Below are 72,089 nucleotides of genomic sequence, written 5' to 3'. Positions count from 1 at the left end.
CTTAATCGGAGATAATGTCGACGGATGCAAAAGTCTTTTTTAATCTAAACAATAAGGGTGCGTGATCTTTACTTTTAAGTTTGGAGAGGATCTACAGTGGCGGATCCAGAAATTTTCATAAGTGGGGGCCCGCTCCAGTCACGCTTCAGTGATTCCCTATATTTATAAGCAACCAAATTTTTTCCCCAAAAGGGGGGGCCCGGGCTCCCTGCCCCCCCTAAATCCGCCTATGATCTAAGATGATAAGACATAACAGTGACTATCCTCTAGTATTACAATTAAAGCATACCTATATTTTTGGCGAGGGTAGAACTAAAAGACCCCAGAAGAATTGGAAAAAAATGACGCAAAATCTTGCATTCGGAAAGTTTCTTTCGGACTCTCTCTAAATCTAAAGCGCAAGTTTTGTTTAATTTATTTTTTTATATTCTGGTCTCGGAGCAAAATATATAGATACAGTGTAAGACTTTAAGTATTTACATATAGGATCATATAGGAACAATATCAAAAGACATATGTAGGATAAAGAAAAAAAAACGTGTAATCCACATAGTCAAGTGTATGGCTATGGTTAGTTTAAACATATTTATTTATAGTGGATTGAAAATTTTCTCCCCGGAACGGGAATCTAACCAGGAACCTTTTGAGTTTGTAGTCCGATGCCCTAACCTATGTGGCTATTGTATAATGGGTATAAATGGTCCGGTTCCGAGTTGAAATCCCTCCAGCTACTTTCAAGATAGAAGAACAGGAATAAAAGCCCTGCTCGTTGATAATTTGTATTTTTTCTATTTTTTGATTGCGATTTTGTCCCATGTACATTTAGTCCGCATCTCTTTATTTTCTATTTAGGACCTGGACACCGCTAAATGCAAGTTTACCCCTCAAATGATGTTAAAATCGGCGCAAATGAAATGCAGATCGGCGAAAATGCAAAACGACGTAAAGGTCATGTGCTTTTTCTTTTTAATTTTTTGATGCCGGAGGATTGGGATTTCTAGTTTTTAACTTGTATTAACCGCAACGAAAGCCAGTTTTGTGTTCTGTAATATGCCGTAACAGTTTAATTTTCCATGAAAAAAGGACATGTTTTTCAATGTCCGGTAGCATCGTTACTTTTCAAAAACAATTTCGAACAATATCTGGACATCGGTGGGCATGTACATGTGCCAAACCATACATGACCGTTCTTTGGTCTTCGTAGATCTATTCCAACTTGTTAAGTCTACGCCAAGCAAAACATCATCTTTTAAAACATTGAATATTGAAACCATAGTCTAACCTTTCCACGTCAGTTTTAATCCAACGTCGTATTTACAGTACATGATATATAAGGCATGGAGATGTTATTTTAACAGATCAGCTAAATTATCTATAGTAAAGGATCCTACAAACTAATGTAAGATACAGTCACAAAAAATAATTATATTTATAAGTACATATATATAATATATAACACAACATTTTCATATTTTTAATTTATGCTCTAAAAATAATATATTTTAAGTACACAGTGAAGAAATGAATTGATAACAAGCGATTATGAATGTTATTTTACACTCGATGATTTCCGCGTATTTATAGATTATAGATCGGCTACAAGTCCAACACGAAAGTTACGTAATGGAAAGCTCTTTCGCAACAATAAACCGGAATGACTTCACGGTCATCCGCTGTAAAAAGGACAAAAAACACAGATCCGAGAGTAATCGCAGTTACTGACAGCTAGTTCAAAGCCAATAAAAACTAATACAAAAATCATGTATCTAAGACAAAAATGTCAATCAGTGCAAATCCAACATCCAATGCATTTAGTGTAACTTACATGCATACAATTTTTTTTACATTATTATTGATAAATACTATATTTCAGAAGTAATGACAATAAATCTTTAAGTGCAAGATGTTGTTTGTGACCTTAGGGAAATTTATTTGGATATGCCGATTATGGTCTCATTGAGATTTACCAGACCTTCATTCAATTTCAGCACATTTTTTACGTTCCATTTATGGACTTAATGCTGTTCGTTCTGTGCGTCCGTTCGTTCTTCCGTTCATCCGTCTGTTCCGCTTCAGGTTAAAGTTTTTTGGTAAAGGTAGATTTTGATGAAGTGCAGTCTAATCAATTTGAAACACAGTACACATATTCCATATTACAAATTGTGACTTAGATGGAGAGTTGTCTCATTTGCACTCATACCACATCTTCTTATATCTATATAATCTTTTGATCGGTTTAATTGGGGTCTTGAGCTAGCATGTCAGTTACTGCTAGTAGTTTAATTTATGAATCAGTTGCTAGCTGGCTAGCTATAGTTGTATAGGTGTATAGTGGGAGGGTTGTGATCTCACAAAGCATGTTTAACCCCGCCGCATTTTTGCGCCTGTCCCAAGTCAGGAGACTCTGGCCTTTGTTAGTTATTTTATGTTTTTTTTTATTTTAGTTTAGTGTAACGTCCATATTCACTTAAGTAGTACATATTTTTATTTAGAGACCGGCTGAAGCCCGCCTCTGGTTGCGGGATTTTCTCGTTGTGTTGGTGGCCTTTGGTTGTTTTCTGTTTTCTGCTCTTTGGTTTGGCTGTTGTCTCTTTGCCACATTCTTTATTTCCATTCTCAATTGTATTGATTGAATAGTTGATTAGTTAATTGATTGATTGATTGATTGATTGATTGATTGATTGATTGATTGTGGGGTTTGCTCATTGTACTACAAACCAAAGTCATGATCATTTGAGAATCCTTTATTTGTATTGCAGTCTAAATTTCACCAAAGAAAATCTACATTAACTTTTGCCTTAGTATTAAATTACTTTTTAAACTATATAATGACCATCTGATAACTATAAGACACGCAAGAGTGTGAAATATGAAAACTTATTTGGCCTTCAATGTCTCAACCTTTTTTAATGTATGTAACTTCTTTTGTCAGTTACATTTCGATTTTGACATTGTTTTTACAAACTACCATTACAGATTTCCGGTAAATGTTCTGCATAAAACCCTTTGGGAAAGCACATTGACGTAATTTTCCAAACATTTACTGGAGCCAAATAATTTGGCAAGGTGTTGCAACATGGAATGTGAAGACGTTACAGCCGATTCAGTGAGTGTGTAGGCAAAGGTGGTATCCTTGGATAGATTGCTTGCTAGTTGTATGGTGAAGTCATTAATAGGTTAGATAAACTACCCTCCTTTTAGAGCAGACTGGTCCGACATATAACCAATCAAACTGTCTGTAGGAGTAGGCTACTTCCACAGAAGGGTAGTATACCTTACCTAAAAATGACTTCACGGTTTAACAAGAAAGGTAACCAATGATATTACCTTTGTCTACACACTCAATGCAATCGGCTGTAATGCAAATGCGGAGTTTGTGAGACTAGGCTCAAGCAGCCCGTCGTTAGCATCCAGCTTTCAAATATATATACTCAAACGTACTTCAAATATTTTTATTAATAAATAACTACTATATCACCAGTTTTCAATATATAGTTAAGCAGTCAAAGACAATATTTAATGATTTTTTTTAAATTTCATTTATGGTTCGTTAGTTATATAAAGGCAATAGAAATCGCTTTCAATATATTATACAGCGTGCAGCACGCTTTACATTTTAAAAAGTCAACAATTTTGTGTGTTTATAGAATAGTAAATAGTTATGATTATTTTTAAATGATGGCAAATTGCTCTATTGTGTGAAATATATAGCTTCCATATTATCGGCATCCTGTGAAATAGTTCATGAACAGTAATAATTGTTCTACATTAGAAGAAAAGAAAGTTGCATTCGTGCTTTTAACTTTTTTTTGCCACACAAAACTGATTTTACAAAACATTCTACCTCGGAACTAGTGGATTTCGCTTAATTATGATTAGACCAAAGGTTTATTATTTGTATTCAAAGTATGATGGGCAAGGAAATTATTTATTAGCTTTAAAAAATTAATCCTAGCTATACCCAAACTTGTAATTTTGATCAAGTAGGCCCTATATCTATAGCTTACGTTTTCGCCTAGTGCAGATAAAAGTATTGCCGCAGAATTGTTTCTATTAACAATCCGGTAAGGGTTGGGTTGGGTATCCGACCTCAACTTGAGACCTACTTTAGAAGAAAAAAACTAAGCAGAACAACACCCTGGATTTTTTCTACTGTAAACCTCTGGTGTCAAGCTTCCTTTTGCACCTAGTGCGGACAATTTGTATTATATTTTCGGTAAGAATTGGGTTGGGTGTCCGACCCCGACTTTGGATCTATCTTTTAAAAATAAAATAAGCCGAACAGCAACCTTGATTTTTTTCTCCAGTAGACATCAGCTAGCCTACCCAGCTCCCCTTTACACATTGTGCGGACAAAAGTTTTGCCGTTGAAATGTGTTTTATAATCTTTTCGGTAATGGTAGGGTAGGGTGGTTAGCTTAAGTCCACTTGAAAAAAAAAGTGGACTCCAATGTGGTTTTATGCAGAACAATTACCCGCAAATCTATGGTAGTTTGCAAAAAATAATAGTATTTTTTTATAATGTGATATGTAATATGTTGGCAAATAATGAAAGCTCGTATCTTAATTAATAGACATCGAAATAAAGAGAAACCGTATGATAACCAATTCAAATCTCCCAGATACAAACTAATATTGATTAAGGCAACTAGTATGATGGTCTGGATTCAGGGTTCTTAATTTCTGTATTCTTTGATATTTTAGGCAATTTTTCTCTATTCTTTATACTTTTTGCCAATTATTCTCTTCTCTTTATATTTTAACACCAATGACTTTTTATGGTCCATTATTCTAGCTTTTTTTATTTATTTCTTGGTCCATTGTCTCTATTATTTATATTTTTTGTCAACTATTCTCAATCAGATAATTCCCCATCAACGCCCTCTAGTTTTAATCAATCTATCAAGCAAAACACATTATCGTCCTCGATGTTCACGGTACTGAAAATACTGGCAGCTAGATTGACGTTGGTCATCAATTCTAATAATCTTAGATCGACCTTTCTAAACTTAAAAGTAAAGTTCACGCACTCGTGTCCAGATTGTTTAAGACTTTTGCATCCGTCGACATTATCTTTGATTAAAATAGTATTGATCTGACAACCGCTGTGCATGTATACTTTAACGACCAGGCTAGTTTTCTTGTCAGTTTTAAAAAGTAATTACCTCCCTTATAAGTGTCATGTTGTAACCCATCTATTTATTTGTACCATTTTTATGTATCGTAATATTATATTGTACAATTTAAATTTGTGATTCGTTTAATATTTAAATATGATAATTCATTCTTTATCAAAGGTATAAACAAGGTAATTTGAAAGTCTTTGATTACTTATCACCGTATTTCAATTCAGAAGTCATGCGGTCTATCTTGTCGACATTATGTGCAAATAACACCGGAGTGATTATATCGCCCCCTACATTAATTGGCACTTTTTACAATGACTGTGAAACAAGTCAGAAAAACATTTTACATTATATATCTAAAAAAAATTAAAATTAAATACAAAACTCTTCTTTAGTAAAATCGAAAACGAAAAATGGAAACACTTTTATTTTCATTTTGGTTTTAGTGAAATGAAAAGCAAAAAATGAAAACACTTCGTTTTCCGTTTTGGTTTTAGAAAAATTAAAACCTAAAAACGAAAACACTTTTGTTTTTCATATTGGTTTTCGAAAAATCAAAAACGAACAATGAAAACATTCTCGTTTTTGGTTTTTTGTTTTTGATAATTCAAAAATGAAAAACAAATGGCCTCAAATATACACGGATATCGAATGTTGAATGTTGAAAGTTGAAAATCGAATGTTGAAAACGAATGTTGAATGTTGAATGTTGAAAACGAATGTTGAATATTGAAAACGAGTGTTGAATGTTGAAAATCGAATGTTGAAAACGGATGTTGAAAGTTGAAAATCGAATGTTGAAAACGAATGTTGAATGTTGAAAACGAATGTTGAATGTTGAAAACGAATGTTAAATGTTGAAAACTAATGTTGAATATTGAAAACGAATGTTGAATATTAAAAACGAATGTTGAAAGTTGAATACCGAATGTTGAAAACGAATGTTGAATGTTGAAATCGAATGTTGAATGTTGAAAATGGAAACAAAAAAAAAAAAAAAATTGGAATGTTGAATGTTGAATATTGAAATCGAATGTTGAATTTAAAAAAATGGAAACAAGAAAAAGAAAAAAAAAAAAAAATTTGGATGTTGAATGTTAAATATTGAAATCGAATGTTGAATGTTGAAAATGGATACAAGAAAAAAAAAGTTGTATGTTGAATATTGAAATCGAATGTTGAATGTTGAAATCGAACGTTGAATGTTGAAATCAAATGTTGAATGTTGAAAATGGATTCAAAAAAAAAAAAAAAAAAAAAAAAAAATGAATGTTGAATGTTGAATATTAAAATCGAATGTTGAATGTTGAAAATGGATACCAGAAAAGAAAAAAAAAATTTGAATGTTGAATGTTGAATATTGAAATCGAATGTTGAATGTTGAAATCGAATGTTGAATGTTGAAAATGGATACAAGAAAAAAAAAAGATAAAAAATTTGAATGTTGAATGTTGAATATTGAACCAACTTGACAGTTAAATATTGAAAATGGATACAAGAAAAAAAAAAGAAAAAAAATCTGTATGTTGAATATTGAAATCGAATGTTGAATGTTGAAATCGAATGTTGAATGTTGAAATCAAATGTTGAATGTTGAAAATGGATTCAAGAAAAAAAAAAAAAAAAAAAATGAATGTTGAATGTTGAATATTGAAATCGAATGTTGAATGTTGAAAATGGATACAATAAAAAGAAAAAAATTTTAAAAATTTGAATGTTGAATGTTGAATATTGAAATCGAATGTTGAAGGTTGAAATCGAATGTTGAATGTTGAAAATGGATACAAGAAAAAAAAAAATTTGAATGTTGAATGTTGAATATTGAACCAACTTGACATCCGTGAATGTTGAAAGTGAAAAATCGAATGTTGAAAACGAATGTTGAATATAGAAAACGAATGTTGGATGTTAAAAACGAATGTTGAAAGTTGAATCCCGAATGTTGAAAACTAATGTTGAATGTTGAAATCGAATGTTGAATGTTGAAAATGGATACAAGAAAAAAAAATGAATGTTGAATGTTGAATGTTGAATATTGAACAAACTTGACATCCGTATTAATTTTTACTTGTATTATTTCTCACTTCTTAAACAATATTGGTTCGCGTTGCTTTTCTTAACGTACTTTGTACTTATCTCCCATGCCTATCAATTTTTAAAATGCACTTAAAAATACGTGTCTCGCTCTAGCGTTGAAAAGACATCTCATTTCCGTTAGGGCGAAGGAAAATAATGTGTTTGACCTATGATATAATGCAGAGTGCAGAATGCACGAAGTCTATAATAATAAAAAATAACGGGCGCACATATCAACCAATCAGGATTAGCCATACTTTTAGTGCTGAATACCATGTACTAGTAACATTCCAAATACGGACCCCTCAAAAGAGTTTTTAAGGGTTCTTAGAGAAATGAATAATTTAAAAGAATGTGAAACTTATTTTCGTTTGAAAACAACTTAAATATAATTGAAAATGCAAATGCAAACAAAAGAACAGAAAGCACCACCACGCCAAAACATAGAGGGAGAAAAGGACAATTATTTTCTTTATCATCGTAAAATTGGTTGCCCATAGTCGGATCCAGAGGGGGGCGGGGCCCATATTTTGTGGGAGAAATTTGGTTGATTAGATAGGGAATCACAGGAACAGGACTGGAGAGGGCCCTCCCCTTAGGTCAGTCAGTGAGACTCCCCCCTTCCATTATGAAAACATCTCGATCCGCCACTGCTTCCTATTGGATGGACACATAAAAACTGTAGTAGAAATACTTTGATCATTCCACAAAAAAAAAAACAGAATTTCATACAGCGACGTGATGACACAATCTTTTTCAATGATCAAAACACATTACTGAATAAAAGAACAACGAAAGAAACTCGAAAAATTAGTAATTGATATGCGTCCAAGCTAATTCCAGCTGCAAGCTTCCAATGCCTCTAGCAGAAGTAAGTTAAGAAACAACTTTTTGAGGGGTCCGTAAGTGGCCTTTTTCAGGGCAAACTTTCCTTCACCATCCAATAAGCCTTCTTTTTAAGTGGTAGTCGAAATTCCCAGAATGGTCTTTACTACAGGAGCTATGGAGTGTACACGTATTTATTGTTCATTTGTTATCATTCATAAAATGAATGACGTTAAGCAACCAACAATGAATCAATTATAAAATATCACATAGAACCTGGCAGACCATCATGTATACATTACAAACAATCCCATACATCAAAATTAAGTTGACCTATTGCTTATAGTACAAAAAAACCCACCAAAACTTAACTTTGAGCAATGAACTGTAAAAAGGAGGTCAAGATCAAATAAGATATATTAGACTGACATGTACATTAAGAAGAAAAATGTATGCACACGAAACAGTTGACCTATTGCATTCCTTAAAACTAACACAGACCAAAACATAACAATTAAGAGTGCACAGGCTGAAATGTCTAGCCTTCTCTAGGTGTAACAGGGTATGACTATATAGGTCTTGTAGAGGGGAAACAGGCGCTTCTTTTGCGCAAGGTATCGAAAGGCGCTATGTTCAAAAATCTGAAACTAGAGCTCAAAATTTGAAAAAATGGTAAAAAACAGGGGGTCGGCCTATTCTAGGGCTTCTAGAGAAAAATAATGAGGGGTGTCACGGGGTATGACTATATAGGTCTTGTAGAGGAAAAACAGGCGCTTCTTTTGCGCAAGGTATCGAAGGGCACAAAAATCTGAAACAAGAGCCCAAAATTTGAAAAAAATGGAAAAAAGGGGGGTCGGCCTATTCCAGGGCTCCTAGAGACAAATAATGAGGGGTGTCACGGGGTTATATACGGCGCTATATTCAAACTAGCATTTTTTAGTTTTTACATGATTTACATTATCAGAATGATATGTACCGATTATCAGGTTGTCTGCATGTTGATATCGTAAAATATCAGCTGCGAGACATAATATGAAGCTTTTTGTCGAGTAAGCGCAGCGAACGAGATCAAAAAGCCTTCATATTATGTCGAGCAGCTGATATTTTACAATATTAATATGCCGATAACCTGATAATCGATTTATCGGGCTGTATTTGTGTCTTTTGGAAGTATTGTCTTAGTTTCACCAGCAACCTGGAAGTTGACTTGATAAGTTCGGGTCAAACTTATCAACGTCGGTCCAAACATTATGACGTCGCTGATATGTCCGGGTCAAAGTTATTAAGGCTAGGTCAACGTATTTGACGTCACAAAGCCGTGATATGGAATTTTATTAAGAGCTGAACAGATTGATATAGACAGTTGGACGACCGATAAGAAAAATTATCCTTTGAAACCTAGGGCGCACCTGCCCTTGTCAATGAAATTTACAACGTTGTTATAGGTAAAATAGCGATAAACAGATTATAATTGATTCATTTCAAACTCATTTTGGTAGTGTTTTTGTTGGCCAACGCGTTCATCCAGAGTACCAATCATGCTTTGTGTACACCTTCGAATTCTCCTTCATGATGCGGTTATGGCGGTCGGGTACACTCGACTTTCCTAGCTACATTCTGGTTGGATAGGTAGAGTAGACAACAGCGTCGTTTTTTTTAATAGAATCTTAACTTCTTTGTTGTGTATTTTAACCGTCCATAGTTTTGTGGGAATGTGTGATTTAAATACCGTTTAAAAAACATCCTTGATGTCACGATAGCTTGTACGTCTTTGGTAAATCTCTTCCTTCACCTCAACATATCAACTCCTGGAAACAGCACTAGGGAAGATTTTCTTAAAAGAGGGAGACACACGCAACTATCTGTTTGGTAAATGTAAGAAAGAGGACGAAAGATACCAGAGGGACAGTCAAACTAGTAAATCGAAAATAAACTGACAACGCCATGGCTGAAAATGAAAAAGACTAACTGACAAACAATAGTACACATGACACAAAAAAAGAAAACTAAAGAATAAGCAACACGAACCCAACCAAAAACGAGGGGTGATCTCAGGTGCTCCGGAAGGGTAAGCAGATCCTGCTCCACATGTGGCACCCGTCTTGTTGCTCATGTTATAACAAATCCGGTAAATAGTCTAATTCGGTAGGTCACATTCAGGAAAGGGAAGGGGATAATAGTTACGACGTCAGAAACATATCCGATGTCATCTGTGAAACGCTTATTCCATAACGGTCAACCAACTCGTTATGGCGTACGTAAAACTTCCGAAGGGATGAGTGTCCCCCATCCCTGGTCATTCTCATTGATGTATTTTCCCAACAAAGCAGCATTGCAGCGGCGACGCTTTCGTCTACGAACACTATGAGGAGAAGGTTATATGCTAGACCCTCAAGGGCATTCACAACCACTGTAAAATCTATGACGACTTGGTGATGAGTAGGCAGAATCAGTGCAAAGACTGTTACGCCCGAGTTGGATGTAACAACTCTGAATGATTCTGTTCTACCCTACACTCTCGCGCAAGTCGATCCAACTTTGTGTGTCAATAAAGCTTTTAAGAAGACAACACGAATAGTCAACACATTCATCATGATCATTGTTCGGACATAGCCTTTAAAGAGTTCAAAACCTTATGCAATAGCTGCTAGTGTTAGCCTAATGGATTGTCACCTTCATTTTATCAGCACCAATGAGATTTGGATATACAGAGAGCAAAAAAGTCGAACCAGATGTTATCTTTTATAAAGAAAGTGTGTATACAAATACTTCTGCGTAGAAAACCAGTGATGGTTGAACAATAGGTGGTCCTCCAAATGTATGTTCGTGTGTGAGTAGGATCCCTTCATGGGGTTGTCCCAGGTTTTAAATTTGTAGCATATACTACAATGCTGAAAATATCACGAGGGTAGTCTTTAATAGCCAAATTAAGTATAAAAATGAAAAGCATTGAGGGTCCGAAATTCAGAAAGATTTACAAAATACAGATAGGGTAATTCATTCCTAAGGTATTAATTTCTTAGTAATTCGAAAACTTCGTAAGTTAACCGAAAGCTAAACAACCGTTCTGTAGCGATACAAGGATCAATGCAATCATCGGTGTGAACAGGGTAAAAACAAATGCCCCAGACACATGAAACCTGCAAATTTCTTCGATAAATTATATAAACTATAGATGATAGTTTAGGTAATGTGTACTGCAACAACTGTTCAGCCATTATATTTAATATACAAGTACGTATTTCAGACGAAGGCGGCGTAACTGACAATACGACATCGACCAAGGACAATATTTGGAACGTTATTTTTCCAATGATAATCTCAACACACTGGGGCCGCGGAAAGTTAAAAATTATCACATTTTTAGAAATAATATCAATTGTCCTTCAATAAATAATAATATTTTGAAAGTGTCCTTCGCGTTGTGTTTTTCGTTGAAATACTGTACACATGAAATCATTAGAAAACGAAAATTTCGTTTAGCAATCAAATTCAATAAAAGTCATTCATGAAATAAAAAATAACATTCAACCTTGCAAAAAACGAGAACGTCTCTTACATCACTGGTGTATCCGTTTCTGTGTGGTCTCACAGGCTTTAAGACTAGCTTTTCGTTTCGGTCTGTGTTCCATAGTTTCCTGCTAATCAGTTGGAACGTTATCATTATTTGACATCGTTTGTGTAACTTCCAACAGATACATATACGTAAAGACGTAAGGTATTCGGATTTCGATCTTTTCTAGAAATGTTGAATCAATTGCGTTTGTCTGTGTACACTTTTATTAAGATCGTAAGTCGGGTCTAGGATATTATAAATTTCTGATTGCGGGTACGATAATGTTTAAATGCGCCTTCATATAATAGATGAAACGGTTTTAAAGCTTAACAGTCTTTGATATCGGATGATGAATATGTTAGCGGTGTGTCGTTAAAGATAGTTTGTATTTCCGTAACTATTGTTTGTAATGTTTCCATGTTTACTTGGGATCGTCCAAGCACTTTCGTAAAACTTGTCTTCGTCAGAAAAATCCAGCGCACCAGAATCTTACATACCAAGGTGCACGTTTCGGTATGAATCTCCACTCTACACCGTGTATTGATAAAGTATATTTACCTATATCCGATTCACATAATCTTTTTATTTCTGCAGATCCTGCAATGAATGTACTTGCATTGTCAGATACTAGAATTTTAGGCAAAGATTTTTGGATAACAAAGCGTCGAAATCCTTGAATTAATGAATGTTCGCTCAAGTTTGGAACTACTTCGAGGTGAACTGCTCTTCTAAATCTTATCTAAATGAACTTAAAGTTCCTTTTGAGTCCTTTACGTATAAAGCACCTGTATAATCGACCCCTGTGACGGTAAATGGCGAGGCTATCTGTACACTTATGTTCGGTAGGGGTGGTGGTTTGCTGAAAGATTTTCCCATAACTTTGCGGCAAGTTACACATTTTTTTAATAACTTCTGAACAAATTGTTGAAGTGTCGGTACCTAATACGATTGTCGTACATAAGTTAGCGTAGCATTTAGTCAAGAATGGAGTGAACGTTCGTGTGCGTATATCGCTATCAGTTTGGTAAGTGGATGATTTATAGGTATATAAAGATAAGTAAATTTGGTATTCTCTGAAATCGGTCCATTGTGAATCCTTCCATTGCATCCTACAATGCCATCGTCATCTATGAAGAGTCCTAATTGTCTTATTCTTGGATATGTCATTGTGTTTTTATTTCGTGTGTCATGTAAACTTTTTATTTCGGCGAGTATGAAGATTTTTGGCAATCTAATATCCACGAACGCACCGCGGTATTAATATCATTTGTCGTTAAGAATCCACTTTTTCTAAGATGTTTGGTATATCGGCAGTTAGATATGATACACTGAACATAAGCGGTTACTTAAATCTATTTCCTGAATGTCTCATATATTGAAATGTCAATAATGTTACTAATACCATAGTAACCAGTATGAACGTCAGGGTTTTAAACTCCTCGTCGTCAATTTCTCCTGTAATTGTCAATAATGTTTTACTTGTAGGATTTATTTCTGGTCATTTCGTCCGATTCGTTAACCAATTTAGTTCTTTTTTTTCAAAATGGCAGTATTGATGCATTGATCGGCGTCAATTCTTCGTGTTAAAAGATCTGTTGGATCGTATTCTGTTGGACAATATCTCCATTCATATTGATTTGTAGATTCCGTAATTTCTCGCACTCAAATCGCAATAAATCGTTTTAACGGTTTCGGAGATTTAGACCAGTCTTATACCGACCAGGAAACCACGTTTTTAAATTCAAAAGTCGATTTTACATGTGACGCTAGTCTAGATCCGATAACTGCGGCCATAAGTTCTAGTTGTGGTAGTGTTAGGTTTCGGTTCCGTTGTTCAGATATGCAGTCGCCTCATACGTTTTTGGACTCGCATCGCAAAATTCGTGTAGTTCAAGTCGTTCCGAAGTAGAATTACCGGGAAATGATATCTCGGAAATACGATTTGTGTCCCTTTCTGTAAGTCGCTTGCAACATCAATCCATGTAGCCTTAAAGTTTTTCGGAACTTGTTCATCCCAATCAAGTTTACTTTTCAAAGATCCTGTATGAGCGTCTTTAATTTGCTCGTATTATTACCGGACTGAGTATTCCTAGTGATTCGCATATTTTCGAAAAAATGTTTCAAAATCTCCCTTACAATGTCTCGTAATTGAATCTCACATTTCTGGTACATCCGATCATCGGATTTGCTATTCCATAACATACCAAGTACTTTTGTGTTTATGTCCGTACCTAGTACATTTTCCGTCTTGGCTAGCTTGCGTATATTCTCATTGTTTGATGTCAACGATTGTACGTTGAATCCGGCTTCCTTCAACATTGTTCTCGCTTCCTTATAATACGTATTAGCCTCATCCTCGTTCTGTAAATTTGTCAAAATGTTGTCCACGTAAAAGTATCTTCCAATCAATGTAGCTGTTGTAATGTTGTAATGTTGTAAATGTTTCAGTATCGACAAGTCGCTCCGCTCCGAACAGAACGGATATGAACCTGTAAGTTTGTGGATAACGTGTTTGGTTGGATGGGTTACTGAGCCACAAGAAACGTGTAGCTTCTCGGTCATCCTCGTTTAAACATGCAATAAGGCTTTATCAATAACCGTTGTTATGACTACAGGGTCGGCTTCGGCTCCGTATCAAAGAGGCAGTCATACACACTTTGTGAACTAGGCAACTGGCAACAACTGCAGTCATAAACAATTCTGATAGGCGTATTGCTTTATTCCTTCTGTGTTGGATGATGAGGAAATAGTATTTTTTTCTTGAGTCTCAGCTGTTTCATCCACTCTCTCTATGAATCCACTTTGTTCCTGTTCTTGTATTATGTTCCCATACTTCTTTAACATATCAGAGTTTTGAGGATGTCTGTTAACGGTTTTATGTCCTTCTCCTTGTGACTGCTTTTGTAGGCAATTCATCATGATCCTGTTCATGGTAACTAAGCGAAATAATTATTTTTTTCTGAACTCAATTGATCTGTCTTGATATGCTTTAATATACTAGTAGGCATCGTCGTCTTTATCTCACTCCTTACTATTTATACCTATTGATTCCAATTTCAAAAATTCTCTCTAGATTGTATGATTCATCTTTGTGTGATATTAAAACATTAAACATACTAGTTTCCGACGTGTGACTTTTCTTACCGTATGTGTGTCCCGCAAGCAAATATCCGATCTTGGATATTTCACGGCGGTTGGACCTTTTCTCCGTACAATATGGTCTTCTGCAATGTCCATGTAGTGACCTGCGCCCACAAGCAACGATATCTCGAATGAATCTTGCCGTGTCATCGTGTGAGCTAACTTTAAACCCCGCAAATAACTGTTCTGTGTATCAATATTACGTATGTGATTCTGTAGAGGGATCATCGGAACTATCAGTACTTTGGCAATGCGCGTTCTGCATCAGTTTTCAGATAGATTGTTATCTTTTCTAAGTGTCTCATGTTTTTCTCATCACCTCCAAATGACGGTATATGTATTACCTCTGTTCCTTCTATCTGTAAATTGATTTTTTATTCGCAAAGTTCTGCGTCAAAAACGATCATTAAGGTCCTTCGTCAAAACGAATATTCGTATCGATAAAGTGCTGTTTCTATCCTACTTGAGCTACGGCGGTTTTCTAAAGTATCGATTGAGAAAACAAAATGGTAGTATCTTCTTCCGTATCATGAGGGTTACAAACTAAAACTGAGGGAAACGTATTAAATATAAGAGGAAAACAACAACACAACATTAAATGTGAATGCACAATCAAATATGAGAGAAAACAAACGACACACAGAAACACAAGGTTAAAATGTATCACACATACAAAGAACTGTAATATGACAATGGCCATATTCCTGACGAGCTGCTACCGTCGTTTCTTTGGCTTACCTCATTCACTGGTTTTATGTTGTTTGTTGGACGTGCATTACACAAGCTTGTATGGTGTTTCTTATTAAAAGTCTTCATGTGTTTAGATTTACATTCATTTATTCTGTGTTTACTAACGCAGTTAAAGCATAACTTATCACAATTTACTATGATCATACGGAATTCTGTGTCGGTTATTTTACTGCAATGAGTAGGTGCATGTATTTCATGGCAGAAAGCGCAAGGTCTAGTCTCAATATTCTTGTAAGATTTGGACTTTGTCGATTTCTCTCCGACAAAGAAAGACGATGTTGTGGGCAAATCGTGTGTCGACTCTATCTCTTGTCCTGCGTCCATAATATTGATCTCATCTAATATGCTTTTACGGAGGTCCCTTAATAGCCATGTTTTTGTTCTGTGTTCTCGCTCGAGATGTTTTCTGACTTCCCCGGGTAATTTGTTATTGATAATGGGAACAAGTAGAGTGCCGTATGTTTCCTGCGTCTGACCTAAATCTTCTTATCCCCTGACGTTACCTTCCATTTTATCGTAAAAACTTTGTAAGCTTGTTAGTTGATTTCTAAGCGAAGGGATTTCTAATAATGGCTGCATGTATGCATTTATTATTTTGTCTTGTTGACCGAACCTCTCTTTTAAAAAAATACGGCTTCATCGTAGTTTACATTAGTGAGTGCAAAACCTGCTATTGATCCTAGGGCTTCATGTTCTAGTTGTGCTTTCAAGTAATTAAATTTTTGTACATTTGTAAGTTACATGCATATATGTTAAGATGTACTGCCGACTCATATGAGTCCTAGAAGGTTGCCATTCTAAAATGTTGCCTGAGAATATTGGAAGCGAACGTTTTGGTAGGCGGTGACTCTTATTACTAGCTGACGAAAACGTACTTTGCTGCATGTTGAATGTGTAGCTGGCTTGTGCAGATGTGTTTTCAAACGACTGTGCGTTGTTTGGGTTGGCTATGTTGTGCGTTGGAACAAACGTTACAGTTTCTGGATTAAATGTGCAAATTGTTGTATGTGACTCAATATGACGGGACTGCTAGGTTTGGACATTTTTTATGAACTTACGTATGTGTCGAATCTTCGTTTCCATAGTCACTGAATAATCATCTGTCAGAATCTATTACCTCATTTTTCACATTTTCCGGTTCTGATAACTTTAGAATTTGTTCATTTAATTCCTCAAACAATGTTTGTTTTTGCATCAGTTTTGCGAGCGTTGCAATGATTTCTTTTTATTTGAAATTCGAATTCTCCTTTGCTTCATCTAATCTTCTGAATAATCTGGTAACAGCACTTCTGTTCCCCGATATGAATGATTTCTATTTTGCGTGATTCATCGGTCACGGCACCATAAAAATTGATGATAGTTAAGTCAATGTGTACTACAACAACTGTTCAGTCATTACATTAAATCTACAAGTACTTATTTCCGCCAAAGGCGACGTAAATGATAAAACGACGTCGATCATGGGCAAGTACAATAGTTTAGACGGTATGTTCCCGCGATAATTTCAACATAAACATTGGTATACATATCATTATGTAGGCCGATCTGTAAAGTACAAGAAATCTACAGACTACCAAAGCAACCGAAGGAGAGAAAATGGAACTCTGAATTACCTTCACGTATATTCAACTACACTATGGGGCATGCATTGAAAAGCCACCAAATTCTAAAGATGAAACATTTTGAGCATTTGACACGAAACAGAGACAGTCAGTTGCATCGAATGTTTTTTTTCAAACGCTATCAAACACTAAGGGATGTTTTCTAAAACATTTTCAAAGGGAGTTTTTACAAACAATTTAAAATGATGTTTGTAATACTAGTAATTGCCGTTACAAATACCATGAAGCTCTTTAATTGCAAGAGGTCCCGGATAAATGCACACCATCAACTCTAGTAACTCACAAAAAATACTTAGCAAACAAGGTTGGGAAATGAACTCAACTAGTCTTCCAACAATTCGTAGCTTGACCAGAGAAAAAAAACTGCTTCTCACACCACCAATACGAATGACGACTTACTTGCGATCTTACCGCTACATGCATTGGCTTCTCCAACTACTGATTTGCAAATGCAGAACCTGTCGAATTAATTGAACGTGTTATCCTCAGAAATCGTGAACAGGAGTATCTACATTTAAATATAACTAATGATGCGGACTTCACCTTCGGACAACGATCTGAAAACAAAGATAAATACATCGGATATGCACCCTTTAACTTTGAACACAACATAGAGAACTAATGACTAACCAACACGAACACCACCAAAAAAATGGGGTGATCTCAGGTGATTCGGAAGGGTAAGCAGATATGCTCCTCATGCGGCACCCGTCTTGTTGATATTGTTATTACAAACCCCGTAAATAGTCTAATTCGGTAGGTGAAATTCGTGGTTAATGGGGGAATTGGTTGTAGTTACGACATAAGGAACATATCCGATTTCGTCTGTGAAACGGTTATTCCATAACTGTCAACCAACTCGTGATGGCGTCCGTTAACTTTACGATAGGATAATTTCAACTTTACATTTTCGACTCTTGATTTAATAGCTTCCTTGTGAGCAGCAACACTCTTTCAAGGAAATCATGATAGGAAATACAAGCCTGCGAAAATAGTATCGATTTGGAGATATGTACTCAGCATGTGGGCGCTTCTGGAATGTTGCTATATAGAAATGGAAAGTTCTAAATTGGGCAGCTGAAATCATCTCTTTTGTCGGAAAGTTTTTCAGCCGACCCTCATTGTCAATTTCTACACGAAAGTCAAGATATGAGGAAGACTTAACTGTATCTTATGTATCCTTTATATCTAGTTTTCAAATTTTGAGCAATTACAATTTAGATTTTCGAACATATTGCCACTAAAATACTTGGGCAACAGATGCGCGTGTTTCTCTTCTGCATGACTTATATATAGTAATACCTCATGACATCCCTTATTATTTTTCTCCAAAAGCCCTGGATTGAGCCGACCCTCACTATTTTGTTTACCATTTTATTTTTAATTTTGGGCTATAATTTCAGTTTTTTTTAACATAGTGCCCTTCGATACCTTGCGCAAAAGAAGCGCATGTTTCTCCTCTACAACACCTATATGGTCATACCCCGTGACACCCCTCATTATTTTTCTCTAGAAGCCCTGGAATAGGCCACCCCCTCCCTGTTTTTAACATTTTTTACAAATTTTGAGATCTAGTTTCAGATTTTTGAACATAGCGCCCTACGATACCTTGCGCAAAAGAAGCGTCTGTTTCTCCTCTACAAGACCTATAAAGTCATATCCCGTGACTCCCCTCATTATTTTTCTCTAGAAGCCCTGGAATAGGCCGACCCCCCTGTTTTTTACCATTTTTTGTTCAAAATTTGGGCGCTCTAGTTTCAGATTTTTGAACATAGCGCCCTTTAATACCTTGCGCATAAAAAGCGCCTGTATCTCCTCTACAAGACCTATATAGTCATACCCCGTGACACCCCTCATTATTTTTCTCTAGAAGCTTTGGAATAGGCCGACCCCCCTGTTTTTTAACATTTTTTTTCAAATTTTGAGCTCTAGTTTCAGATTTTTGAACATAGCGCCCTTTGATACCTTGCGCAAAAGAAGCGCCTGTTTCTCCTCTACAAGACCTATATAGTCATTTCCCGTGACTCCCCTCATTATTTTTCTCTAGGAGCCCTGGAATAGGCCGACCCCCCTATTTGTTTACCATTTTTCTCAAATTTTGGGCTCTAGTTTCAGATTTTTGAACATAGCGCCCTTCGATAACTTGCGCAAAAGAAGCGCCTGTTTCTCCTCTACAAGACATTTTAAGTCATACCCCGTGACATCCCTCATTATTTTTCTCTAGAAGCCCTGGAATAGGCCGACCCCACTGTTTTTTACCATTTTTTTCAAATTTTGGGCTCTAGTTTCAGATTTTCGAACAAAGCGCCCTTTGATACCTTGCGCAACAGAAGCACATGTTTCTCCTCTACAAGATCTATATAGTCATACCCCGTGACACCCCTCATTATTTTTCTCTAGGAGCCCTGGAATAGGCCGACCCCTCTATTTCTTTACCATTTTTCTCACATTTTGAGCTCTAGTTTCAGATTTTTGAACATAGCGCCCTTCGATAACTTGCGCAAAAGAAGTGCATGTTTCCCTCTACAAGACCTATATAGTCATACCCCATGACACCCCTCATTATTTTTCTCTAGAAGCCCTGGAATAGGCCGACCCCCCCCCCCTGTTTTTTATCTTTTTTTTCAAATTTTGGGCTCTAGTTTCAGATTTTCGAACAAAGCGCCCTTTGATACCTTGCGCAACAGAAGCACCTGTTTCTCCTCTACAAGACCTATATAGTCATACCCCGTGACACCCCTCATTATTTTTCTCTAGGAGCCCTGGAATAGGCCGACCCCCCTATTTCTTTACCATTTTTCTCAAATTTTGAGCTCTAGTTTCAGATTTTTGAACATAGCACCCTTTGATGCCTTGCGCAAAAGAAGCACCTGTTTCTCCTCTACAAGGCCTATATAGTCATACCCCGTGACACCCCTCATTATTTTTCTCTAGGAGCCCTGGAATAGGCCGACCCCCCTATTTTTTTAACATTTTTTTCAAATTTTGGGCTCTAGTTTCAGATTTTTGAACATAGCACTCTTTGATACCTTGCGCAAAAGAAGCGCCTGTTTCTCCTCTACAAGACCTATATTCTCATACCCCGTGACACCTCTCATTATTTTCTCTAGGAGCCCTGGAATAGGCCGCCCCCCCCCCCCTATTTTTTTACCATTTTTTTCAAATTTTTGGCTCTAGTTTCAGATTTCTGAACATAGCGCCCTTTGATACCTTGCACAAAAGAAGCGCCTGTTTCTCCTCTACAAGACCTATATAGTCATACCCCGTGACACCCCTCATTATTTTTCTCTAGAAGCCCTGGAATAGGGCAACCCCCTTTTCTTCAAATGTGTATTTTAGTTTAATTAAACAATGACATCAATGGTGTTATATTTTACAGGGTAGGGCTACTTATACGTTCTAAATTGAAGAGGGTGCATTGGTGGCCCTACACCTACAAATAATCCGTTGATAGACGCAGAGTTATTGTGGTACTAAATATTAGCCTAAAAAGAGATGTGACTTGTTTTATCAATAGATGGGATAAAAAACATTTCAAAATTGAGTTAAAATTGCTATATTTTAACTGATTTTCTGCCTTTTTGAATATTTTTTTGATTAAACGGCCGTTGTTGTCTTATACTGTTTTTTGGTTTCTCGATATATCGCCTTATTGTTCGCTGGCTTATTGTTAGCTATCTATTGTTCGCTAGCTTCTGTCTGGTTTTTTTTCACTTGGGGACTATAGTGAAATTTATTGTCTACTAAATTATTTATTTTTAGAACCAAAGAGTATGACTGTTACATCACATTATCGAAAATACAAGGTATTTTGCAAATAAATGATCCCGTAAATACATGTACATAAAGTTAATATTAAGCGTAAACCAAATTTCTTCACTTTAACATGTATTTCATGTTTTGAACGATTTTGCGATCCAATGACGATATTCCAAAAAAAAAAAAAATGAAAAAAAAATGGGAAATTGAGTTCAATTGTAATAAACCATAATAATTGTTCTTTCTGAATTATTATATATTAGTTTAACATGGGAAAGTGTATACAAAAAAATGTACGAGAAAGTCTAGAGATAATTATGTTCCGTATTGATATTTTCTTTTTGTAAACAGTATCCAGGGAACTGAAACAGAAGAAAGTTCAATATTCCTATGACAAAGTCGAGAAATTCAATAATAAAACAATACTGGTGTCGATACTGATCAAAAGTTATTTAAGAAATAATTCATGATAGTTTGACTATATCGTGATTTTACCACGGGTTGTCCCTTTATGACCAATATTTTACCCTGAGCGTTTTCAAAACTTATTTATGTTAAAATAGTGATTTTGTCTCATTGACAAGCATACAACATCTTCTTTTTGTAATTAAAATAGTGGGCCATAAATGAGTACGTCGGAAGCCCTCAAACTGAATTATAGACCCCCTTCAAATAGACTTGTCAATATACATGTATTTTGACTGAAAGCTGGTAGAATATCTACAACTTTTTATTGGTATTGTTTGTCCCAAAAGAAGTACACTTTAATGTAAAACACTTGTTGAGGTAGAGCAGGTATGTTTTTTAAAATCGTTTCGACTGAAATTCGCACTACGAAATGATTGTACTCGGGCCTATATGTGTCTTACAAATTACGCCACTCTATTACAAGTTTCAATTATATCACCTTTTTGTTAAGCCATACAAGAAAAGCTATTCCTCTACACATAGTAAATTGTCGATACCTATATCCTATGTACTCATAATTATTCGCATCAGGAAAACCAAAAAATGATCGTTTGTTTAGAAACAATACAAAGCTTGTGTGACCAAGTTTTTGAAACAACAACTTTGAGTGAACGTTGGGAACCAGATTAACTTAAATCTATTCATTAGGACTTTTAAAAAAAAAAATCGGGATGACATTTTTACAAGTGAAGGGACGTTGCATTTTCTGCATTTTATATAAGACAGAAAAAGCATTATATCGATATATGAACAAGTGCAAAATTCTACTCAGAAATCGAAGATAATAAAGTAAAAGTAATATCATGTCTTGAAACAATGCTTTCATGTAGAACCAGCCTCAGAGCTTCCTTCCCTGAAAAGAGAAATCTGATTCATGTAAACATTGGAGACTCACATTTTCTCGAAGCAAACGCAACTAGAGGCCTCTCAAGAGCCCGAATCGCTCACCTGATATCTTTCATCGATGATTATTTTTGCTTTTCAATATATACTAATGAGTGGCTTGAAAATGCCATTTAGATGTTCATTGTGTCCGTCGTATTTTCTTTAAAAGCAAACAAAAGCTTTTTACCCATATGTTCCATTTTAGCCATAGTGTCTGTTTCTAGACATTCAAGGAAATAAGATACAAAATTTATACAAGATTCATCTGAGAAGATTCTTAAAGTTAAAAAAAACATGAACAACTTGTGAAAAATTGTCCTTAAAGGGTAATAACTCCTTAAGGGGTCACTTGACAATTTTGGTCATAACACTTTTTTTGTAGATCTTACTTTGCTGAACATTTTTGCTGTTTACAGTATCTATCTTCATTAATATTCAAAATAAAAACCAAAAACTGCACAATTTCCTTTAAATAACCAATTTAGTGACAATGGGTTGTCCGGCATGTCTAAAAATCAAGGTTAATAGATCTTGGCCTTTTGAATAATTTTAACCCATTTCAGATTTACTCTAAATACTTTAGTTTCTGAGATATCAGCCAAAAACTGCATTTGACCCCTATGTTCTATTTAGCAATGGCATCCATGTTTGTTAATGGATAAACAATTCAGATACATTTCATAAACTAAATTCCTAAAGGAACATTCGTTTTTAGTAAAGAAGTAGTAGGCACAATAGCTTGAGAGAAGAAGATTTTTAAATGTAAAAAACTTAGCAAACTTGATAAATAAGTTGACTGTGTAAAATTGTCTTTAAGGTCAAGGAACAGTAATTAGGCTATGTCGTATATCTTTTTTTTATAAAATTTTGCATACAAACTAGACTCGTTGAACTTCAAATGAAAATTGAAAAAAAAATATGCATTTATCTCTTTTATTATCTGAAATATTACAGATTGATCTCTTTCTTTATGAGTGAATATTTGTATTGATAGCACATAAAATCAGAGAAACATATTCAAAACTTAGGCGTAAAAACATCGAATCTCTACTTCTACTCCATAATTATTCAGTGCCAATTGATGAGCAATATCAAACATATTTAAAATTTACTAGAACACACCCGCGAAATCGCGGGCATTCAGAGCGTAGTTTAAAGTATGTAAAGTGTTGTTGGAAGAATTTTGTAAAATACAGAATGACTGGAGAATTTCAGCAAAAGTATCATAAGACATAGATTATTGGGGACAGGATTTTTTTTTTACTCTCCACCTTTATTTCCAAAGATCCCAATTTTTAGTTTTCTATCAACTTCAGTATGAACATACAACATTTAAGTAAGGAACCTGTAATTCAGTGTTTGTCGTTTGTTTATGTGTTACATATTTGTTTTTCGTTCATTTTTTGTACATAAATAAGGCCGCTAGTTTTCTCGTTTGCATTGTTTTACATTGTCATTTAGGGGCCTTTTGAAGCTGAGTATGCGGTATGGGCTTTGTTCTTTGTTGAAGGCCGTACGGTGACCTATTATAGTTGTTAATTTCTGGTTTCATTTTGGTCTCTTCTGGAGAGTTGTCTCAACATGGCAATCATACCACATCTTCTTTTTTTTTGTAATCAATGAATTTTGTAAAAGATTTAATGACTGGAGAATTTCAGAAAAGGTATCAAAAGTTCACATGAATAATTTTAGCGCTGTATATTATGAACATGCATTACTATATTAATAAAGCATACATGTATTTACTTTCAATTCTAAGTCAAGTTACTAATCGATCCATGATGATCATTGATATAGTATACAGACCCTCTCTATTTAATAAACTCTGTGACCGCCGTGGAAAGTAAATTTGAAAATGATAGCAGATAAAATTCTGAAAATACACTTTATTCGTAGTATATGTATGTTCAAAGTATACAGAAAAACGCAAACCGGAAGTCTAATCTGACTTAAAGTCTCGTCCAATGACGGGACAATATCCGGATGCCTTTTTTCTCATTTTTCTCCTAAAATAACTCAATCTGAATAATCATATGAATGGATGACAAATGCGACTATGCACTGTTCCTATAGGACACAGAGGCGTATTGATTAATTTATTGTGGAAAGAAGAGAAGCGAAACAAAAAATGAGGTCTTCTCTTTTAATAGTATAGATTTTGAAAGGCTCTAATTATTAATACACTTGCTTAGCAAATGGATCGGCAAGTGCACCGCGTTTATTTACAAAAGTTATGCAAGTGGTATATGCTACACTCCGAAGATCAGGTCATATCAATATAGGTTATGTTGATGATTTTTTATTGGTAGGAAATACAATTGTACAGTGTAGTCTAATTATCCAAGATACTGTAAAACCACCCGTTTTTCATCTTATCTGCTAGTAGTAGTAGTAAGAAATGGTCAAAAATGTCAGCTTGTTACTAGTAGTCACATCGGCCGACCGTTGGTCCGCACGGTTTAACAATTATCACTAGTAGCAGTGATAACGGATAGTATTCTTTTTTTGTGGGAGGTAGAAAAGAATATAGCATGACGTAGGCCGAGCGGTCGCCATTACCACATGAGAGTTTTTTTTTTTTTTAAATAGCTGACATGTGGTAGATCACAGATTTATATAATTATAAATACTTAGAAGGAGAGAGAGATTGAACAGTAAGATATTGCAATTAGCAGTTAACATATACACATAACAATTTTGTAATTTACGGTATAAAGAAAATTTTATTTTGAAATAACAATGAATAATGAGTGATAATGGGTCGATTTTTTTTCTCGCCGTCATGACTGATGACTACATGCCAGCTCTGCAACTTAGAGTCAGAAACAGTAGAGCACTTTCTCATCAGATGTAATGCTTTATCACCTATACGCATGTCTTTCCTGCTTAAATATGATAATCTGCTTAAAATGTCTGTGTGTACTACATGTAAGTCACCGTGCAGTGGTGGATTCAGAACTTTTCCCGCTGACTGACCTAAAGGGGGGGGGGGGTGGGCTCCAGTCATGCTTCAGTGATTCCTTATGTAATCAACCAAATTTTTCCCACAAAAGGGGGGGGGGCGGGCCCCCTAAGGCCCCCCTGGATCCGCCTATGTCACGTAAGACGGTAAGTGCTCACCAACAAAACAACTGTAGATACAGTCTATGCATTCTGAACCCGAGAACTGTATTTTGTGGTTGTGGTTGTAAATGTAACTGTACTCAAAAACTGAACCTGCTAGAACACCTTAACCGTAGACTGTGGCACATAGGCAGAAATTGAACGTTTGCCTAGTAGCAATAGAAAGGGATAAAGGGCAGCCACCCCTCTGTAAAATACTGTTCATAAACAACAAAAACAATTTAAATAGAACAATTGTGAATTTATAATATACTCCGGTTACTAGAGGTGACGGAACTACTACAAGAGAAGATTAGACATGGCAGTGCTACAAATATAGCAATCCTCGCAACCTTGTTTTCCACAGTTCATCCAAATGAATACAACAGCATAATTTGCCTTAGAGTTTTTGGTGACTATCTTCAAAGTTTCTTCCATTTGCTGTCCCAATATTGAGATCATTAGTCTCGATTAATTCGATGTGAAAAAAAATCTTGATGGGTGATAATTATAGCTGATGAGGGTTGCATTCAATATCGTAGCGTAAGTCAAGATCTATCTGCCGTGAAATTTTTCGAAGAATCGGAAAAACGGTTGTTGGGTTGCTGCCCCTTAATTGGTTATTTTAAGGAAATTTTGCCGTTTTTGGTTATTGTCTTGAATATTTATGAATATCATTATAGATTGAGATAAACTGTAAACAGTAATAATGTTCAGCAAAGTAAGATATACAAATAAGTCTACATGATCAAAATGGTTAGTTGAACCCTTAAGGAGTTAATGCCCTTTATAGTAATTTTTTAACAATTTTCATTCATTTGGTTAATTTTTGTAAATTTTTACAAAATATTTTCCTTTGTAACTAAAGGGCCATGTTTATTATGGATAGAGAAAATTGTAAGCAGCAAGAATGTTCAGTAAAGTAAGATCTACAAACACATCACCATCACCAAAACACAATTTTGTCATGAATCCATCTGTGTCCTTTGTTTAATATGCACATAGACCAAGGTGAGCAACACAGGCTCAAGGGCATACGATACAGTTACAGGGGAGGTAATGACGTTGCTAACGTAAAATTTTATTTTCTCGACGTCAAACTGTGACATATCGGGAAAAGATGCTTTTTTCGACTGATTTTTATCATTCAAACTGATTTAATTTGAAAACGAGTGCATGGACCCCTATTTTTTAAAACGACATTTTGTTTCATTTTCCAGGGAGATTATGTGGACCAAGTTTTATAAAACTGTAAATAGTGCAATTTTTTTAATTTTGATAAATATACAGCAAAAAATGACGTTTTTTTCTCAATTCATGACCATTTCATAAATATGAGTTATTTCTGAATATAAAATGCATAAATTTTTAAGATACTTTTAAAATACGGAAATTGCAAATTATTTAACAAAAAACAATTTGTGTTTATCTTTTAAAACAAAAAAGTTACGGCTTTCATTCGAAAGCAAAAATACGGACACAAATCCGAATTTTGAGCAAATATACAAAAGTTCGACCTCATTGAACTCAAAAAGTAGCACATGGAGGTATATTTTTTATAACATATTTGATTTAATCAGGCAAAAAATAACCTATATGGAAATTTTCATCAAACTGTAAATACAGTCAGGTTCAAAACTGTATCGTATGCCCTTAAGAGCATCTAGTTTCAGATGTTCGGACTCCTTGCGATTTTTTCTAAGGTACAGGAAAAACAGGATAAAACATTTTGAAATGCATTATCACCCACTTTTCTTTTTATAGAAGACTATATTAAAGAGATCATTTACAAATTTTTAAAAGATTCTAGATATTTCTTAGGATTTAAGACCCTAAATAATAATACCGGTATCAAGTCCGTTCGCCCTAATTACATGTTCCCCCTGAGTTTGTTCGCCCTACTTTAAAACAAAAAATATTCAAGGCATTGAAGTTGAATATTCTTGAAATTGATGAAATCATATGGAATTATATATTAACTTTATATGATAAACTTAGTACCCATGTTCTTTATTGCAGGTGAAATTAGGGTTTTTATCCCATTTATATTTTTCACTGAACATGTAAAATGTGAGTTCAACTAGGGCATGAATGTACTGTGAACACATTTTCTTATTACCTTATAAAACAGTGTTTCAGCTGCAGCTATGAGATTAGTTTACTCAGAAATAGTTTTCAAAAATCAGGGACTAATGCGACCAGATTTTCGGTTTGGCTTGTATATTTATCATCCTGATTGCCCAGCTTGCGACAAATAATACTTTGCATTGAATCTCATTCTTATCCTTTCCCCCGCGATATAATAAACAAAAACGAGCGCATTAAAACTGTTCCCAAATAGAAACCTGATTGTTTGATTAAAGAGGGAAAATAGTGAGAAAGAATGGTGGATTGATGGTAATTACTTGGGGTCATTCTAATAACCAAAATCCAGTCGGACAACTAAGTTTTTTATACGAAGTCACGATTTGACACATGTAATCACCTTCTTTAAACACTATTTTTGAAAGCTTCTACGATTGTGAAGTTTTTGAATCTGAATTGCTTCAAAAATACATTCAAGTTGTTTAGGAAGTTATTGCAAGTCCATTTTCGACAAAACGTCCAAACACAATGTTCTTCAATGAAAAAACGAAACTCAAATATCTAGTATGGGAACCAATCCTTGATGAAAAATCAGTACTGCCAAATCTTATGATATTTTTCTGGTGGCAATAATTCCGATATAAAGTTATAATACATTATCTTTTTTAGACTCAAACATTAGATATAGCATTATACATGTTATACTTAAAAAGGCTTTATTAGTATATGAAAAGTATATAAAGTTTTATTTTATTAGTTTAGAAATTGGTTGGTCCCCTAAAATTTCAACTGACCCCCTGAAAAAAATATTTCAGGGGCCCAGCTGTCCCCTGGAGATAAAGAGTTAATTTAAAAAAATATGTATACTTTTTTTTCAAATTCAACAGAGTTATTAAACATGTTTGAGAAATAAATGGTTCACATCACATGTAGTAGATTGTAAAAAAAGTTCTAACAGATTTTTTATTTTTACATTTAGGTGATTAAAATGATGTTTAAGCGTGTTAGAAATTACAAAACAAAGTACCAGGTTTTTGTAGGAAAGAAAAGTAAAACAGTAACTACAAAAACTTCTACGCCACAGGAGATTTTATCATTACTAACAGCAGTATCAGAAGATTTTGACCAAGATGAAAAGCTGGTTAACCTTGCATCCAGTAGTAAAGCTCAATCAGAAGATCTTAGTACTCAACAAACTGTAAACCAAAAAGGTATGCAAATTTAATAGTCAATTGTAAATTTCCTTAATTTATGTTAATTCTTGGTTGAAAATAGTTATTTTTCTAAATAGCATAAACAAATTTTTGAGGGTTTATAGTAAACACCCTTTTTGTCTTTCTGTCCATATATTTTGTAAGCAAACTTCTCTTAAATGGCTTCATTGATAGTGATGAAACTTTACACATTGTCTGTACACAACTTGAGGAAGTGCATGAAGTAGAATAATCCTGTTGTAAAATATTTCAAGGGAGATACTTTAACTTACTTAGTTTAACATTGCAGTACCCTATGTGGCAATATATCTCATTAGGCATCAACCCTACTTCTCTTTAATGGCTTCATTGATAGTGATGAAACTTTACACAGATTGAGACTGTGCATGAAGGAAAATAAACCTAATATCAAATCTTGTAAAGTAATTAATTAAACTTTGCACAATATTAGCCAACCATATGAGAGTGCATGTGCATGAAGAAACATTTTATTGGTGTTATATTATTAAGGGGAGATAATATGAATTACATACACTGTTTGTTGTTTATTCATGATAGTATCTTGTAAGCACAATTTCTAATAAACCTGTAAATGGAACAATTGACTTCACACAATTGTATTCAACCATATAAATATATATGTACATGATGAAATATTTCTCTAAAGAGGTGCCATTCAGAGTTATAAAAATCTGTTATCCTAGTCAGAATAATATTATCTAAGTCGTGTGAAATTAAGTCCATCGTTATTTGTCCAAAAAAATACTCATTACGAGTCTTGTTATTAAAAGCAGAACATCTACATGTTCTGTTTTGTTTTGTTTACGGTGGAATACATCCACTTTGTGTTAAATTGCTATGGTGAAAAACACTAACAATGAATATACATGTATAGTACTTTAATGACTTTGAATATAAATTCATCACAGATACCAGGGTTGAAATTTTATGATGATTCTTTTATTACAATTTTCAATTATTTGTTTACTATTTATTTTAAAGTTTATTCTTCTGCAAAGACAAACCGTTTAGACAATTGGACACAACTTAGGCAGGCCTTTTTAGAAACTGCAGTGGAAATGGAATGTCCAAATACCCAGCAGTGTTGTTTATATGGCACTGAAGATACAGATCTTTATACATGTTATAGATGTATAGATTGTTCCTCATGGTTACACATGTGTTTAGAATGCTTAAGAAACAAACATTCTTTGCCACATCTTCACATGTTTGAAAAGTGGATGGTAAGTAAATTTACTCTCATATTAAATACAACCCGTTTGGAAAAAAACAAATATTAAGAATTGAGAAGTTATATAGTGATATTCTGTTGTATCTTTTTTTATTGTTGAAACAGTTCAACTGCAAGTTTATTGCCCTAGATTTTTTGGACATGAAAAAAATGCCAATTGGCAAAAAAGCAAAGCACCAATCCACAAGTGCTATTGTCAAACAACATACTTGAACTGTAGATCCTCAGAAATTTCAGAGGCATACAGATTCATATTTTAGAAAGGCGTATGGCTTGAATAAAAATGCCAACACAAGAAATGTATTATATCTACTGATATGTCCACAATTCTTTTACCTAACTTTGCCCAGGCAGAAAAGTTTCATTTTATGTTTAGATAAGAATTTAGTGTTCCTTCTTTTTTTCTTTGTTTATAGAAAAAAAAAGATGACAAAATCAAAACCACATATGAACATGAATCATAATATGCTAATATGCTTTATGTAAATTATGAATTTGATTTGATTAAGGGATCAAAACGTACAGCTTAAAAGGCTTTTCTGTTAGTGAAATTCTTACTTATACACATGAGGGTATTGTTTGTCAACTGGTCCATTACATCTTTGCCAATCGTAATAAATTTTGTATATTTAAAAAATTTAAAAATGAAATAACATTTTTTTAGAATGGAACCTATGTCTCATATAAGGAAGATAGTCCAGTGTGGAAAACAACACATGTCTGCTCTACATCATATTGCAAAAAGATGGTTATACTGGATGAAAGAGGTATAGGTTCATGAATTTTTTAGGGCTTATCTTTAATATGAAGGTATTTTTTTACTTAAGTTCATTGCACCTTAGTTTTTAGTACCACACAGTAATATTTTAGCCTTTGACTTTCCATCATTCTCATTTCAATGATATATTTTTAATATTATATACATCTAGAAGAACATATTTGATCTTAAAATGTACAACTTAGCTTGCTGTTCAAATTTATAGTAATACAATTAAAATTAACTTATATCTTGTGTTTGACCTATTGTACACAATTTTATGTATGCCATTATAAATTGTAGGACGTCAACACTTGAGACAAGTTCAATTGTGTTCATGTGAGCCTGAAGCTGTTAGTTTGTTGAGGATGGACTTGTGGGCTGCATCCCCAAAACAACCAAGGATGGCATTTCAGTTTGAGCTTCTAAAATGGCTTAATGACTTGCTGCTACATTGTTATGTATCAGTAAGCAGTTTTGTAGATGCGTTGAATGCAAGAATTTCAAAGCGTCATTCTCCATTCATGGGACAGGTAAATATTTAAAACCACTTATTAACAAAAAATTACAGAATCTTGCATATTGAAAATCAAATTATAAAGATATGAAGATAGGATCTGATTCTGAGTAACAATATAACACAGATTGTTATTCAATGTGTGTGCCAGTGATCCGAGAACAATAGAAAAGAAACTTTTCTTATGATAAAGATACATGTTACAAAGTCAATATTTTGTTTCTCATTTGTTTACACTGGTACCTTAAATTAATAGACTATAATCATATTTAGATATAAAAAAAAACATATGCAAAAGTAGAGTGTCTTGTTTTCAATTGGTTTGAGTAGTAACTTTTGAGAACTTTTGGGATTTGTCAGACACCTGTTTGCCAAAACCTGTTTTCAATATGATTAGTGAACTTAAAAAAATTCATCAAGAATCAAGATGTGGCAAATAAGCATATAAAAACACACAGTGAAATGCAATCTTTTTTATATGTTATATAGAGTTGATTTTGCTGTTTGTCATTGAAGTCTTCAATATTCCTGTTTAAACTGAACAAGTTTAGTTTAGCTTTCGAAATTAATGAAGAACACTGGTTTGTTTGCAATTTTTATTAAGAACAGTTTTAATTGTTTTGATTTTTTAGTGCAGTGGTGTTTATCAAGTTTTGATGAAAGAGTGAGTACAAGAGTATAGACACTTCTCATATATGCTGGAAAATGGTCAACACATTTCAGAAAATTTGGACAAAGGGACAACTTGTCCAGCATGTTTCTTCGTAATTGGTAACATTATTATATAGTCCCCACGCAACAAAGTTTAGCTTTTAAAAATCAAAACTGTACCTATCCATATGCACTGTATTAAAGATAAGTTTAAACAAACTATTATGATTTCTTGGGGGGGGGGGGAGGGAAACAACCATAATTATAGTAATTATCCAAGATATGAAATCTTTCTACCATATGCCTCAACAGAGAAAAAAAAAACATTTTAATATGGACAAATCGACAAAAAAAAAAAATCAACAATATACATTTTGAAGACTGTTAGGAAAAGTCAACCTTTTCAAAGTAAATTTCTAAATTATGTTTGAGACTTATAAAAAATGCATTTATTTAATAATTTGTTGTTTTGTTTGTTTTTTGTTTGTTTTTTTTTTAATTATTATTATTTTACACAATAAACTTTTCAGTATCTGAATAATTGCTTTTACACTATTTTTTAATGTTTTTCACTGAAAACGTAGCATTGAGGTGTATTTTCCGGAATTTGCAGAGTATCACCGGAATGCCATGCGATAACGTTACGGAAAGGCCAATTTGAAAAATATGGAATTTACGTAAATTTAATGCTATTTTCATACCGTAAAAATTATATGTTATTTTGTCTAAGTATATGATACTATTAGTTATCAAAGGTACCAGAATTATAATTTAGTACACCAGAAGCGGGCTTTGTCTACATAAGACTCATCAGTGACGCTCATCTTGAAATATTCATAAAGCCAAACAAGTACAAAGTTGAAGAGCATTAAGGATCCAAAATTCCAAAAAAGTTGTGCCAAATACGGCTAAGGTAATCTATGTCTGGAATAAGAAAATCCTTAGTTTTTTGAAAAATTCAAAGTTTTGTAAACAGGAAATTTATAAAAATGATGACATTATTGATATTCATGTCAACACCAAAATATTGATAACTAGGCTGGTGACATCTACACAGTGGTTTAAATAATTATCAAAGGTACCAGGATTATACGCCAGACTGAAATGTCCATTTATATTCTATTATACAATGTAGTTTTCTATACGTCAGACTAAAATGTCCATTTATATTCTATTATACAATGTAGTTTTCTACAATGAGCAAATAAAATAAAATATATAAAAGTACTTTATCACATGTAAAGCACTATATGGATTCCTCCTTCTTCCTCCTTAATGGTTATATCACTGAGGGGTAAAACAACAGGGAATGCTTTGTAATGTACAGAATGAATATGTTTTGTTTTATGTTTGCTTTTTTACCTTTCATATTGTTTATATACTTTTTCTATATACCTAATTCAATTGATAACGGAAACAGCAAATTGAGAGAAGATCTATACATAAGAAGTTTATAGCTGATATTTTTTTTATCCCAAAAGTTTTGTAGATTACACGAAAGACTCAATATTATTACTGATTGAAGGCATGGTGGGCTGGTGACTTTTTGTACTCTTGCTTTAATTTTCATAGAATTAGCTTGTAAAAGTATCTCTAATTGGCCTTAATCAAATATGCAGTTATGTTCTTTTTTTAAATCTTCTTTTGCAGCCTTTTAACTACAGTACTTTTCTCTGAAATAAAGGATATACTTTAAAGATAATTGTCAACAAAATCAGAATTAAAATACTCATGATAAATAACATGCTTGAAATTATGTTTTCTGTTCTGTTTGCATGTGTATGAGCTGATTGTGTTCAATATACCTCACATTTAATGTGTACTAAGCTTTATAATGCAAATGCTTTGAGTAATTTGCCAAAGGATATTAAAAAATATATATACATGAAATGATTTAACACTTTTGGCTAAGGTAGTGTTTGAGGACTAGATTAATTGATGTGATTCTTAGCATGGTGACTATTGAATAAAATATCAATGGTTGCAACAGCTTACAGTATTAAAAAATTTGGAGGGGTGCCTTGACTGGCACTGGCAAAATTTATTGTACAGATTACAGCACAGGCACTTGTTTCTGTCAATATGGGGTTTACTATCCATACCCGTACGGTGATTTTTCGTACGGGTATGGATAGTAAACCCCATATTGACAGAAACAAGTGCCTATGGATTACAGATTACATATAGCTATCACACAAAACTTTCCAAATAATGTAGGGTTTCTTATCTTAACACTTTTTTTGCAGTATAAGAACAAATTTTAACTAATAACTTACAATAGGTGTAGTTTAAATTTAAAACCGGAAACTACTTTATCCGACATTTTACAATCAGATCGGTATCGGAAACGGACACGATCCACAACTTGTCGTATAATATATGCAAAGAGGGCAATCGAGACTAAATGGCATTCTAAAACAAAGCCACGATGTTATATTTATTTATAAACATTGTAAATTTAAAATCAATAAAGTGCTAAAACGTCATGCTGTCTTGCTGGCTATATATACACCATGTTTATACTCTGGCTCTGTATTTTGCCTTTTTGGTTGCGCATTTAACAAACTTGTACAATATTCAATCCAAACTTTACAACCGGTACATCTCAAACATTATAAACTGTATCTAGTTACGTTCATTAAATGCTGTTTTAGAAAGAAGAAAACGTCCACGTGTTCACATCAGTTACACGTTAACGTGATATCAACGTCTTACCTCGCTCAACATAGAAGCATCCACTTTCTTCTAGGGTTCTAGGGTTTAATACTAGATAATTAAATAATCAAACGTTAATGCAGTAAAATATGAGAAATATGACGTATATGTTGTAATTATGAAAACTTTTTGAAAATGTAGAACTATCTGTCTTGGAAAATAGCGAACAAGTGACTCGTTTCAAAAGCAAAATCTGATTGGTCAATTTCATGATGCAGTTCTTAAAAGAAATTGTTAGTCAGCGGGCGACCGTTATCCTATGTTACGACCGTTTTCACTGCTACTAGTGATAATTACTAAACCCGTACGGACCTACGGGCGACCGTTGTGACTACTAGCAGCAGACTGATATTTTTGACAATTTACTACTATTAGTAGGTGATTATATAAAAAACTGGTGGTAAAACTGGTATCTGATTTGGGTTTCATATTAAATGACAAAAAATCTGTTCGTATATCTACAAAGAAAATTCAATTGTTAGGGTTTTTGGTAGTATCTAAAAAATGATGTCACTTTAACACAAGACAAAAAAGAACTGATACATGAAGAAAGTCATAAATTGTTTTCAAGACAAAACTGTACAAAAAGAGAAATTGCTAGTTATATAGGGTAGGTAATCTCAAGTTTTTTTGCTGTTAATTATGGTCAACTGTATTATAGAGATATTAAAATAGAAAAATACTTACCTTAAAGATAGTAAAGGGCAAATATGGAAATAATTGACACATTGAAAAAAAATTGAAATACTTTGGGGTCAAGTAATATGTCCAGAGTTTTGGACAGAGTTAATCCACATTTTACAATTTTTTTTACAAACTGATGCTTCACTCTATGGCTGGGGAGCAGTACTTACTGACAATAAAACAGGAGGTAGATGTACCCCTGATGAACAAAAGTATCAAATGAGTTATATAGAATTACTTGCAATTTTGTATGGTTTGAAATCATTTGAATCTCAATTTAAATGTTTTACATATGCGAACATATTAACTGACAATACTACAGCAGTAAATAAACTCATCATAGATACTAGGATTTCAATTTTATATTTACGCAAGACGCGCGTTTCGTCTACAAAAGACTCATCAGTGACGCTCGAATCAAAAACAGTTTTAAAGGCCAAAAACAGTACAAAGTTGAAGAGCATTGAGGACCACAAATTCCTAAAAGTTTTGCCAATAAAATGAGTGGAATCAATTCAATATTGCAATATCTATTTGGTTTTGGGTAAAGAAACAAAATGTTTGGCTCACTGCTAGCCACCTTGCTGGAACTGAAAATACTATTGCAGATGCGGAATCTAGAAAGTTCAATATTGAAGTTGAACGGCAGTTAAACAAAGAGATCTATTTGTGAAATATGTGAACTCTGAGATGAACCCAAAATTGATTTATTTGCGTCTCGCCTCAACCTACAACTGAGAAGGTTTTTTTCTTGGAAACCTGACTTTGATGCTAGTTTTATAGATGCTTTTACCATAGACTGAATGATTTTAAATGCTATTTATTTCCTCCTTTTGGTTTATTAGGCAGATGTGTATAGAAGATCTTGACAGACAAGACAACAGTAATTTTAGTTTAGTATCGCCGTTGTGGCCGACTCAAGCATGGTTTACTCTAGTGATGCAGATGTCGATCGATACACCCATGCTAAAAATGGCAAGCAAAGATCTACTGACTCTTCCTTACAAGGACACGATCAATTCATTGAACAATCATTGAATTTAATGATATGTAAGGTACCAGGAAACAGTTTATTGACACAGGAATTTCGACAAAAACTGCCAGCATCATGTTATACTATTGGAGAAAAAAAAACACTAAAAAATAGCACTACAAACTGCTCAGAGTCTGAATTGACCAGTTTTTGTGCTCGATCAGTAAAATCGAGCACACAGTTTACTCGACCAGTCTCGACATTGTCTCGACTGTACTTAACTGTACTTAAGCGTACTCGACTAGGTCTCAACTTTACTTAATTAGTCTGATTCAGTACATGATGATATTTGTGTAGTCTGAAATAGTCTTAACCAAGGCTCGACCTGTCTTGACCTGTCTTGACTAGTCTCGACCTGTCTCGACTAGTCTCGACCTGTCTCGACTAGTCTCGACTCAGTCTGAACCAGTCTCGACCTGTCTCAACTAGTCTTGACCTTCAAATTTAGTTTTGACTGGTGTAAATCAGCTAATCTAACTAAATTAAATATTTATCTTACAAAATTCAAGCTTATTAGGTAGTTTGATTTATTGCTGTGAAATGAAAGAATTTAATTTTACAATAGGTAAAAATAAAAATTATCAGACAGGCATCTTTAATTTTTTTTATAACTTTTTCAAATCAACTTGGATTTTCATCAAACTATGCAGCTATCTTAGATATATCTTAAGCTTACTGAATCCCATGTCATTTAGTTTTTTGTTGTATTGCTGTAAAATTTAAGAATTTAATTAATCTTGGTAAAAAAAAGCTAGGATTTGCAATTCGGACAAAATAGAGATAGTACACTAATTTTTTTAATAACTTTTTCAAATCAACTTGGATTTTCATCAAACTATGCAGCTGTCTTACATATATATTAAGCTTACTGAATCCCAGGTCATTTTGTTTTTTGTTGTATTGCTGTCAAATTCAAGAATTAAATTAATCTATGTCAAAAAAGCTAGAATTTGCAGTTCGAACAAAATAGAGATAGTACACTTTAATTTTTTTTAATAACTTTTTTAAATCAACTTGGATTTTCATCAAACTATACAGCTGTCTTAGATATATATTAAGCTTACTGAATCCCAGGTCATTTTGTTTTTTGTTGTACTGTTGTCAAATTTAAGAATTAATTAATCTAGGTCAAAAAAGCTAGAATTTGCAGTTCGAACAAAATAGAGATAGTACACTTTAATTTTTTAATAACTTTTTCAAATCAACTTAGATTTTCATCAAACTCTACAACTACCTTTGCAATATATTGATCTTACTGAATCATAGGTTGTTATATAGTTTGATGTATTTCTGTCAAATTTAAGAATTTAATTAATCTAGGTCAAAAAGCTACGATTCATCATCATATTAGAAATATATCTTTTCTCATTACTTGGGAAAAAGTATATATAAAATAGTTATATAATTCCTTTAATGTTTTATTCCTTTTGATATACATTATATAAATATATCAAAAAGGGATGAGACATTAAAGAAATTATTAAAATATTTCTTCTGATTTGTGGTGATTTGTAAAGCAATGCCTTCTGCTTGGGGCAAACTTATTAAAAGACCACATCTACCAGAGAGTTTTAAATTCTAAATAACATTTATTCAAAGTTGCAACATCCTGTTAAATCTAAATTACAAGGCTTTTTTAATTCACTAGATAAATAATACACGAGTTTAAGAAAAGTAGGGCTTTCTTTTTACCTGTAAAACTCATGTGTACTGATGTAATTAAACCATATGTATAGTGCCATGTCATTTAATTTGACAAAACAAATATTTTAAGATAATTTTTGTTTTAATAAAAAAAAGATGTTTATTTTGTTTCAGCTGATTTGAAAAAGTTATGAAATCTTAAAAAAGGATCCTATTTTTCTGTTAAAACAAAAATTTAATATCATTTAATATATGAGGAAAGATATATTTCTAATATCGTAGTTTTTTACCTAGATTTATTATATTCTTTAATTTGACAGAAATACACCAAACTAAATAACAACCTATGATTCAGTAAGATCAATATATTGCAAAGATAGTTGTAGAGTTTGATGAAAATCTAAGATGATTTGAAAAAGTTATGAAAAAAATTAAAGTGTACTATCTCTATTTTGTCAAACTGCAAATCCTAGCTTTTTTTACCTAGATTAAATTAATTCTTAAATTTGACAGCAATACAACGAAAAACTAAATAACCTGGGATTCAGTAAGCTTAATATATATATATCTAAGAAAGCTGCATAGTTTGATGAAAATCCAAGTTGATTTGAAAAAGTTATTAAAAAATTTAAAGTGTACTATCTCTATTTTGTTCGAACTGCAAATTTTAGCTTTTTTGACCTAGATTAATAAATTTCTAAATTTGGCAACAATACAACAAAAAACAAAATGACCTGGGATTCAGTAAGCTTAATATATATCTAAGACAGCTGTATAGTTTGATTAAAATCCAAGTTGATTTGAAAAAGTTATTAAAAAAATTAAAGTGTACTATCTCTATTTTGTTCGAACTGCAAATTCTAGATTTTTTGACATAGATTAATTTAATTCTTGAATTTGACAGCAATACAACAAAAAACAAAATGACCTGGGATTCAGTAAGCTTAATATATATGTAAGACAGCTGCATAGTTTGATGAAAATCCAAGTTGATTTGTAAAAGTTATTAAAAAAATTAGTGTACTATCTCTATTTTGTCCGAATTGCAAATCCTAGCTTTTTTTTACCAAGATTAATTAAATTCTTAAATTTTACAGCAATACAACAAAAAACTAAATGACATAGGATTCAGTAAGCTTAAGATATATCTAAGATAGCTGCATAGTTTGATGAAAATCCAAGTTGATTTGAAAAAGTTATAAAAAAAATTAAAGACGTCTATCTGAATTTATATAATAATTTTTATTTTTACCTATTGTAAAATTAAATTCTTTCATTTCACAGCAATAAATCAAACTACCTAATAAGCTTGAATTTTGTAAGATAAATATTTAATTTAGCTAGATTAATTATCTGATTTACACCAGTCAAAACTAAATTTGAAGGTCAAGACTAGTTGAGACAGGTCAAGACTGGTTGAGACTGAGTCGAGACTAGTCGAGACAAGTCGAGACTAGTCAAAACAGGTCGAGACAGGTCGAGCCTTGGTCAAGACCATTTCAGACTACACAAAGATCATCATGTACTGAATCAGACTAATTAAGTAAAGTCGAGACCTAGTCGAGTACACTTAAGTACAGTTAAGTACAGTCGAGACAATGTCGAGACTGGTCGAGTAAAATGTGTGCTCGATTTTACTGATCGAGCACAAAAACTGGTCAATTCAGACTCTGAGCAGTTTGTAGTGTAGTATAAAGTATTTGTCAAAAAGTGGTTGTCTTACTGTCCTGAAAGGAAAATTAGTAAACTTCAAATTTCTATAAATATAGTGCTAGATGTTTTGACTATTTTTTTTTTAAAATGATCTTTTTATATAAACAAGGCCGTTAGTTTTCTCGTTTGAATTGTTTTACATTGACATATCGGGCCTTTATAGTACCGAAGTACTGACTACTGAGCTGATGATACTGGTAGTTCAATAGCAGAGGTATCGACCCAGTGATGTAAAACATTGAAAACAACACGTTTAATAACTCCATGCGTCCGAAGCGGCTCCCGGCTAAACGTTACAGTGTTTTTTTAGCTGATATTACTTTCTATAATAAAAGAATTATAAATTCTTATAGTTTTGATGTAAATCTAAAACAAAAATGCTTTGTTTACATTTATATATAAATGATATGTATATAAAAGTTACTATTGAAATTTTTTTGAGTGTGCTTTAAAATCTCATCTAATTGCGGAAGACATATCATGACATAATATAATTACTAAATTAAACGATACTTACATTTGTACCTTGGTTAAAGTTAAATGTGAAGCTGATATTTTCTAGGCGAATTAGCACTAGCGTTCGTTCCTACACAACACTAATAATGAGTTGTTTGAGGTTTTTAATGGGTAGGGAACATTCCGAAACACTCTTACTGAGATGTTTTGAGTGTATAATCCTATAGATAACGTTCATATAACACTGATACTGCTATGTGATATTCTATGAGAAATGACCACTAGCAAACAGTCCTAAAACACTGCTAATGAGTTATTAGACGTTTTGTATCTGTATGGAACGTTCTGAAACACTCTCACTGAGATGTTTAAAGTGTTTAACCCCTAGATAACGTCAATAAAACACTGATACTGAATTATTTGAGGTGTAAAACCCCGAGATAAAATTCATATACCAATAATGCTGAATTTTTTCATAGGATGTGATCTCGAGATAACGTACTTGCATGAACACTGGTACTGATTCATTCGAGTGGTATGAACACTAAATAACGTTCCAATTAAACAGGTCCTTAGTTTGACAAGGGATATGATCCATAGACAACGTTTATATAACACTACTCCTTGGTTTTACAAGGGATATGAACCCTATAAAACGTGCATATAACACTGATACTAAGTTTTTCAAGGGATATGAAAACAATAAAACGTTCATATAAAACTAATACTGAGATATTCTTGGTAAATGACCACTAGCGAATACTTATACTGCTTTTCTTTAGGAGTCTGTCGTTTGGATCACCTTGTAATAAAACTTGAATTGACTTTTTGGATGGCTAGATCAATATAAAACTAACAATTCACGATTTCTCAAAATTTTCACAAAAAAATGTTTTCATTTAGTAAGAATCTATCATGTGTGTCTCCACTTGATGTTACTTAGACAAGCATACGTGTCCCTACTTGAAGTTACGTGTCCCAGTTTAATTTAGGTTAGAATGTGTATAACCCCTAGATAACGTTTATATAACACTGGTAATGTGTTATTCGATGTGTATAACCATTGATGCTGAGTTTTGTTACAGGGATGCGATCCCTAATTAACGTTCTTAAACACTATAATACTGAGTTATTCGAGGAGTATGATAAGACGAAAGTCCTCATTTAGAAATCTCATATCATACTGAGTGTCCCCATTTAGTTGACGAAATAAATGCCATTAATAGTCACCATTTAGAATGCTCATATCATACATTTGTGTAGAGTTTGTGTGTCCCCATTCAGTTCACTTAATCTATGTCATCAAAATGACTGAATCTAACGATCATTTAGAATAGAGACTTTATCTAATCTCCAATCTATCCCATCTTCCTGCTAAATACATCATGGACAAATCTATATTCTACTGACGATGAAAGGTAACACTAGGGTACATAGAAAACATTTTTTTTTCTGCCAAGATTTCAGGTTAATTACTAAATTAAACGATACTTACCTTGGTTAATGTAGAAGTTTAATTTGTTTTTAATTTGAATTCTATGTAGTCATAGAATCACTGACGTGATTAGGTGAGAAGCACTGCACAACAGCAACCTCAGTTTTTAAATATACATGTGTTCGATGATGAAAGCCAAATGGTACTCTTCCAATACCATAAGCCTTAAACAATACAGCTGTAGGGAGGGTGGCTGATCACTTCAGTCTACATATATAAGGTGTCAAGTGGGTACACCTGCTACAACACGATAAAATTGGGACTTCTTTCGTGTTGGTTTTGTGTTTAATTTGATATCAGATTTGCTTACAAAAGAACTTATTATAATTGCATGTAACCATGGTAACAGTTGGTAGCTGAGAAATGTCCTTTGGATGACATAAATTAAGTGAACTAAATACTGGATACCTTAGACATGTAGACTGAAGAAATCAGATGACACCACCCTCCCTACAGCTGTGTTGTTAAAGGCTTATGGTATTGGAAGAGTACTATTTGGCTTTCATCATAGAAAAAAATGTATCTTTTAAGACTGGGGTTACTGTTGCGCAGTGCTTCTCACCTAATCACGTCAGTGATTCTATGACTACATAGAATTCAAATTAAACTTCAACTTTAACCAAGTTAAATATTGTTTAATTTAGTACTTAACCTGAAATCTTGGCAGAAAAAATGTTTTCTATTTACCCTAGTGTTACATCGTCAGTAGAATCTAGAGTTGTCCATGCTGTATTTAGCAGGAAGATGGGATAGATTGGAAATTAGCTAAATTGTCTATGCTAAAGGATGGTACGATTCAGTCAAAGAAAAAAATATATAAGTACGTCTTAACAAGTGACATATGTACGAGCAACAAGTTCGTTAGATAAAGGTTACAATAGTTCGGCAGTCATAAATCGATTGAGAAAAGAAACCAAATCCGGTTTACAAACTAAAACCTCAAAGTAAACACATCAACTATAACAACAAACCAACAGAAACATTGATGTGCAACAAAAAACCTTTACTTTGTATCTTTTTTGACATACAATGCCGTATTGACAGATCAAACGAAATACACATAATTTTTATTCAAGATAAAGTTAGTATACTAAATATGCAAATCTAAATACAATAAAACTATTGCAGAAATGTCTCAGGCAAGCAATTGGTTACATTAATTTGTTTATTTAGGATATCAAATTCACTTTTTGCATATATTTGTTCTTACATTTACTTCAAATAAAAACATTGTTCTGACCATAAACAGATGCATGTTTATATCTCTATATTGTTGAAATAATCACATTTGTGTTACACATAAAAGACATAAATATACTATTAGCAGTTGCAAGCAGATGCATTGTATGGATATATACGCAGTTCATTACAAATATATGTTGCTATTGGTTTCAAGATACAATATTGTTTTCGTTTTTACTTTTTGACAACCATTTCATCTCTCATACAAGGAATTAAACCTTTTCGGAAGGCTACTTCGAGTAAATCATCTGCAGTATGAATTGTTTTAGGATATTGCTTCATTGCCCATTTTAAAAAGACACAGAATTCCGACCAATCAACGGAGTTGTCGCTATCCATATCGAGGGCCTGCAACGCTTTTTTAGTATCGTTACATCTGTAACAGGCAAAATAAGGGGCCATGAAACCATTGTAGAAGGAATCGAAATCCAGGAGGTTATCACCTTGAACTTTATCTTTCAGATCCCATTCGTCCCATCTTTCACGGATTTCTTGAAGTAGGTTTTGTCCATGTGGTGTCTCCATTGGATCGTTGGCGATTTCGTCTCTTATTTCATCTGTGAGTTTCCCCCCAGATCGGTCGAATAAAACAGCCAACCCACATTTACTCATATACTCTTCTTTCCTGAATATAATAAAAACATGAACAGTGGACTTGTGAAAATAAAAAAAAAAAATGAAATAGAAAAAAAGTACTAACCCGAACATTAATTTGTCTTTGTTTGGTGGTGAAGCAGTGTTCGCGGTTTATTTATACCTTGTAACTTTTCATTTTGAACGTAATTTTAATTTATTTTACCTTTTTAATTAGAGTGGTTTTATTTTCTGGGATTTATATGCTTTGATAAAATTGTACAATACAATGTACTTATTATGGGGACGAAGTCCCCAATAACCTGATAACAGTAGAAAATTCAATAAAAAAAAATCGGGAAAATTTTGCCGAAATTTTCATTGTACTAATGAACTCAAAATCGTTCAAACTTTTTTATGTCATGTTTTAATTCCCGCATCTGCGCAGAAATCTACAATGTACTTCCTTTTTCCGGTCTCGTTTGCATGAAATTTTGAGTAAAATATATATTTATCAGTCTAGTATAAAATAGGAAGGAACGCAATATCAATTTCATTTTTAATAATTTCTTGATATGAAAAAAACGTTACCTTATGATAGCATATCTTTGTTTTCATTGCATATGACGTCATAACTTAAATAACGTCACAACAAAAATCCCTAACAACAGAACCAAAATCGGAAACGTTACGGTATTTCCGTTTTGAAATTAAGATATGTTTGAATTAAAAAAAAATCATACAGACTTCGTCCCCTTTCACGAGTAATGCATTCCTCATATTAGATATAATTATGATGAGGTCGGTGAAAATTGTGCAATGCAAAGAAAACAAGGAAAAGGGTTTCAAATTTAAACCAATAGATTTTCAAAACAAAGCTTTTACAAAGACTCTATAGCGGATAAAGCGATGAAAAGGAGAATTATAGAACAATTTCTCCTCTTCGTGAAATATCAGTAAAACAATGTCGGTGAAGATACTGAGTAAAAAATATTTATATACAGTAATCGACTTATCATGATTGTACATTTTAAAGAAAATATTTGCTTAATTTAAATTGTGTTATTAGAAATTAACATTTGACGGGTAGTTGTGTCATTGGCAATCATACCATCTTGTTATCTTTATTTATAAAAAAAAAACACGATATGTTACGTTCATTGTTTATCGAGATGATTTTATGCATTTAAATCAAGCTTGTGAAACTGAAATAAAAAAATCAAATTCTTTGCTGCAAATTGATAAATAAAATTGGAAAAAAATATGCACATACAAAATCTAAAGATCTTTCAGCTCACAACTTTACTGAATAGTCCACATAGTTATTTAACATGTTACAATTTCCAACACTAGATTTTCAAGTCTAGACATGAAATGAATATATAATACTAAGAAAAAACAACATCGTCTGTCGGATGCGATAAACTTATGTTCAGTATCAAACACATTTGCACTTACTTTTGAAGTAGTTGCTTTTTCAACCTGTGTTGTATACTTTATAGAAAATGTAAACAAACCTGTTCGCTCGTAAATCTTCTAGCATGACTTCCTTCATAAGATTGGCTCGTTCTATAGTAAAGTCTTCGTTCTCGCCAAAATAATTGACTAATTTAGTTTGGACCATTTTTGCTGATGAAAGAGTGGTTATTCGAATAGGAGCTTTTTCCTCGAAAAATTCGGCAAAATCAAATTCTTCAGCATTCAAATCATAAACGAAGTCGAGAGCACGTGCACCATACACAGGCTGTTTGATGTGGGGATCAACTCCAGTAGTAATTCTGGTCATGTTAATTGCTGCTTTTCTCAGGTACGTACAATTAAACTTTTTCAGCACTCTTTTGTTTCCCATTCTAATTAGATTAAGTATTGTAACTATAGATGGCGCATTTCCCATGGCAGCGCCTTCTTTTATTACACTAGCCCAAATTCCATTTGCTCCATCCATAAGTACCTAAAAATGGAATAAAATACTCAATTTAGTTTACAAAATATAATTACCTAATATTAATGGCAACCTTTTCAAGGCTGTTTAATATGAAATTTTCAAAGTCTAAAATTTGCAAAAAACAGTAAATTAAAAAAAGAGAGACATGTCTTGTTAATAATAATAAGTTTGCATTTCTTTCTAACCTAAATTTTGTAAACGTTGTGTGGCGTTTATTATCGTTTCCTAAACGCTACTAAAGTAGAAGCAAATACATCGTTTGATTAGATATAAGTGTTTACTGACCCTGTTTGAACTTTCATTAGTGCATGCATATGCTGTTGGTAAATACTAAACAGACTTATTATGCTGTTATAATTAAAAGCGATTTCTTTCAACTAACTCAAGACTTTACACCGGTTTTTTTCCCTCTATTTTCTATAAGAGTGTTGCCTATAATTAAGATTATCACTAACAGTGTTTCGGGAATTTTTGCGTGGGTCCCTATTCAAAAGTCTCTTAACTACTGCCTTGATTTAGCAAGTTATTCTTTTATATTTTTGTTACGTTTATATGCTATGATAGGCACTACTAAGGGTGGAGATTTCACTGCATTGTTTGTCTTTTTGCAGATTGTTCCAATGTTTTCTTATGATTTTACTAAAATTCAAGATTGAAGTTAGAGACAAATGTCCTAACAAACGATGAACGACAACCTGGTAGACGCACTTTTAGCGAGTGCATAGTTTGTCAAAGTTAATGTAAACTTTGAAAACGTATGTTTGAAACAAATGATCAAAAAATGTGCGCGTTTGCATCGTTTGTGTTAGAAAGAAATGAATTCTAGATTTACTTAACAGGTCATAGTTTTCTATGTTGTGTTTTGTGTACATTTGTTTGTCTGTGTCAGTTTCTTTTGAAGCCATGGCGTTGTCATATTAATTCGACTTATGGGTTTTAATGTCTTTTTGCCTCTTTTGTCTCTCTTATTTTGTCGCATTTGAATAACAATACATCACAATCTAAAAAAAATATGCCTTTTCTTATAATTTTTAATAGCTGTTTTAAAAGTGTTTGAACGACATTTTAAATTTGCCCTACCATTTATAATTCTCTTGTTCTACTTTCTTTTTGTAAATAGGCAACAAATTTAAGATGATTTGGTTAAAAGGCAATTTAACCACTATATTACTGAGATCAGGTTTGGAAAATTTTTAAGCAACTTATCAGTGAGAGATATATACATGTATGCAATAAATTATGATAATTAAAGACATGTAACTTTTATTGTAAACGCATACTTGCAAAGCTACAGCATCACAGTAACCAAATTTCTCGTGAACATGCACCAAGAGATGACCTTTGAAATTATTGGCATCCATGACCTTTCTTATATGTTTTGCCCAGGTTCCACATTCCTCTGGAAGAGATTGCCCTCTTGGTTCCTCAAACATAAGACCAAATAATGGTAGTTTACATAAGAAATCAGTTACTTCAAATACTCTTTCGGAATCAGTTGGCATAGCATCTGGGAGGTCTCTGAAATTTACGAATACTTTTGCCTCTGTACTCAAAGTTTTAAAAACCCAGTCTATCCATTTTTTAAGCAATGCGCACATCTCTTTTGTTGTGAATCTGTCAAAATCGTATGTAGAGTCACCAAGATCGATTTCGAAGATAACGTTATACAGACCAGCTTCTTTCATTTTCCTTAATCCTACAGGTATGCTTTCAGTGTCAGGAACTTTCTTCTTTATTGCTGAAAAAGGCATATAAAGTTTTATAGTTATCAAAGGTACCAGGATTATAATTTTATACGCCAGACGCGCGTTTCGTCTACATGAGAATCATCAGTGACGCTCAAATAATAATAGTTATAAAGCCAAAATAGTTATAAAGATGTTATAATTGAATCAGCATGTTCCTAATTTAGATCTTGTTGCTTGAGCTGACGTTTGAGTAAAGTGACGGGGATAAATATATAACGGATGTTTACTTTTTTAATCCTGCTCAAGAACAATTTAAAAAAATGTTTACAAAAAAAGAGTAAGTTGGAGTTTACAAGACGTATAGAAAAAGCTGCTGATCTTTCTGTGGCACTGAGTTCATCTCGTATTTTGTGATGTGTATGTTGCTCAATCTTTAATTTTTTCTGGTAATAAATATTTCTTAGCATGGTCTCTCTGTCCGTCTTTTTTCTCCATTGACTTATGTTTTTTTTAATTGCTACGTGATATCTCTTTTCTTATTACACATGGATTGCATGATGTTTGTTAAACTTTGATTTTTTTTAATACATATTAAGAACAATGACTTTATAAGTAACTGACAATGACTTTATAAGTATCTGACAATGACTTTATAAGTAACTGACAACGACTTTACAAGTAACTGACCTTCAGTTATTTCTGAGAAAGCCCAAAGGCCTGCACGATCCTCCCCTTTGTCAATGAGTTGTTTGATAAAGACATCATCTACACGAGTGCTGTGGTTGAAGGAGGCAACTATTGTATGCTTAAATCCACATTTTTTAACTTCGTCATAAACTTTCCACTTGTTTTCAATGGTGTGACCTCTAAGCTGACCTACTGTGCTCTCTCTTATTGAGTTGTCTAGGACAAACAAATCTAAATCTTTCAGTACTTGGTATTTCTTTATACTTTCGGTCACATCTTGTTCATAGACTTTGGCCAAGTTTTTAAACTGACCATTGCATGCTTCACGTGCCATTTTCTTTATCTGAAAATATTAATGGTGCATGGTCACTTAAATTTGTTTAATTAAACACGAAAATAACAATTTTGAAGTCACTTTTCTGTATTTACCTTTACGTATAGGTATCTTTTTTAGTTGTTGTTGCTATTGACTTGTTGCGTTATATCATACTTATCGATATATTTTATGTCGACCTGTGTGGCGAGATCTCAAAATATTGTGTTATATAAAAAATGCGATATCAATTATCATTAACTTACCACTAGTAGTTCCCCATAAATTGACCTAATCACACACTAATACATGAAAACTAAACAAAAAATTTCGAAGTCAATAAAATCTAACCATGACTGAGGGGTAGGGGCCAAATAATCTCAATGGAAATGAGATATGCCAATGTTTATGCAACTGCATACCAATTATCATTAACTTTCCACTAGTGGTTCCCCATAAACTGACATAATCACAAACTATTTTATGTGTGTAATACAATAAAATTAACTAAATTTAATTGAAATATAAGTTCAAAAGTCAATTCAAAATGCTCAAACAATTTTGTAAATAAAGTGAAATCCTGCGGAAAAGTCGCTTTCCAAACCCTAATTTATGAACTACCCAAACAGAAATTAAAATAAATGAACAAATTGCTGTCAATTCGTATTCCAATCTCTATCAAATCGTGATTCTGCGATTTGTTAGTACCATTTGCTTGCGATTCATTAAACAAATTATAAACAAATCAGAATTTTCCAAATTCCCTTAAACTGATTTATTTGTGATGTCTTTAAATTGTATGATTTGTAAGCAATTTGTTTCTGTTTTTATGTGATTTGTTAGCTCATTTGCATGTGAAATTTTATCACTTTCAAATCACAAAGAAATCATACGATTTGTTTATCATTTGTTACCATGATTTGTTCCTCAATTTTTTTTTTTTTTTTTTTGGTAATATGCAATCTATATACAAAATATAAAAACACAACTTACAGAAAGTAGAAAATAAAGTTTCGTGTGTATGTTATGTAGATTTCGATATAACTACATTGTATGACCGGATGAAAAGCATGTGAATTATTTGGACTATGATCTTTCTGACTTTAACTATTATATCTTTTAATTGCCATTATTAGCTCAAATATTCCCACACAATTATCTTTTGGTTAAAGATGTATGTTTCTACTAATCCGATAATGGACTTCGTATCTACGTGACAAAGACAGTTGTTATCAGATAATAACAATGGACAATAATAATTTGCTTAATCCGTAGTTACATGTATTTCTTTATTATTCTGTTTTATATACACTTCTTAAAAATAATTTATGTTTAGTTTTTGGAAAGGTTCTTTAACCGTTAACACCGGACTCAATATTGTAACATCTTTTATATTCTTGTTGGATCGTTTATTAAATTGTTAAACTTTATACCTACTTGATTCTTCATTTAATACCCAGCAAATAGTCTGGCAATACAATTTAGAAACTGAGGTTTTGTAAAAGATTTATAGTTGATATAGACGTTTATAAATTGATAGTTTACACATAAAGGAAATTAAACAGTGAAAGGTCCGTATCCTGTTTTTTTTTTTAGATTTATCATATATTTAGTACAAAATACAGTAATTTTGTATATCTGATAAAGGTTCTTTTTTTAAGTCTGTATCGCCTTCCCTGTATCGCATGGCAAAACCCATATCGCATACTTGGCGTTACGTCATGAATCGAATGACGCTAACGTTTGATCTATGACGTCCAGTTGCAGTATTTCCTAGCATACAGTAGGACAACCGGAAGCGCCTGAGTAACACACACAAGTTGTCAACATCCGTTTTTAAACTGGTCAAGGTGTTCTTCCAAATTCCGAAGCAAGGTTGTCGGCTCTCCGAACATTCCCGAAGTCCTACGTTTAACATCCTTGCCTTCAGCCGTACTCACATGTGAAAGATCTTGCAGAACGTAGACATCCGCAGCGCATGCATACATTTTTTCGTTAATTGCATAAACATCTATTTCAAACATGTTTTTGTATTAACTTTACTGGTTCATTTTAAAACCGAAGACAATTTGTAGCCGTTTGACCATTCTGTTGAAAGTGCGTACATGCGAACTACTTTGTTTACGTTTTCCAAGTTGACGGCCGCCAGCGTACAAACCATGCAGGTATGACTTTTACTTATATTAAACGAAATAACTGTTTTAAATCATTGTATATTAAAGAAATCAATTGCATAGATGTAAGGTCTGATCGCCGGTGGACTACAGTGGAGATCAGTTCTAACCTCTCATAAATTCTGTCAGGAGAACTGTTCTAGAACAGTATGTAGAACTGTCAGCCTGACACCTTTTAGTCCGTTCTAGGTTAGAACTGTTCTAGCTAGAACTGATTTGGTCAGTTCTACCTAGAACTGATTTAGACAGTTCTAGCTAGAACTGATCCTGACAGTTCTACCCTAGAACAGTTTTAGTCAGTTCTACTTCTAGAACAGTTCTACGGTTAGAATTGATATCAAATTCTACGGCTAGAATTGATTTATAAATTCTATGGCCAGAATTGATTTATAAATTCTACGGCTAAAATTGTCGGATTTATAAATTCTACGGCTAGAATTGATTTATAACTTTTAAGAAATCTTTGTCTAAATATAAAGGCTTCGGCAAAATAGCGATTACTATTATATAGAGTTTTACTATTTGCCGGTTTTATTTCAGATTTATAATCGGCAAGAGAACATGTTTAACCCCGCCATATTCTGCATGTATGTGCCTGTTCCAAGTCAGGAGCCCGTAATTCAGTGATCATAAATTAGGCCGTTAGTATTATGGGGGGGGGGGGGGTATTATTTATATTGTTTTACATTAAATTTTGTTATTCCGGGAGTCAGGATGGCTCGTTATCACATAACAAAATTATCTGACCTAATTAACCAAATGTAATTTCTGTTTACGAGTAGTTTTCATACCTCTGACGGACCTGATTAACAAAAATCTTTTGACCACATCAATCTAAACTGATATTATTTGCTCTTTCTTTCTGCAAATCTATATAGCAGCACAGTACTTCAGTTTTAATTTTAGGTCAAGAGGGACTGTACTATACAAGTTACAGCAATATTGGAAAACAATTTTGTTCGCATCAATTTATAGTGCCAGCATGCAGGGGCAGATCCAGCCATTATAAAAAGGGGGTGGGAGTTTCAACTATATGCTCCCATTCAAATGCATTGATCGTAAAAAAAAGGGGGCTCCAACTCCTGGACCCCCTCCCCCTTGATCCGCCAATAAGCATGTCCTCTTTTTATTCAAAATATTGAATCATAAACAAATATCAGTAGTTTTCATACTTCAGACTGAGTCGTGTAATAAAATCTTTTGACCGCATCAACCAAAACTTTCCATATTTGCTTTTTTTATGTAAATCTATAAAATAGCTGCACAGTAATTCAGTTATAATTTTAGGTCAACAGGGACTGTAGCATATAAATAACTACAATATTGGAAATAAATGACCACAATTTTTTTTCTCGCATCAATTGAGAGTACCAGCATTTCCTATTTTTATTCAAAATATCGCATCAGAAACAAATATCAGTAGTTTTCATACCTCAGACTGACTCATGTAACAAAATTATTTATCTGCATCAATCAAAACTGACCATATTTGACAGCATCAACCAAAACTGACCATATTTGCTCTTTTTTATGTAACTCTTATAGTCGCATAGTACATGTAGTAAATCTGTAATATTTTTATGTAAGGATGGATTGTAAAATCATGAAAATACAAATGATAGAAATATTGGAACACAATGCTACCTAATTTCATTTGCATCAATTTAGAATGCCAGCAAGACCTCTTGTTATTCAAAATATTGCATCATAAACAAATATCAGTAGTTTTCATACCTCAGACTGACTGGTATAACAAAATAATTTGCCCGCATCAACCAAAACTGACCATATTTGCACTTTATTATGTACATGATGTCAATCTTAATAGCCGCAAAGTAAATCACTTATATTTTTATATCAGGTGGATTGTTTAATATAAATGAAAGCAATATTGGAAAACAAAATTATGCTCACATCAGTTTATAGTGCCAGTATGTCCTCTTTTTAATCAAAATTTTGAATCGTAAACTAATTTCAGTAGTTTTGATATCTCAGACTGACTCATGAATATAACAAAATTATTCGTCCGCATCAACCAAAACTGACCATATTTGACAGCATCAACCAAAACTGACCATATGTGATAGCATCAACCAAAACTAACCATATTTACACTTTGTTATGTAAATCTTGATATATATATATAGCCGAATACTTAATCACTTATAGTAATACATTACGATGGATTGTATAATTCAAATGACAGCAATATCAATGAATATTGGAACACATTGGCTACAAAAAAATTTCCACATCAATTTAGAGTATCACCAAGTCCTCTTTTTATTCAAAATATTGAATTGTAAACAAATTTCAGTAGTTTCGATATATCAGACTGAGTCGTTTCAACAAAATTATTTGACCGCATCAACCAAAACTGAACTTATTTACACTTTTACTTGATCATGTAAATATATATGGCCTCATTGTAAACCAATAATATTTCTATGTGAGGACGGATCGTATGATAAAAATGACACCAACTTTGAAACACAATACACCTTATCGCTAATCCTGGCTGACCCGGCCTCCTGAACTTTTGAAGCATACAACAGTCACTTTTCCATTGTGGCGTCAGATATTTTGTTTTATGACGTCAAAATTTTACGGGAACCTGTGTGATATCCAGTAATGGCAGACAAATAGCGTCAAGGTGTATTTATACCATATCTAAGAATTTAGCGCGCCTTTATTTCCTCTCTGTACCCATAATAATACACCTTATCGTTAATCCCAGGCTGACCCGGCCGCTTGAACGTTTGATGCATGCAACAATCACTTTTCCATTATGGCATCAGATATTTGGTTTTGTGACGTCAAAAATTTACGGGAACCTGTGTGATATCCAGTAATGCGGACAAATAGCGATAAGGTGTAAAGTGACTTTATAACATGTTTAAGTCAGTAGTTTGTGATGTGTTTTTTTTAACAAAACTATTAAACGACATCATCCAACACTCACATGACTGATTCATATACTTTATTTCAAAAATAAAAAAGTACATGTATGGGAAGTTCTCTTCTTGGAATAGTATACTGTTAATATAATTTGAAGAAGGCAAAGAAAAATGCATGACTTTGTTTGTAGCCGAACGTCCAGGGGCAAATGTTTCATTCATGTTCAGATCGAGTATATTTTTCTGAGTTCCAGACTCCCAGATATCATTTATAATCGTTATGGATAAGTCTGGCTAAATTGACGAGATGGTGCAAATGTATATAGTTTTTTAAGTTATACAACACTTTTTTCATTAATATCCCATAATTCATCCACTGTACAATTTTCGTTTGAACATTTGTCAATACAGAATCTTAAATGAATGTAAATCCAAGGCAAACAAGGTAAATTACGATTAAAATTCCATGAATTAAATGTAGAGTTATATTTAGGAAGAGACTGTTAAAAACGGGGAACGAAGAAACGTAAACAATGATGTTTCCGTATGCAATCTTATAAAAATATTTCTCCGATGAGTTGGATAACCTTCTATTCACTTCGATATTTGTACATGGAACGTTTGATCAGTAAAAAATATAGAAAATCTGCTATTATATATAGCAAAGTAATTGGAAGTGATTTATTTCTTTTAAATTCTAAAGTGCCCTTACTGCAGTGACGTCATTTAGAACTGTTCTACAGTCCTGACTGATTTAGTCAGTTCTGCTGACAGTTCTACGGTTAGAAGTGATTTGGACAGTTCTACCTAGAACTGATTTAGACAGTTCTACCCTAGAACTGATCCTGATAGTTCTACCTAGAACTGATTCTGACAGTTCTATTTGGAACAGTTCTAGGGTAGAACTGTTCTAGGTAGAACTGTTCTAGGACAGGTTAGAACAGTTCTATTACAGAATATTCTGACAGTTCTAATGAGAGGTTAGAAGTGATCTCAACTATATACAAAATTGCCGTTTCTTGAAAGCAGAAATACCAGAAATTAAAAAAAAGGGGGGAGGGTACTTCAAAAAAAGTATCATACTTCTAGCTGTGGTACCATACTATCACTGTGGCATACATAACTTTATTCGTATGGACAGGAAATAGTGTTTGCTGGATATAGCAATGGTACCCCATCATCCCCCCCCACAAAAAAAAAACCCACTGCATTAGCAATTTAGCTCTTTAGCATGATCAAGGATTTGCATGGCTAAGAATCAATTGAGAAAGCAAGCAAAGGTTGCCTATGAAATTATGGTGTCATTATTCAATTGTACATGTATGTTAAGGAAAGAAAAAATATACCTCACAGGTTTTAAAACCTAATTATATATTTTTGTCTGTCTTATTTCTAAACCAATGTCATAACATGAGGTGCCAGGACTGATTGACGGGAAGATAGACATAGATAGATAATAGGCTGTAAATACTGATAGGAATGATCAAATGCCAGAATCATAATTATGTATATATTTACAAAAATATACATGTATAATCACCCATTTTCTTTACAATGTACATGTACATTCAATTTATTGGTTCCATTGATCATCCACTGTTGACAAATGGCTAATTTACAGAAAACCAGGCATATATAATACTGTTATATAGCACTTACCATATATTAAATAATTATATATTTTTAATTTTTGTGTTTTTGTTGAATTTATGTTATTTTGGTGTCTCTGTCTGAAATAAAACAAATTCCAGTGCAAGGTTAAAATATTTTTTTTTCCTTTGAGACATGCATGTGTAGGCTAAAGGTAAAGGCACAGAAAAGTGCAGAGGGGAAACATAATCAGCACCCCTCTTTTATTGGCTAGCTGTATGTTAATATAGTGCTGATTCTGATGATAGAAAATTATTTTCTTTAGGTTTTTTGTTGCTGATTATCATGACAGTCATAACATGAGGTGGCAGCCAGGACTGACAGCTAGGAGATATGAGAAGTAAGCAATGAAATTTCTATCAGAAGATATGTTAATTTCAATAGTATTTTATCTTTTGGTAAGTTTTAAATAATCTTATATATAAAATAATTACAACTTTGTATGTATATATATAGAACATCATTTTTTTTTCAAAAATTGGACTAGTGAATTCATATATATAGTGTAAATTAAGTAGCTAGTTTAAAAAAAAAATTGACATGTGTAGTGATCTGCATCTGACAGCATATAACTTTAGGTTTTATGAAAAAACTAAGGTCATACATGTATATGAATGTTAAAAATTGCAATCTTCAAAACATGTCCAGTCTGGGACTATTATACTAATATTATTCCATTAACCATTAACTTAAAAAGGGGGCTACAAGAATTCGAAAGAAAAAGCAAATGCAATTTTGTAATAAGAATAAATGAGAAAGGAATTAAAATTAATGTCTAATATAGGGAATAAAAAATCTGCCCCTCAATATTCATTAAAAAGTACAGTTTTCCTTCATTTATTATAAAATTTATTATTTAAAGACTAAAGTGTGTGTAATTTTACACGGAAACAGTTAAAATAAATTTTGGACCATGAAATATAGTCATCATTAAAACTGATTATTTCTGTTCTAAGCTAGATATATAGGTAGGGTCAAACAGTCCTAGTTTTGTACTTGAATGTCGGTTTGATAGTAATGTGCAATTTTATACGACTGTAAATGATAAATCAACTAATTTTGATATTTTTGTCAAAATAGTCAATATTTAGAGAGTGTGTTCCATATTCTAAATATGAAAATAAGCTGCTTTTACAAGACTTGCTGATCTGACTCTTTTATTCATGGCATTTTTTTTATACCTTCCAAATTTATTTCTCAATGTTTTATGACTCAAATAGCAAGTAGGGGGGGGGTGTTGAAGTGACACTATAAAAAAATTGAGTCATGCGTTTAAAAAGTTAAGTAGTCACTGTGATTTGGTACAGCTGATAAGGGTTAACAATTACCACTTCGGAAGCTTTCAGAAGATTTCGAGGCCCCCTTAACACAAAATTGTGTATATTTTGAGTTAGAGCCGATGAAGTGTTCTATAATTTTGATATAATTTGTCCAAAAAGTAGTAAAACACACTGTGAAAATATTATTGAGAAAGCGCAGGTGGGATTTTTTAAATTTTCATTTATTGCCTTAAAGAAATGCATAACTGTGTACTTGTGAACCATATAGGAAAGTATATCGTAACTCACAATTAATCGCTACTGATACAGAACAGAAATTATCTCTTTTCACAAGTTTTTAAATATTTTAATGTCATTCAGGTGATTTGACACTTATAATTTTCTTATAATAACTTGAAATGTGATTTAAATATCTCTTTAAATTGAGTGAAATAGGGCGCAAAAGTAATTATATATAGTGATGGTAATATATATTTAAGAGGTTAAATATCTCTTTTATTACAGGTATTTACTTGTAGGAATACTCAACTAATAACATACATTATAAAAAGGAAAAGAATATTCGCCAGTGAGACAATCGTACGACATAAACAAAAATAATTATAGACTAACTAAGAACGTAAACAAAACACTGTCCTGTGTCCATTGCTCTATGCCACTCGACCAACGAGGCTAACATATTATAGATTTTGTTAGTCGAATTATGGCTTTCCTCAGCATGTTCAGGGCGGTATTGCAGAACATGATATATAACGGCAATATATATATATATATATATATATATATATATATATATATATATATATGTATATTTATTTTCACAAACCAAATTACAAAGGTATAGAGAGGCAAGTCGGATGGTAAACCTTTCAGATCAGTCATTTCTTAAATGATAATAATGTAATTAGCCATGCCGTTACATCAAATTATATTTATATATTTTTTTATAATATATATATATATATATATAATAGTATACGAATCAAATCTACTCTATCATCGTTAGGTTGATTTTCTAGTCACTTTATATTTATATATATATATATATTACGACGCTAGATTGAAACTGACGAGGAACGGTAACACCCGGCCACCAAAACCTTTATTATTGTGAAGCCAAGGTGGTCGAGTGGTCTAGCGGATATAATACAGGCGATTGTGTGTCACGATATCTCAGTAGCATGAGATCGAATCCTTGCGAGGAAAGAACAAACAATTTTCGAAAGCAAATTACAAATCTTACATTGTTGGGCTGAGGTTTAGACGAGTTGTATATATATATATATGTGTGTACATATAGAAATATACGTCTAAACATTGACAGACTTTCTCCATTTAATGACCCGTAGGTCTGTAATACTAGGCTTAAACCATAATATGCATTTAAATTTTATAAAATTCGACTCAAATTTAGCTCAACAAAGTTAGGGACGACATCAAAAAATCAATGAAGGATAAAAAGCTTAATTCAAATAGTTTGGGGAGGGGGGTCAACATTGCCGCAAGTTTTGTTTAATTGACATCGATATTATATATATCCTTATTGGTCAATCAATTTTTTCCAAATTAAGTTAAGAGGGTATAGGGGGGTCAGTGAAAAAACTAAATGAATTAAGTTTTTTTTTTTTTTTTTTTATCTCACATTGAACTTTAGATGTCGTCCCTTAGATCTGTTAATTTTCGTTCGCAAAATTTTGTTCTTCCCTTAGCAGTATTTGAACCTTTGCTTCTGTGTCATCGTGAAAGTGACCTTAATACATGCGCTTTTATGAATAATGAGTTATCTTATAATGTATAGCCTATATGTATTGTAAAACTGGTATATATGTACTTACTTTAAGCTTTGCTAGATAGCTTTCAAATTGATACAAAATTATGGAAGCTGATCACTTGATACACCCGTGTTTATATTTTGTTTCAGAAAATATCTCTTGTTCATCAGACGTAAACAAAACTGACAGAGTTGTTGATCGATACGCACCAATTGCTAAATGAAGGTTAAATCTACACCATTCTTTAATAAAGTGACTCATGCAGAAACTTGGTTACTGTAATGTTTACTATAGAAACAAATATTTTAAAAGTTAATAGAAACACAATCTAATTAAAATTAAATCTTATATATAATAATTGCTCCCGTTTTGATATGTTGTGCATCAATCAGAACGGGAGCAATTAAAGGATTTAATTTTAATTAGATTGGATATTATCAATCAAGATTTAATTGTTAACCAAGGTCAAGATTAAAAACTAAACGTTGAAACCGTAAAGTTTCATTGAGATTCATCGATCAGAACATGACATATGTGATATGAGTTGGAATGGCACAGAACAAAACACCCATGTAATAGTCCAAGATTGCTCTCAGTCCGACAGCCTGTTTCATAAGGGACTCAGGTTTGGACTGTCAGAATGAAAAGCACAGTCTAAATTGAAAAAAAAAGAAAATGCTGTACGCGCCTGACACTGACTATCCTATGTAACACAAATACAAGTTCCATTACATTCATATACAATTTGCGATGAACAATGTACGGTTAATTCATTTTTCACACAGACGTGTTTCTATATACAGGTACTACACCTGTAGTATATCTATCGTCCCCAAAATTGTACGTTGGACGTCACAACAATGTAGGAACACTGTGATCTTAAGGTTTCAACAATAGTAATAAGAATATCTTCAACATAGAAAAAATACGCTTTTAATTCTTTGAGGACTGAGCGAATCAGGTGAGTGTGTGAGTTGGTATGTTTTATTTTATTACATTGTATTATGTGTGGGGAAGGTTAACTTTCTGGTAGTAAGACCCGTCACGGCCTGGAAATTAGAAAATTAGAAAGACACGCTTGTCGCTTTTTCGAAAAATAAAGTTTTATAACTCCTCAATGTCATTTTAGAAATGTATAAAAAAAAAATATCTAAAGGGAGGTTATTCCAATAGATATAAACCAGTCACAAAATTTTCATGAAATTTACTCAATGAATTTTTGAGTTATTTGGAAATTCCATTTTGAATGAATAAAACACAATAACTCGGAAAGATCTAATATTTACAAAAATCGAAAGGGAACTCACATCAAAAGTAAACCGCAAACCGGCGAATAAAAAAGAATCAATATAGTAAATTAATGAACTTGAAATTGCTCACTGTTTTTTGCAACAGTGGTGCTTGTGTATTACATGCACTTTTTTGGTATTATTGATTTTTTTCAAATTTTTATATAACTGATTACCGAAAAATAAAGAAAATGATTTCAAGACAAATATTTTCGTTCTTCTTCTCTTTCGGTAAGGTACAGTCCTCACAGGGGAGTAAATTCGTACCGAAAAGACCCTTCTATAAAATATTCATTAAGCAGTCTTTAGAACTGAGGGAGTTAGACCCATGTCAGACAAGCTTATGATGGTGTTTTTTGCATAAATTTATAATTGAACACTAATATGTTCTATTATTCTATCTATTGTATTGTATTACATTGTATTGCATTGTATTGTATGGAATTGTTTAATTGTATTGATTGACCCTTATGGGTGTAATTTTGCAATAAAGATTATATAAAATGGCAAAATCAAAAGGTCAAACACATCGAACGAACGGACAACAACTATCATATTCCTGACTTGGTACAGGCATTTGCTCATGTATATAGATAATGATTGAAGCAAAAGCCATGAGAACTTAAAATACGTCTTTTTAATCTGCAGTAAAATATAATACCTTCGGTATAAAAAAAAAAAATACGGGAGAGAATTTTTCATCGAGGACTACCGCGGGTCTCTCGACGACCGCGACAGTAATAGTGTGATTTTAATAGAAAAAAAAGTTGGATGTAAAAGCAACCATCAATTTCAAAAAAAGACGGATATATAGAGCGATGTATTTTGAAGTCTCAGCCTGGTGCAAGTTAAGCTGTTTTTTATTAACTAAAACCTTAACATTGACGTAGAATAGAATAGAATAGAATAGAATAGAATAGAATAGAATAATAATAGAATGAGAATAAAATAGAATAGAATAGAATAGAATAGAATAAAAATACAATAAGAAGAGAATAAGAATAGAATAGAATAGAATAGAATAGAATAGAATAGATTAGAATAGAATAGAATAGAATAAAATAGAATAGAATAATTTCCAAAATTACAGGGCCCATAAAGGGCATAAGATCAGATACAATTGATTTACATATTTGGTAACAACAACAATAATAGCGGCATATAAATATATATTTAGTATATAATCAGCATTGGTCAGAATCAGAGCCAAAAACACTGTGAATAGACATTAGTCTTACCGATCTTTTATAGCTACCTTCATATGACATATTAAGACAACAAGGTTAAACTTACCCTTCCGGAGCACCTGAGATCACCCCTAGTTTTTGGTGGGGTTCGTGTTGTTTATTCTTTAGTTTTCTATGTTGTGTCGTGTGTACTATTGTTTTTCTGTTTGTCTTTTTCATTTTTAGCCATGGCGTTGTCAGTTTGTTTTAGATTTATGAGTTTGACTGTCCCTTTGGTATCTTTCGTCCCTCTTTTAAAATGAAACTACAACCAGTCATTATGTAAAACCTTCAATGAGGAAGATCTCCAAACTCACACAAGTTATATATAAAAAAAGAAGATGTGGTATGATTGCCAATGAGACAACTTTCCACAAGGGACCAAAATGACATAGAAATTAACAACTATAGGTCGCTGTACGGCCTTCAACAATGAGCAAAGCCCATACCACATAGTCAGCAATAAAAGGCCCCGAAATGATAATGTAAAACAATTCAAACGAGAAAAATAACGACCTTTAACTTATTTATTTTAAAAATGAACGAAAACAAATATGTCATACGTTCCCTTGTCACCATCTTACGGTGTTTATATATCTCAACTTGTATGACTCGCTCGTGTATGTAACAATGTTTTAGATTTTAACGAGAAAAATTTATGTATTACTGAAAAATTATTACACCAGGGTTTTCGATATCACAAACTAGTCAAAACATTTACTAAATGTTATCATCGGTATAAGGACATCATTCGTAAATATAGCTCAACATGCAAACTTCTTATACGTTCAGGTATTTCACATCCAATTTTTTATGGAAATATTCTTCATAAAGCCCAAAGGTGTCAGTATTCACCTCAAAAACTAACAAAACCTTTGAATAGACTTATTAAGAAGGGACATAGTTACGATACTGTTGTCAGGTCATTAAAGATTGCATATTTTGGCGTTAATATTGATTCACTTATAGGGTCTTTGCATCGGAACTAAACACATTTATTCAAAAACCAGTTGTTGGCATGGCACTGGTTATGTTCTTTTCATATATGTTATGATGGTATGATACTAAACCCCTAAAAAATCATAATCTTTCAGTCAGTTTAATTGAAGTCTGGAGCTGGCATGTCAGTTAACTGCTAGTAGTCTGTTATTTATGTATTATTGTCATTTTGTTTATTTTCTCTGGTTACATCTTCTGACATCAGACTCGGACTTCTCTTGAACTGAATTTTAATGTGCGTATTGTTATGCGTTTACTTTTCTACATTGGCTAGAAGTATAGGGGGGGGGGGGGTTGAGATCTCACAAACATGTTTAACCCCGCCGCATTTTTGCGCCTGTCCCAAGTCAGGAGCCTCTGGCCTTTGTTAGTCTTGTATTATTTTAATTTTAGTTTCTTGTGTACAATTTGGAAATTAGTATGGCGTTCATTATCACTGAACTAGTAGATATTTGTTTAGGGGCCAGTTGAAGGACGCCTCCGGGTGTGGGAATTTCTCGCTATATTGAAGACCTGTTGGTGACCTTCTGCTGTTGTTTTTTTCTATGGTCGGGTTGTTGTCTCTTTGGCACATTCCCCATTTCCATTCTCAGTTTTATAAAAGCACGAGAGAGCTCATGAGATATATTATAACTGACAAGGTCAACCCAGATGTAATTTGTGCATCGACAACGTAATATTAACCAACTTTTATGAGTGGGTTGGTTTGCCGTCTTCATTGCTGTGCCTTTAAATTTTACACTATTTGTTTTATTGTTTGAGAATTATAATCTATTTGTTACAGTTAACATCCGATCATTCTCTTTTATTTATTGTTTTGCCCATTTTCTCATATTTTTGTTATTTTTTCACTGTTCTCTATTATTTTAACCCTATTTAGGCCTTATCCATTGATCATTTTCGCTATTTTCTATATTACAATGTATATGCCTTTATCTGTTATAGTACAAATGTACTGTAAGCGAATGGTTCTCCGAGAGAATGAATTTCACAACCATCACATTTTATATTAGAAAACCTTAATCATAATATCACTCTGTTTACAAGGTTGAACTGCTCTCAGGCATTTAATAATTTTTTGATGGTTTTGTTTATATCTTTTAACTATTAGGATCTATTGGGTTGTATGTTTATCATCTATCAAAATATCTTGAATACCTTCCAGACGTTTTGCTTCGATCATTATGTAATAATATATTACAATTTTTCAGAAACCCATAATACTGACTTTAGCAATATGTTTTTATCGGTAAATGTTCATCAGTTATGATCGAAGTTATGAATTTAGTAAAAAACGATTCTGGAAAATTATCAGGTGTTGCTTAACTTTTGGCGAGGTGTATATTTGTAAGATCTCTGACCACATTTATTTTGTGTCAGAAACCTATATTATGTAAAAAATTTGGTCACAATCCCAATTCAGACAGTATCAAGCATACCGTTAATATTATATTTTTTAATTGTTAGAAGATTACAGACAAACGACGGACGCAAAGTAACAACATAAACTAACATGACACCTTGGGCAAATTTAGCTAAACAGTTTGTTGGCACTTAAATACGAACTACTGGTGTAAAGTGACAAAATTGTTAAAAGCATTAATAAAATAAAGCCCTACTATCATTTATTTTCAAACATAAATCATGAGAAAAAGTTGCATATGAAATATCATAAATTGGAAACAAAAGTAAAACCTAATTGATCAAAGAACCTATGTGATTCCACAAGATGAGGAAAAATGACATCTGCAATTGCACAATTAGCTCAGTCTTTTGCATGGACATGTGACTGTCCTACAGCCACCCCGACAGTTGCAGTGAACATGGCCTTGGTCACCACTTACAGAAGCAATTGTACTGCTTTCATGACATTCACATCCACTACTGGACGAAAAGACAACTGTCCATACCAGTAACAGTCATTGTACGACTATTTTAGTCTGTGGAAGACTGAAGAAGACTGTCAAATCAACATTATTTGGTTGTTACAGTTAAATTATGTTTGTCCCAACACTTTTATGGGTTGTGAAAAACATTAAATGCTATCAACATTCATTTTAGGACTGTTGCAGTGGTTTACGGCGTTGTCACAGCCACATACTACTCATAACAGTCTTTCTAAAAGTTGTGGCAGTTCTATAATGTTTGTCCCAACCTTTTTATAGTTGTGACAGTCGAAATTTGTTTGTGTCAACTTTTCAGACGTTGAAGCAGTCAAAAAATGTTTGTTACAATGTTTTTAGAGTTGTAACAGTCGTAAAATGTTTGTTACAACTTTTTAAATGTTGTTACAGTCATTAAATGTTTATTACAACTTTTAAAAGGTTGCCACAGTAGTAAAATGTTTAAAACAAACATTTCAAGGGTTGTTACAGTCGGTAAATGTTTAATACAAATGTTTTAGTGTGACGGTTGCGAATTTAAAAACAATGTGTACACGTCTCACGTGCATCTTCTCAAAGTTTGATACAGGATAAATGGATAAATGTATTTCATTTAAGTGTCACGTATTGATGATACAGTTGTAAAATTACCCATAATTTATATTGTCCCTCATCTTCTGTTGTTGTTTTGCATTTAATTATTTTGCGATCGTTCTATTCTTTTGCCGTATTCCGTTTATGGCATTTTAATTATGTCTGTTCATTTGAGGCGGACTTGTGCGTTTTACTGTCCATCTATATTTTTTTATTCAGTCTATTCAAGAGTCTTTAATAATTTGTTTTATACCAAAAGCCTTCGTGTAAAAATAGAGTTTTAAATATTATTGCAGAAAATTGCTTTAATTGTGAAGCCTATGAATTCATTGAAATTTATATTTCAAATTGCTTTAATAATTTATCATGTAGACGTCGGTGTACCTGAAGTAAATTTAAAAGAATATGACTAGGTTACATATATTATACAGAATAATAAAGCTGATTTATTTTAATTACTATCCTTTAGGGACATTTCCCCACGATAATAAATCAAATCTGTCAAGTTTTATTAAAAACGGAAATCATATTCTTCACCGGTAAACGATTTGACGTTATTGTACCCTTGTCGGCAGAAATAGCGGGTTTGCAAACTATATTTTACAAAAAATCGTAGACATGCCATGGTAGACGGGAAACTACATACAATATAACGGATGACCTGGAAATTTCAATCGGTGAGTAGAAATGAACAATATTTTAAAGCATGTCTATCAGAATAATCATGGATCCACGATTTTGAAGGGAAAATGGGTCCGGGAAAATGTGCACCTTTCGTGCCTGAAGGCTTAACCCTCATGCTTCAGGTATGAATCGACGTTCTATATTACTTCACTCGTGTATATTACACATCTTTATATATATACATAGTAGCATGTTCCAAGGCAATTAAAGTAAGAATTTGGGCTTGTAAAAATTGTTCCCGGGATTGTAACCCCCCTTTTTTAGAAGATCAATTGTATTTGAAAGGGTAAATATAGTTAGAACTCCCCTTTATCCTGGGTTGGGACCCCCTTTTTTAAATGGCTGGCTCCACCCTTATTCATCGTCGTACTGTGTTAAACCCTACAGGATGATGTGGGGCATTCACAATGGTTTTGGTTTTGTGGGATGGCCTTCAATCTTCAATCTTTGTCGTGATGACAGAGTAATCTCTCTTGTGAATTATCCTCTCTTGTAAAATTATTTTCACTAATGTAGTTTCTCCTTTGTACTTAGATATTGTAGGTGGCGCTTTAAAAATATTATAGAACTATATAAATGTATCAAGTGAAAAAAAAAGGGTTAATTAGGTTATTGGAATGGTATGAAAAATTAAAAAATATTAAAAATTAAAAGAAATTTGTATTAAATTAAATTATCCACTAAAACGGTTTGTTTCCTCTATGTACTCCGCTAATAGTTGACTGATATTTTCTGCATTTGGCAAATTGATTGTTAATAAATCGTCCAAATCTGTTGGAATTTGTCCTGTTATGAAGTATATTTGATGAAATAATTTGTCTCTGGCATCTGAATACAGGTCACATTCAAAAAGGTAGTGTTGTACATTTTCTTTTTCTTTGCAGTGATCGCAGGTTTCCGAGTTGATGTGCTGGTTTATTATAAATTGGTATGCATTTAATTTAGAATAACCTGTTCGTAAACTGTTGATTATGTTGTACAATTTTTTTGACGGGTAGTCTTTTTTTACTTTATTTTTAACTTCAGGATGAAATCTGAAATAATGACGTGCAGCATTACTGTTTTCCCATCTGCGTTGCCATTTTTTTGTAACAGAATTTCTAGCTGCTTTTTTTTACATCTTGTTTTGTAAACACTATGTCATCAACTGCTAGTGATTCTGCTTCTTTAGCAGCTTCTTTTGCTAGGGAGTCTGCCTCATCATTTCCTTTTATGTTGGCATGTCCTGGTGTCCAGTTTAAGTTTATTAAGATTCCATGTTCATTTAAATTTTTTTGATTTTCCCTTTGATTTCGTTAATGGTTTGATGATAGCTGTCTCTTTTCCAATTAAGAGTTAAGATACCTAATGCGGTTTGACTGTCCGAAAATAAAGTTAAAGTATCAATTTGCTGTTTTGAAAAGGATTCTATGTAATCGAGTACAATTTTTATTGCTATTAGTTCAGCTAACAAGATTGATCCTTTGTTAGAGACAGGTCTTTTTAATTTTTCTTCTTGATTATTAATGTAAATTATAGCTCCTGCACCGCAGGGGCCTGGATTTCCTAAACATGACCCATCTGTATAAGCAACTGCTGTGTTTGGTGTTTGAGATTTGAGTTGTTCAGAGATAATTTGTTTCCCTTCCTCTATTTGGGCTGTTGTTCTTGATTTTGAGCTGCCTATGTTACGCCAGTAGTCAGGGGCTCTAATGACTGATACCAGACCTTGGTATTCATACTGTGGTTCTATCTTGTTTATTTCAACTAATTCTGTATCTATCATGTCTTCTGTTTGTTGATACATTTTTCCTAATGGTGATATAAATGTTTCTGGATTTTCCTCCTCTTTCCAAATTTCAAATTTTCTTTTAATTGGGACATTATTACTGTATGAATTAATTTTTCCTAATTCTCTGATGGCCATTTCTTCTCTTCTTAAATCTATTGGTAATGTTCCACTAAGTACTTCTAATGCTTCAAGAGATGATTGAGATGGTAAATCTAAACATAATGCTAACCCTTTTCTTTGTATTTCATTTAATTTGTCAAGATGACTTGAAGTGCTGGATTGCCAAATGCTGCTAGCATAATTAAAAATTGAACATACTAAGCTGTCTTATATTTGAATAAGTGTCTTTGTTGGTACTAATGCTATTCCTTTGATTTCTCTTATAATTCCTAAAGATCTTTTGGCTTTCTTCACTGTAGATTCTATGTGGCTATTGAAATTTAATTGTTCATCCAATTTTAATCCAAGTATAACTGGATTAGGGTTGTATTTTAGAATTGTGTTACCAAGCTTTAGTTTGATATTTTGGACTTTATTTTTTTCTTTATTAGTGTTCTCTTGTGTGCCCAACATGTCAAATAATTTCTCTGAATCTTTTCGATTTGATTTAGACACATTGAACCAATCATGATTCAAACGTTTTTCCCTATCTTGTACTTTTTGGAATTTTGGATCCTCAATGCTCTTCAACTTTGTAATTGTCTGGCTTTATAAATATTTTGATATGAGCGTCACTGATGAGTCTTATGTAGACGAAACGCGCGTCTGGCGTTCTAAATTATAATCCTTGTACCTTTGATAACTATTTACACCACTGGGTCGATGCCACTGCTGGTGGACGTGTCATCCCCGAGGGTATCACCAGCCCAGTAGTCAACACTTCGGTGTTGACATGAATATCAATAATGTGGTAATTTTTTTTTTTATAAATTTCCTGTTAACAAAAGTTTAAATTGTTCGAAAAACTAAGGATTTTCTTATTCCAGGCATAGATTTCCTTAGCCGTATTTGGCAAAACTTTTTGGAATTTTTGATCCTCAATGCTCTTCAACTTTGTACTTGTTTGGCTTTATAACTATTTTGATATGAGCGTCATTGCTGAGTCTTATTTAGACGAAACGCGCGTCTGGCGTACTAAAATATAATTCTTATACTTTTGATAACTATATTCAGTATGCAAGAAGAATAATTTACCTTGAATTAGTTTGATTGACTCAATATATTATTGCTCTAAGATTTTGTTATTTTTAAGGGTTTTCCAGAGCAGAATCAATGGAGCTACGGATTTTTACCGTGGATGGAATGATTACGAGAATGGATTTGGAAGTTTGACATCTGAGTTTTGGTTGGATAATTTCTTGTCAATTTATCTAATACTTTTTATTGTATCTATTTTACAGAGTATTACTGTTCACATTTTTCCTATACAAGTTTATATACCAATTTTGGATAATGATTTGTTTATTACTACAACTGTTTACTCTCTGCAGTGCAGTCTATAATACATAGTGTTAAGTATATAATTTTTATACACAAGTAAACTGTCATAATATCAACAATGATGCTTTAATATAAACACTGATAGTCTATGTTCGATGTCTCTTAAACAAAGACAACTCAAGTCGTGTTGTTGGACGATAATTTGGGTTTGTAACCTGTTTAGTCTGAAACATATTTATAAGCTTTAAGTGTTGCCACAATAAAAGGGATTTTCTCTATCAATGACATTGACTAAAATAACACCAAACAACACTATTGTGTCTGTTTGGTACAAATCGTTGTCAATACAATTGATTGGAATGTTACCCTCTCGTTCAGACCAATGAAATATCGATAATTTGTATTTTTTTTAAATTAATTAATTAATTTAATATTTAATATTTTGGCATCGAGTATTGTTGAGGCATAACTGTTGAAACGCGCATATGGTACAGTTAAATTGACACCATACATGTGATTATTATCACTTGATAGATACCTGTGCTGGTGGACTATAAATACCCTAGAGTATCAGCAGCCAAGTAGCAGTATTTTGATACTGGCCTGAAAATATGTATGCTGTTTAATTGCAATTTGACTTTTTTTAAATTTTGGAAATGATTCAAAATTAAGGAATACATCTCTCTCATGCTAAGTTCGGATTCATTGTACGGATTAGGTTTTACTTTCGGTCTTTTTTTAAAGGTTTGATCAGCGTCTTTAACGTTTGAATTAGGTTTTGAAATTTTGAATATTTTTGCGTCCAGAATGACTCATGAGACATTAATTACCGAAACGCGCAACTGGTGCAGTAAAATTGGTATTGCTAATGTCACAATTACTAAGAAGGCATTTGGTGCAGTAAAAGTGGTAATTACTACCTCTGCTGGTAGACTGCTCGCCCCCAAAGTTATCACCAGTCCACTCGCCAGTACCAAACTCGCCAGTACTTTGGTACTGGCAAGAAAAAAACGGATATTGTTTGATTGAAATTTGCCGTTATAATACGTTCGAAATAATTTTAAATTACGGAATATATCTCCCTGATGCAAAGTTCTAATTCCTTGTCTAGATTTTACTTTACCTTATATTCTCGGAATATATCTCACTCATACAAAGTTCTGATTTATTGACGGATTATACTTGAGGTTTTGTTTGGTTTAATCAGCTCTTCAATTTTTGTATTTGTATTTGGTTTTTAATTTTCAAATATTTCGGACTCAAACAATACTGACTAGACATTTATTGTCGAAACGCGCATCTGGTTAAGTAAAAGAACTACCGTTAATGTTATAATTTTTCAACATTTTTCCAAAATTAATGACATAACTTTCAAACGAAATGAGGTATTATACAAGTTTTTGCAAAGTTATTCTTATGTTAGTTTATTCGCAAGTCAACTATATCCACTCTGTTTTTACTTGCTCAGAAGATAGGCTGATGGATCCTCGTCAAGACGCCAAACATAACTGCATGATGATTTCTTGTAGCCGAAATAACGATAGATATTCCGCCAAAAATGTATACGTCTTTAAGTGAATTTATATTCACTCTTTCTTTACTTGCACAGGAAATAGCCTAATGTCTATTTTCAACTCTTCCGCAAAAATCAAAACGGCATGATGTTTTCTACTGAAGACAAGGATAATGACAGAATTACTGGCAGCTCCGCACTTACGTTTAAAGAGGCATGGATGTACAAGTACCCGACCACGTCCACTTGTATTTTTGTCCATCTGATGAGTTAAGCCTTTTTCAACTGATTTTTATAGTTCATTCTTATGTTGTACTGTTATACCACTGTCCCAGGTTAGGGAGATGGTTGGAATCCCGCTAACATGTTTAACCTCGCCACATTATTTAAGTATGTGCCTGTCCCAAGTCAGGAGCCTATAATGCAGTGTTTGTCGTTTGTTTATGTGTTACATATTTGTTTTTCGTTCATTTTTTTTATATAAATAAGGCCGTTAGTTTTCTCGTTTGAATTGTTTTACATTGTCTTATCGGGGCCTTTTATAGCTGACTATGCGGTATGGGCTTTGCATATTGTTGAAGGCCGTACCGTGACCTATATCTATTAATTTATGTGTCAATTTGGTCTATTGTGGAGAGTTGTATCATTGGCAATCATACCACATCTTCTTTTTTATATGGTGGTACAATGGTTGTCATTATTCTAATTTGAATGGGGCATTTTTAGGTGGGAAGCACTCTTCGAATGCCGATGGTATCGAATGGGGGTACATGGAAAGGATTTTACTATTCACTTAAATCTACTAAAATGATGATTAAACGACACTAAGATCAATTTTATGAAAGACTCCCAATTGTTTTTTTTTTACAAAAGTCCACAGTCAATTACAATTTTGGAAAGTTGTTAAATGACGTAACACATAATAAATTTGAAAAATTGCACAGAGTGTAAAATTAAGAAATAATTCATGGAAGCCATAGATAGTTGGAAATTTTAATTTACATTATTTTCTCGTAAGCTTCCGTCAAATCCAAAGTTGACATTTCGTAACTAAGGAGCCGCCATGTTGACTTGCTGAAATTAGTCAATATGTAAATAATGCAATAGAATAGAAAATAAAACAAAACAAAACAAAACATACCTCAAAAATCAGTTTTAATACAATATCATACGAATTTCGATGGTTCACGTAACAGAAATCATTCAACTTTAGCGGTTTCATTTGTATGACGTCATGTTTTCAAATTAGTGGAAGAGATTAGCAAGCAAAATCGAGGCAATTGTGCAAATGATGATACAAGCATGAAAATTACCACAAAGCATCATTATTATATACTTTTTAAGAAATGACTGCTGGCCATTAAAAAAAAAAAAAATCAAGATGGCCACGGCCATTTTCTAAAATGGCTGTTTTCTACAGTTTGAAAATACTGATTTTTCTGGAAAATATTTCTTTGAACTTCTTAGTAAAAACCAATTTTCAGGTTTGACGGCTACCTTACTTACATCACATATTTATTTAAAATGAATATTTGACATATCCAGTATTTGCGCATGCGCGAAAATGTTACAAAATTCTTTTAAAAATATTTGAACTATTTACCATACATTTAGTATTTTTGGATTTCTAATGATATTATGAATTGGTTTAATAACATTTTTCAAGGTTATGATACACATGTATTTAACACTTTTGCTCATGTGCAAACTATTTATAGACATCAAGAGTGATTTGTTTGCACAACCAGGCAATTCTCAGGTATTCGATGGATAAGGCGAAAATGTGGTGAATCCCGGAGAAACATCAATTGTAACTGCAGATCAGCCATTTCTCTGGGGGATATATTGCGTGATAGGGGATGGAAATGTTGTCTTACTGAAGCCAATATTGCAACAATTATGTATGTTCAATTGTATCTAGGACTAGACAGGCGCATCAGACAACTGAAAGTATTTTGCTTGAACTGTTAATTTCGGATTATGAAAGCTAAACTCAGAAAGTATAATTATGTCATGATTCTGTGACGTTCAATGATTTAAAAGACTGGTGTATAGAGTCATCTCAACCACAGTTTCATTCCTGTCGTTCAATTATAAATTAAGAACTTCTTCTGATTTTGGTAGTATGCTCATTTCATGAGTGAGAGTTCGTACTTTACAAACAGTCCATATAGAGCATGATAGCGTATTGTTTTAGGTCTTGATCGTGTAAATTATGCTCGATCGTTACCGACCATCTCCAAGATATGACTTTCCTTCACAGGTGGCAATGGAATTTGAAAATGATAATTTCACTGTACATAAGACCAGCAAATTTCTTTCTAATAAAACAATTGATCAGACACAAAAACAGAATATTGCAATTGTGAAGGGCGATGTTGGTGCCACAGGATTAACCGAAGATCCAATTTAGACAAATGGATGGTAGCTGGATCAGGAGTCAGTATACTAGAAGATGAATCCGAAAGATCTTGTGGTTTGGGTCATTCAATAACAGATGGACTACCCAATTAAGACTCTGCGAAAACACAAAACGATGTTTTTAACAGATCTAAAGACTTTTTAAAGTGATGAACGAGTTTGGAAATTCATTTCAAGAAGAGTCGTCAGATTTGTAAAAACATTATTCCATTTAGGAAACAGGTAAGAAATGTAAATAAACTCCAAGATATTGGTCCAAACAATACGAAGATCTTTTGAAGCAAATGCAAATGAAGGAGAACCTGCTTTTTATAACCAAATTAAAAATAACAACATCTTATTTTGGCCGCAAAATGAAACTGGAAACGTCTTTGTCAAAAACAAAGCTAGAGAACCTAAAAAGTGATTGCGATATCTTTTCTAGACAGTTTTACTTGGAATATTTCTTTATCCATAAAAACCAAACTTCTCCGTTTATGTTTCTTGAAATAGTGGTATTAAATTGCTGCAAATGGGTTTACT

General features: G+C 33.0%; 1 protein-coding gene across 1 annotated transcript; it reads right to left on the bottom strand.

Annotated features, from left to right (window-relative positions):
- Positions 1 to 42,581: 42,581 nt before the first annotated feature.
- On the bottom strand, positions 42,582 to 57,942 carry LOC143044619 (uncharacterized). The gene is made up of 5 exons (XM_076216679.1): positions 57,811 to 57,942; positions 47,662 to 48,004; positions 46,567 to 47,024; positions 44,859 to 45,292; positions 42,582 to 43,393 (listed from the first exon to the last, which is right to left on the bottom strand). The coding sequence occupies exons 2-5, from the start codon at positions 47,993 to 47,995 to the stop codon at positions 42,943 to 42,945; spliced, it is 1,677 nt and encodes a 558-aa protein (XP_076072794.1). The 5' UTR covers positions 47,996 to 48,004; positions 57,811 to 57,942; the 3' UTR covers positions 42,582 to 42,942.
- Positions 57,943 to 72,089: the final 14,147 nt, after the last annotated feature.

The sequence above is a fragment of the Mytilus galloprovincialis genome, chromosome 9 (genome assembly GCF_965363235.1).
Source record: "Mytilus galloprovincialis chromosome 9, xbMytGall1.hap1.1, whole genome shotgun sequence".
NCBI lineage: Eukaryota > Metazoa > Mollusca > Bivalvia > Mytilida > Mytilidae > Mytilus > Mytilus galloprovincialis.
This window is presented reverse-complemented; position numbering and strand designations above follow the sequence as displayed.

What these genes read in the sequence shown, in the direction of transcription:
- LOC143044619 (XM_076216679.1), bottom strand. Translation starts at nt 47,995, where the DNA reads ATGGCACGTGAAGCATGCAATGGTCAGTTTAAAAACTTGGCCAAAGTC. An exon ending in TTTCTCAGAAATAACTGAAG is followed by an intron (nt 47,025 to 47,661) that starts GTCAGTTACTTG and finishes TGCCTTTTTCAG; the next exon opens with CAATAAAGAAGAAAGTTCCT. An exon ending in GTGATGCTGTAGCTTTGCAA is followed by an intron (nt 45,293 to 46,566) that starts GTATGCGTTTAC and finishes TTCCATTTTTAG; the next exon opens with GTACTTATGGATGGAGCAAA.